The 72,089-nt window shown below is 36.5% G+C and overlaps 1 long non-coding RNA gene across 1 annotated transcript; it reads right to left on the bottom strand.

Moving 5' to 3' along the window:
* Positions 1–19,191: 19,191 nt before the first annotated feature.
* LOC306652011 lies at positions 19,192–47,585 on the bottom strand. Its single transcript, XR_013761290.1, has 3 exons — positions 47,484–47,585; positions 29,831–29,913; positions 19,192–19,293 (listed from the first exon to the last, which is right to left on the bottom strand). It is a non-coding gene; the product is annotated as an uncharacterized lncRNA (long non-coding RNA).
* Between the last annotated feature and the right edge of the window lie 24,504 nt (positions 47,586–72,089).

Below are 72,089 nucleotides of genomic sequence, written 5' to 3'. Positions count from 1 at the left end.
ACAGCTAGGGGTCGCTGTAGATTTCTGTGGGAGGAGTTCCCAGAGGCAGAGCTCCTAGAGGCAGGGTCTGGGTCTAGGTAGACCCTCAATGCTTTGTTGAATGACACTTGGTCTGAAACATCTAAATCAGCACACCTCCAGAGCCTGGCTGCTTCCAATCTGCACTAGTAGTCTGCACCCCTGGAACATCCCCTGGGTTCCACTCATGTAGTGGAGGAGCCAGTCCTTCACCTCCTCCACCACCCGTAGCCCCTGCATTTCTTGGCCTCCTGGGCTCAGTCCCAAAGAGCACATTCACTCCACTGCAACCCACCTGTCCAATCAAGTTTCCGGTCATTCCCAGCTGGTCCTGCAAACTGCGAGACTCAAAGGGTGAAAGAGATCTCTTGGGCCTGAGTATTCTGAATACAATGGATCTCCATGCCACAATTTTACCTCGTTTTCTAGTCACCCTCTGGATTGCATGGCAGGCCTTTGCTAGATCTGGTTTTGGGACCCAGAGCTCCCACAGTTCCTGGCTACCCTAGCACAGCAGGAAATAACGGATGCCGTTTGGCGCTCTGTGGTCTACCAGGAGATGTACAGTGTGACGCTCACAGGAGAACATAGAGTAGCTCACCCACTGGATCAGGTCAAAAATGCCCTTGATCACTGATTTCTGTTTCAAGACATGCCACCTGAAATGTATGTTTTCTTAGTCCCCCTATACAATTTCTTGTGATGGATCTGCATGGGTGGCTGCAGTTGCTGGTGGTGGTTTATTTTATTTTATTTTAAATTTAATTTTATCCTATCCAAACTTTTGAGTCCCTAGGCTGTTCTGAGAGTTGGATATTAAATTCCAGTAAGGTTTTTCTTTTTATCCACCTCAAAGAGAAGCTCTTTGTTCACTTTCCCGGTCTCATGCCACAAAGCAGCTTGGAAAGTAACCTCCTCTACTCTACCATCTTGGCCAGATACATTTGTTTTGCTCTTCTCAGCATCTTCCCCACCTGTAATTCCAGCAACTCAGAAACTCTACAGCAACCCCTTCCTGTGAGTGAATAGACAACACCCCCCAACCCACACCACTTCATACTGCCTAGAAGAGAAGCTGAGAACAGCCAACTCGACTAGCTGCACAAAAAGAAGCAAGACTTCACAGCCTCCAACTACTATTCTTGTGTGCAATACATACCTTAAGAAAAAAAGGAAAGAAAGATGACTGGGAAGAGACTACTAATATATAATACTACAGACAATTTTTTTTTGGTGGGGTGTACCAAGGAATGAACTCAGGAGCACTCAACCACTGAGTCACATCCCCAGCCCTATTTTGTATTTTATTTAGAGACAGGGTCTCACTGAGTTGCTTAGTGCCTCACTTTTGCTGAGACTGGCTTTGAACTCATAATCCTCCTGCCTCAGCCTCCAGAGTTGCTGGGATCATGGGTGTGCGCCACAGCACCCAACATTATAGACAATTTTTTGACCACTGCAATGAAAACAATTCCTTAATCTTCCATTAAGAACCATTTTTTAAAAAAATTACTGTGCTGAATGTTTCAAGGATATTTGTACATATACATATTTGTCTCTCATATCTAGCATTTCTTGAAAGTAGTTATTTTCTTGACTCTGTCTTTTGAGGACTAGGGTTTTTGATAAGTATACTTTGGTTTTGTTATATATATATATATATATATATATATGCGCTATATATTGGTTTTTTTCTATTTCTCTTGATTTTCTTCCTCTTTTCTTTCACTAACAGCCAAATTCTATTGTTCTCTCTTTCACTCTTCCTTTACCTCCTTACTAGTACTCTCTCATCTTCCCTTACAATTATTACATCCTACATCTCTTCTGCATTCTCTTACCTTTGTGAAATAGCAAACCCTATTGCAAACATACTCTTTCTAGTGTTGTCAATTGCTTACCATACCATTTCTATTTACAGTGCCAATTAACATTGTAGATGTCAAAATAAGAACTAAGTATTTAGTGTAATGCTGTACATTATTTGCACTAGATGGCATTATTATTCATCTCCCCTTAAAACATGGGGTACTAGAAACCTTCAGGGATGCTATAAATTCATAGGGAATAAACTCTGCTGCCTCAGATTCTTACTGATAAATGAGTAGACATAGACATGTTATGGAAAAGCAAGGGAACAAACCATCACAAACAAGATCCAATGATAAGGAATGATGGAGGAAATTTCAGAGAAGGAATTTAGAAAGTTCATAGTTAAACTGATCTGTGAGGTAAAAGATGATATAAGCAGTGGAATTAGAGAGCAAATCCAAGAAGTGAAAGATCACTTCAATGAGGAGATAGAAATCCTGAAGAAGAATACATTGGAAATTCTCAAAATGAAGGAATCAATTAACCAAATTAAAAACTCAATGAAAAATATCACCAGCAGACTAGACTACTTGGAAGACACAGTTTCAGAGAATGACGACAAAATATATAATCTTGAAAATAAGATTGACCGTGTAGAAAAGATATTAAGAGATCATGAATAGAACTTTCAAGGAATATAGGATAACATGAAAAGGTGGAATTTAAGATTTATCAGGATAGATGAAGGCTCAGAAATACAAACCAAAGGAATATTAAATATTCCAATAAAATAATATCAAAAAATTTCACAAACCTTAATAATGACATGGAAAATCAAACACAGGATGCTTAAAGGACTCCAAATATGCAAAAAACTACAACAGACCTACACCAAGGCACATTATTATGACAATGCCCAACACACAAAATAAGAATAGAATTTTAAAGATTGCTAGAGAAGCATGGCAGATCATAGTTAGAAGGAAACCAATCCAGATCTCAGTTGATTTCTCTACCCAGACCCCCAAAGCTAGGAGATCTTGGAATAATATATACCAAACTCTGAAAGAAAATGGATGTCAAACAAGAATTCTACACCTATCAAAATTAAGCTTCAGAATTGATGAGGAAATAAAAAGTCTTCCATGATAAACAAAAATTAAAAGAATTGGCAATTAGAAACTAAGTACAAAACATACTCAATGAAATATTTCATGAAGAAGAAATGAAAAATAAAGTTAAAAACCAGCGAAGGGGCTGGGGTGATAGCTCAGCTGGTAGAGTGCTTGCCTCGCAAGCACAAGGCCTTGAGTTTGATCCCCAGTACCACCAAAAAAAAAAAAAAAAAAAAAAAAAAAAAGCGAAGGAAGTAACAACACTAGGAGAATAGTCAATCAAAGGAGAAACTAATTCATATTAAAAACTAGAAATAAATCAAAATGACAGGGAATAGAAATTATTTCTCAATAATAACATTGAATGTAAATGGCCTTAACTCATCAATCAAAAGACATAGACTGGCAGAATGGATTAAAAAACAAGACCCAACAGTATGCTATCTCCAAGAGACTCACCTCATAGGCAAAGTCATCCAGAGACTGAAGGTGAATGGATGGGAAAAAAACAACATTCGCAGGGACCTCATAAAGAAGCAGGGGTTTCTATACTCACATCAGATAAAGTGGCTTTCAAACCAAAGTTAATCAGAACAGACAAAGAAGGGCATTTCATACTGCTGAAGGGAATTATACAACAACAAGAAATGATGATCATAGATATTTATGCCCCTAAAAATGGGGCATCTATGTACATCAAACAAACCCTTCTCAATTTCGAGAGTCAAATCGACAACAGCACAATAATACTGGGTGACTTTAACACAGCTCTCTCAACACTGGATAGGTCACCCTAACAAAAACTAAACAAATAAGGTAAAGAATTAAAACAATTGACAATTAATAATATAAACTTAACAGACATATATAAAGTATTCTATCCACCAATGACTGAACACACTTTCTTCTCAGCAGCACATGGATCATTTTCTAAAGTATACCACATCTTAGGCCACAGAGCATCTCTTAGCAAATACAAAAATATAGAGATAACACCTTGCATTTTATCAATTATAATGGAATGAAATTAGAAATCAATGATATAATGATAAATAGAAGCTACTCTAACATGTGGAGACTAAATAACACACTACTGAATGACCAATGGATAGCAGAAGAAATCAGAGTGAAATAAAATACGTAGAGCTAAACAAGAATAGAAACATAACATATCAAAATATTTGGGACACTATGAAGGCCATTCTAAGAGGAAAGTTCATAGAACTGCACTCATTCATTAAAATAATAGTCACCAAATAACAACATTACACCTCAAGGCCCTCAAAAAAAAAAAAGAGAACAAATCCACACCAAAAGCAGAAGACAGGAGATAATTAAAATCAGAGCCGAGTCGGGCACATTGGTACATGCCTGTAATTCCAGTGGCTCGGGAAGCTGAGGCAGGAGAATCAAAGCCAACCTCAGCAACTTAGCAAGGCCCTAAGCAACTCTGCAGGACCCTGTCTCTAAATAAAATATTAAAAAGGGACTAGGAATGTGGCTCAGTGGTTAAGCAATCCTGAGTTCAATCCCCATAACCAAAGGAAAAAAAAAAAAAAAAGAAAGAAAGAAAAAATTCAAAGCAAAAATCAAAAAAATTCAAAGAAATCAATGAAATGGAAAGTTGGTTCTTTGAAAGAATAGATGAAATTGATAAAATCTTAGTCACACTAACCAAGAGAAAAAGAAAAAGCTCAAATTTCTAAAATTCATGATGAAAAAGGAAATATCACCATGGACATCATCAGAATACAGAGGATAATCAGAAACTATTTTAAAAACTTATACTCCAATAAAATAGAAAATTTTGAAGACATCAACAAGTTTCTAGAGACATGACCTACCCAAAGTGAACCAGGAGGACATAGAAAATTTAAACAAATTTCAAGCAATGAAATTGAAGATGCCATCAAAAGTCTACCAACAAAGAAAAGCCCAGGACTGGATAGATTCTCAACTGAGCTCTGCCAGACTTTCAAATAAGAACTAACACTAATCCTTCTCAAATTATTCCATGAGATAGAAAAGGAGGGAACACTTCCAAACTCATTCTATGCAGCAAGTATCACCCTGATACCAAAACCAGACAAGGACAGAAAACTTGAGAACAATATCCCTGATGAACATACATGCAGAAATTCTTGATAAAATACTGGCAAAGCACATATAAAAACACAGTGAAAGGAGAGTACACCATGATCAATTGTGTTTCATTACAGGGATGCAAGATTTCTTCAATATATGGAAATCAATAAATGTACTTCACCACATCAGTAGGCTTAAAGATAAGAATCACTTGATAATCTCAACAGATGCAGAAAAAGCATTTGAAAAAAGTAGCATCCATTCATGTTCAAAACACTGGAAAAATTAGGGATAGTAGAAACATACCTCAACATTTAAAACATGTACATCTTAAACCGAAGGCTGACATCATTCTAAATGGAGAAAAACTAAAAGCATTCTCTCTAAAAACTGGAACAAGACAGGGATGCCCACTTTCACCACTTCTATTCAACAGTCCTTGAAACTCTAGCCAGAGCAATTAGACAGACCAATGAAATTAAAGGGATATGAATAGGAAAAGAACTCAAATTATCCCTATTTGCTGATGACATGATCCTAAAAAAATTTAGAAGCACCAAAAACTCCCCCAGAAGACTTCTAGAACTCATAAATGAATTCAGCAAAGTAGCAGGATAAAAAATTAACACCCATCAATCAATTATGTTCCTGTGCACCAACAATAAATCAGCTGAAAGATAAATTAGGAAAAGTATCCCATTCACAATAGCCTCAAAAGAAATTAGAAAAAAGTAACCTGGGAATCAATATAATGAAAAAGGTAAAAGACCTCTACAATAAAAATTATAGAACACTAAATAAAGAAAATGAAGATCTTAGAAGATGAAAAGATCTCCCATGTTCTTAGATACACAGAATTAACATTGTCAAAATGCCCATACTACCAAAAGCACCAAGTAGATTTAATGCAATTCTTATGAAAATTCCAATGACATTCTTCATATAAATGGAAAAATCCATCATGAAATTTATTGGGAAAATAAGAGTATAAGATTGACAAAGCAATTCTTAGTGAGAAAAGTGAAGCAGGAGACATTACAATACCAGACCTTATATTATACTTCAGAGCTATCGTAACAAAAACAGCATGGTATTGGTCCCAAAACAGACATGAAGACCAATGGAACAGAATAGAAGACACAGAGAGAAATCCACATAAATACAGTTATCTCATAATAGACAAAGGTGCCAAAAACACACATTGGAGAAAAGAGCCTCTTCAACAAATGGTGCTGGGAAAACTGGAAATCCATATGCAGCAAAATGAAACTAAACCCCTATCTCACACCTGACACAAAACTCAACTCAAAGTGTATCAAAGACCTAGGTGTCAGACCAGAAACCCTACAAGTACTAGTAGAAAATGTCAGATTAGGAATCAACTTCCTCAACAAGACAACAAAAGTACAAGAAGTAAAATCAAGAATAAATGGGATGGTTCCAAACTAAGAAACTTCTTCACAGAAAAGGAAACATTAAGACCATGAAGGGAGAACCTACAGAATGGGAGAAAATCTTTGCCACCTGTATCTCAGACAGAACATTAATTTCCAAGATACATGAAAAACTCAAAACTTAATACCAATAAATAAATAAATACATAAATAAATAAATAAATAAATATATAAATAACCTAATCAATAAATGGGAAAAAAAAAAAAAAAAAAAAAAAACTGAACAAGCACTTCCCAGAAGAAGAAATATGGTCTACAAATATTTGAAAAAAAAATTTTCAACATCTCTAGTAATTAGAGAAATGCAAATTAAAACTGCACTGAGATTTCATCTCACTCCAGTCAGAATGGAAACCATCGAGAATAATGGGGGGGATAATGGGGGGTGGGAGGGAGGCAAGAATGGAGGAAGGAGGGACTGTATAGAGGGAAAAGAGGGGTGGGAGGGGTGGGAAAGGAAAAAATAATGGAATGACTCAAACACCATTACCCTATGGAAATGTATGATTACACAAATGGTATGCCTCTACTTCATGTACAAAGAAACAAGATGTATTCCATTTGTTTACAATAAAAACAAATTAAAAAAAGAATAATACAATAAATGTTGGTGAGTATGTGGGGAAACATTGCTGGTAGGACTGTAAATTGGTGCAACACTCTGAAAAGCAATATGGAGATTCTTCAGAAAATGCAAAATGGAACCACCACTTGACTCAGTTATCCCACTCCTTGGTCTATACCCAAAGGGCTTAAAATTAGCATACTACAATGACATGGCCACATCAATGTTTACAGCAGCTCAAATCACAATAGCTAAGCTTTGTAACCAACCTAGGTGCCCTTTGACAAATGTGGTACATATACGCAATAGAATACTACTCATCCTTAGAGAAGAATGAAATTGGGGCATTTGCAGGTAAATGGATTGAAGGGAAGACGCTAAGTGAAATAAGCCAATCACAAAAAACCAAAGGCTGAATATTCTCTGTGATATGTGGATGCTAACATAACAAAAGTGGGGAGGGGAAGAATAGAAGTTCAGTGGATTAGACAAAGGGAAATGAAGGAAAGGGAGGAGGTACAGAAGTAGAAAAGACAGGAGAATGACTCTGACTTAACTTTCCTATGTACACATATGAATACAGTGAATCTCTACATCATGTACAACCACAAGACTGGGATCCTAATTAAAATAAGATGTACTCCATGTTTGTATGAATATGTCAAAATATACTCTACTGTCATGTATATCTAAAAAGAACAAATTTTTAAAAATAAAGAAATGGCCATACTACCAAAAGCATTATGCAAATTTAATGCAATCCCCAGCAAATTATCAATGACATTCTTCACAGAACTAGAAAAAGCAATTCTAAAATTCATTTGGAAAAATAAGGGATCTGGAACAGACAAAGCAATCCTGAGCAAAAAGAGTGATGCTGCTAGAGGACTCACAACACCAGGCCTCAAAGCGTACTACAGTGGTACAGTAACAAACACAGCATGATATGGCACCAAAGCAGAAATGGAGACCGACAGAATAGACTAGAAGCCATAAAGACAAACACATAGTTACAGTTATCTCATAGTAGACAAAAGTGCCAAAATACATGTTGGAGAAAAGATAGCCTCTTCAACCAATGGTGCTGGGAAAACTGGAAATTTATATGTAAAAAAGGAAACTTGAACTCATACTCTTACTGTAGTATGCTGATTTGAAGTCCTTTGGGTATATACCTAAAACTATTCAAGTCACAAAAGTCAACTCAAAGTTGATTAAAGACCTAGGAATTAGACCAGAAATTCTGCACCTGCTAGAAAATGTAGGCCCAACATTTCAAGATGTCAGCTCAGGAACTGACTTCCTTAACAAGACTCCTAAAGTGCAAGAAATAAAATAAAAAACCAATAAATGGGATGTCATCAAATTAAAGAGCTTCTTCACAGCAAAGGAAACAATCAAGAACATGATGAGAGAGCCTATAGATCGGGAGAAGATCTTTGCCACCTACTCCTCAGGTAGGGCATTAATAATCTGCCTAAATAGAAAGATTCAAAATAAGAAAACATTTTCATTCTGCCATAATTTAATATTGAAATTAATTTGATGTTTTTAAACATGGCTTTTAGATTTTAAATTTACCTCCTTCGTCCATCTGGAAATTATTTTGGTGCAAAGTCTATCACTTCTGCATGTAATTCTCTCACCATAGGACACTGCCCATCCACACTGAAGCCGACATGAGATAAGTGGTCCTGCCCCTTTCTGTTGGTGTTCCTTAAGCAATAGCCCCAAACTAAAGCTTTATGCTTTCCTCTGAAGATGGGTTCTCACGAATGCAGCTCAATAACAAAGAAATGTTCCTTGAAATTTGATATGGAAATAAAGAAGCCAAAGTCCTGATTTTCTCATTTTTGTTGAACTTTATGCTTTAGAAATAAATCTACCTTCAAGAATCTAAAAAAAATTTTTGTAGTTGTAGGTGGACAGCATTCCTGCTTTTGTTTATATATATGTGGTGCTGAGAATCGAACCCAGAGCCACACAAATGCTAGGCAAGCGCTCTATCACTGAGCTACAGCCCCAGCTCCAATCTTCAAGATTTTTAAGATTATTTTCCTTTTTTGTTTCTGTTTCAGTTTTCTGATGTTTTGATTGTTTCACTGTGTTAAGAACACTTAACATGAGACCTACCATCTCAACAAAATTGTTAAGGGCATACTACAGTATCCTTAACTATAGGCACAATGTTTTGCATTAATAAATCTTGGGAGGCACAATTTGCCTAAAACTATGTCAAGTGGGATGCTCTCAGATCCTCCTGTCATACACAAGAGGTCAGGAGATAGAGTGGCAAGAAAACTTATGTTTCTCTGGTGCCTGGTGTGAGACAAGGATCAGGGTTAGGTATTTAAAATACACTACCATGTTTAATTGTTTAGGTATTTGTTTTACTTAATACTTGTGATATTTTACTTTTCCTAATAATGACACAAGCTGATCTTCTCATCACATGTGAGTGGTAAGGAGGTAGAGTGGCAAGAAAAGTGATGTTTATCTGGTGCCTGCTATGTAAGGGAATCAGTGTTAAGTATTCAAATTATACTACCATATTTAAGTACTTAATTATTTAATATTTGTGATATTTTATTTTTCCTAATATTGACACAAGCTTGTACTATCACTATAATCTGCATACCTATGGGTTTCTATGCAATTAAGTACAATTTGATAAACACTTGAATTTCAGATGTCTTATCCGCCTGTCAAATGCTATAATTTTATCAGAAGATAGGAACGCTATAATCAGCAGTGATGTTGCCAACAATCTGGATTAGGAGGACAATTTCCCCTCTGGGCCTCTCCTCTAGGGATTGCTTTGTAAATCAGAGAAGTAACCATCTGGCCAAATTCATTTACAAGTATAACTTTCTACTAGGAAATCAAGGACTATTAGGAAAGTCTGGAAGGGAGCTATTTAACTCAGATGTCTAATCAAAGCAACAGCGTTTTCCAGTTACTTAGTATAGCTTGTTTTCATTTACTAGCATCTTTAAGATGGCCATGATTTTTATATGAAGTATTTTTTTATATTCAAAATATAAAAGAAATATCCACTATGGTGGCAAGATAAAGAGGAGCAAATTAAAATTTAGAAAAATCTTACTGTGTAAACACTTTAGATATTTGTGAATACTCATTTGTATTATACATGTGTATATGTATGTGTGTGTACACATCTATAATTATATGGAAATGCCAATTTTAAAGTAAAATAGTTGTCTTTGTATTGTTTTGATGACTTTAGTTTTTTTAAAACATTCATGTTCAGCAGTGTTTAACATTATGAATTTATTTGTAAGATTATTTTTATGTCCATAAAATCTTTAAAAACATAATTTTACTAAATATATACTATTCTGTTTTTAGTTTTTCATTTCTATCATTTCAAAGATATTGGATTTTTATATTATGTTTTAGCAGATTGATAAATATGTTCTTTAAAAATTAGTACATTTCTAGTTATTCTATTGGTCTAGATTCTTACAACAGGAATTATGAAAAAAAAGAACACATACATTTAAATTTTCATCACCATTTGTCAACTAGATTTTGAGAGGGTGTCCTGTAGAGTTACCAAGAGAGTTGTGACTTGTTCCTAATCTGAAGTGGGAAAAGGCAGGGCATGAATATTACTATAATGTTTTGACTCAGGAATAAAATAGAATAAGGTGAATGCTTCTGATCATTTCTTTCTCTTTTTTCTTTCTTTTTCTTTTTTTTTTTTTTTTTTTACATTTTTGTAGTTGTCAATGGATCTTTTGTTTTATTTATTTATATGTGGAGCTCAGTATCGAACCCAGTGCTTCACACATGCCAGGCAAGTTCTCTACCACTGAGCCACAACCCCAGCCCTTCTGATTCATTTCTAACCCCATTTCAATTTCTTTTCATAAAGACACTTCAGTTTGTGTGCAGTTAAGAGAGTCTTAGTTTATTTCACTTTTATTTATTCAGGGTAAGTAATGAGGGAGAACTTCAAATTCCTTACCTATGCACAGGACATTATCTCCATGGTCTACCCATTTGAACATGAAAAATAAATTGTGCACATTTGCTGGGATTGTATCTGATCTCTTAAGTAGAGATTATGGAGTTTTGGACTAACATATCCTTAGACACATCCTTTCATCCATCTGTACTCATTTTTATTGCTTTAAGTGACATCTATATACATAGGGCAAGGAAAATTATATCTCCACCCTATATCTCTTTCTGGAGCCTGCACTGCCTAATTTTTTTGTTTCCATCTGGGCATTTAGTACATATTTCAAAATTAATGCGGCCAATGATAATTCTTTAAAATATCAATATTTTTCTTACCAAGTCAGGTATTCTACTAATATTGTTTGTGACTTTAGGATGCAGTTACTATTTTTCTCATTTTACATTTAGAAAAACTGAAGTAAGCATTAGATACCAGTGAACAACTTCACAAAAAGTGTCAGCAGGGCTGGGGATGTAGCTCAGTTGGTAGAGTGCTTGCCTCACAAGCACAAGGCCCTGGGTTCAATCTCCAGCACTGCAAAAAAAGTAAATAAATAAATAAATAAATGTCAGCATTCGGGATTTGAACCCGGCATGCTGATTCCAGAGGCCACATACTTTGTAGTACGTCACATCACCTCTTCCAATCAGAGTACGTGCTTTTGTTATCTGTTTATATATCTTTTCTCTTTTCTTAGAAAAGAAACCTGTTGAGGCAGAGTTCTTCCTTGAGCCATCTGTATAATAATATCATAAATTATACAAATAAGAGCACATAAGAATGAACACCTGAGTTTTCTCCTTCTTCCCCACTACTAGTTTGAGAACTAGACTGTTGAGTTTCCTTAATGGACTTAGTATGGGAAAATTAGTGTTTATCATGCCATTTCACTTATACCCTCTTTTCAATTAAACCTATAAATAAAGACCTGAAGTTAGTGATTAATATGGCCAATATTAATTTATTATTGTAATAATAAAGTACAATTATTTATTGTAATAATTAACTACAATAAATTAAATTATAGGGGTTGATTGACCCTGTGAGTAGGATGGAGAAGAGAATTCCAGGCAAAGAGAAGAAATTGAGAAATAAAGAAAAACAACTCAAGGTGAAAGAGATCTTGACACCTATGTAGAATCGAAGGCACCCAGAAAGCCAGGGGTTCTATGATGCCATAATTCCTAAAAAAAAAAAAGAACAATAGTGAAAGGGACCCAAATGTCTCTAGTGCCAGAGCTTTCGAAGAAAAAGAGATCACAAATGGTGACAGATATTGAATAAAGGCCGGAGTTATAGCACTCCACATCAGAAACAACAGGGATTTGGCATATGTTGAACTGCTACCGAAAAGATATCTGGAATATACTCAGTACTTTAAAATTATTTGTTGCCTTGGATCTTCAGTGGTCTTCCCATTCACTAATTCAACAAGTACTTAAGCACTTATTATGTACCGGGCACTGGCTACTTACCAGGAAAATGATGTAGAATAAAACTGGCATTATCACTGCATGCAAGCCACTCATTTGTACATAGAAAAAGAAGGTAAATAAGTGGGCATTTATAGTATAATGCTTTAAGGGAGTAAGGTAAGCAATAGTACACTCAGTAACTATGAAGGTATGAAGGTACTTCACAGGAGCATCTGATACAGCTTGTGGGGTTGAGGGGACACTTCAGGGACCTGAACAATGAGACCGTTGGTTAATGGAGGAGCAAATCATGTGAATTTCTAAAGCAGATTGTTTGAATGAGAGGTCAGTAGATTTTTCTCTGTCAAGAGTAAATACTTTAGGCTTGTGGGTCATATATGATTGCTGTCACAATTAGTTAATTCTGACCTTGTAGACAAAGTTGTAATAGATGCATAAACTAATGGGCATGGCTTTTTGTGAATAAAATTTTAATTATAAAGACAGGTGGCAACACAAGCTGGACTTTGCTAACTCGTAAAAGTGTCCTATTGATTTCAAACTATTTTCCAGGAAATATGACCCTTTGTTTGAACAAATTTATTGTGGAATACCAATATCTAAGGAGAAAATAATTAGAATGGTTTTGGTTGGAACTAGGGTGGGAGTAGGCTCCCATATTCCAGCACAAGAATTTCCTACTTCTCTTTATTCTTATCTGTGTTCTTCCTCATCTCTTACATGAATAATTGAGGTCAATGAGGTGGTTCTCACTGAGATAATCAAACTTAGTAAATTTGATGATCAGAAACAGTAACCTAGCCCATCTTATCCAGGAAATTCTCAGACACTGCTATGAACTGATTTGTGTCCCACCTCCCCCCACAAAACGTTGAATATGACTACATTTGGAGATAGGGCCTTTATCAAGGTAATTACGGTTAAATGAAGTCATAAGGGTGGATCCCTTATGATTTCCTTAAAGAGACAGAAGACACCCCTGCCACCTCCTACCCCCTCATAGGAAGGCTACGTGAGGACATAGGGAAGGGGCAGCCATCTATAAGCCAGGAAAAGAGGCCTCACCAGAACCCCAAAATCTGATGGCATCTTTGGACCTCCAGCCTGTGTAACTGTGAGAAAACTAATTTCTGTTGTTTAAACTACCTAGGTTACGGAGTTCTGTTATGGAAGTCAGAGCAGACTAAGATAGGCACTCCTCAAAAGGAAAGCTGAGATAGAGTTCTCTGTCCTACTTTAATATCAAAGTTAATTTTTGACATTTCCTAAATCTTTTTACCCAGCTGCTTCCCAGAGACTAGTTTCTCTTCAAGGCAACATTCACTGTTTTATTTTTTTTTTTTTGCTGAGTCATTAATGTATTAAATTAACACTTTCTGACTACCTACTGCTGCCCTGGCTTTTCAGGGGAATTTATAAACCAGTGTGTAAAAACCAGCAAATGTTCCCTTAGAGATCAGCATTACTTGTTCTGACACGGCAGGATATATTCTTAGGCAAGGAAGTCACCCTTTAACCACCACCTTTCCAATGTGTCTTACTTTTCTGGGCCCATGCTTTCCTTTGGGAAAGGTGACATAATGAACAGGCAAAGCACATGTGTGACTGCTGACTCTGAGAAACTAGCAGAGCTGAAAGCTAAGTAGATGAAGGGAGCGGAAGAACTTGTTAACAGCCCAGAAGTCACGCAGAGGATGCTGCGCAGACTGTCTGGGAGCTGTCAAAGACAGATTGGTAAGTTTGCATAGCATCTTGCTTGTCTTGACATCAGAGCTGCCGTGAATGATCTACCTATTAATACTCTAGGGCAGTCTTTGATAAGCAGCCTGAGCCCTCTAAGGATTGCCTCCATTAAGACTGGAGAAACATATCACTGGAATTTAGTGAACAGGAATCATTTTTTCTCTGTGACGTGAACAGTACCTTTTAGAAAGCCATGGCACTCTGAAGTCCTCCTTGCACACAATTTTTTCACTACAGGAATGGCATAGGCACCAGTTTTGGCAGTAACATACAAACCAAGATTTCCTGTTTTTCTTTCTCTCCATCAGGGAGGAAAAATTGAAAGTGACAGAGAAGCCTTGGCAAAAAAGTAACAGCATAGAATTGTTACCAAAAAGATGAGAAATTGTGGGCCCAATGGTGGTATTTCCTCTTCAAAAAACAGTCCTCTTGGAAGTTCACACTTCCGCCATCAATGTTGGCAGCACATGTACCATTTCTGGAATCCCTTAGAAATTAACTTACATTATGTTGAATAGTCTCCCTGTCAAGCATATGTCACTGTTAACTGGGAACTAGATTATTTTCAGCAGCCAAAATATACTTGGGGTTTGTTTTCGATGCATTTAATTGTCAGGTCAGCTAATTAATAATACTTTGGGACGTAAAATAATGTGAGACTATAAAGCAACAAAGCTTACTTTTTATGTGGCTAGTTAATTAGAGTCAGAAAGGTTTTTGGAAAAAGCAATAGAGATTGAGTAAGTGTGAAGCTTTCCAAGAGGTCTGCTTACAGAGGGAGAGGGAGAGAGACAGTGGGAAAGGAGAGAGAGAGAGAGAGAGAGAGAGAGAGAGAGAGAGAGAGAGAACACACATGGGCCCATACTTGAATGGATATGTTCTAATATAGGCTTGTTAAGCAATTGATCATACTTTTTTATTGTCAAAATATACTTGATCTTGGTTGTTTTGTCTGAGTGGTATGTAATGTTGGGAAGATCAGAGCGCAGATTCAACAGGTTTTTTTTTTTAAGGTAATTTAGATATATTCTAAAAACAAGGGAAGACCATTGGTGGGTTTTAAGAAGAGGAGTGACAATACTCTGGATTTCTTTTATATTCTGGTCAGAATGGACTAGAAAGGGGCTGAGTGAACCTAAGTCACATAGCTGTCACTTTTGCCTAGATGAAAGATGATGGTAATTGGAACAGTGACTGTAGAGATTGAGAAGTTACCAGAATCAAGAGCTATTTAGGAAATAGAGATAAGAGTTAACATAACTTAACATTCATAATACTGTGCCTTATATATCTCTCAACATACACTGATAGAATCACACAAAAATCCAGATGCCATTTGCTGATTAGGTGGCTTAACAGAATGGTAAACCTGAGAGAATGATTGGTCTGAGTAAATTGTAAGTGTATGTGATTAATACATGTATATATACATGGTGGTGAACAACTAGTGATTTTAAAACAGTGATTCATAATATAAAAGAATATGACTACAGATAGTCCTTTTGAACATTGCAGTTACATTCAAATAGATTTAAACTGTCATTCCCTATAATTTATTTATGTGCAGTCAAATTCAAAGTAAGTTTCAGCTTCCATTTGAACAGAGAGTTTTTTATAGTGATTGCTAATTTGGCAGAATTCTCAGTTTTTGGTGGGAGTTCTTGATAAATTGTTTCTTTGAATGGAAATGGTCCTAATTAATTTTTCTGTGAATTATTCTTCTCTGGTTTCAGCTATTGCTATAGCAAGAAGCAAGTGAGGCACTGCTCTAGCACTGATTCCTTCTCATTATGACAAAATGACCTGGTATTAATTATTTCTAGTTAAAAATGCTAATATCTTCTGGAACTTTGTCCTGGAATTGGGAGCCTTAATTGGAACCCAAAGAAGATCAGATGAACCTGTCATCTGCACTGGAGCCAGCTTTTAAGCCCCTAGCAGCATGGGTTGGACTGTCCAATGGACAAACTCATGTCACTGTACTCTGTCCATTCTAGGCAATTACATCACCAAACTGAGGATTTTCAGTTTGAAAAGACTCACGCATTCAGGCTGAGTTGCTGATTGTAAAGACATTCCTAGAGATGCCCTACAAAGTGAGATCATTTCATTTTTAGACAAAATTAGCTCGACAGGTAGAAAGGATATTCACAAGGGAAATACAATTTTGAAACTTGAGCTGAGTGCCATCTCTAAGATGATATAACTATTACTCAATCCAATAGTGAAGGAAAATCAGAAAAGATAGTGAGTTGAAACTGTATAACAAAGTAACTAGCTGTTGTTACTGTTGCATAGATAGTTACTATATCTATCTATACAGAAATACTATGTTTTAAGCCCAGGTTGTTGACTCTTTCTGACCATCAGGAAGGACACATTTCTTGGTCTCTCAAGAAATGTAGTTGGGTGGGAACCATGTGACCGAGTTCTGGCTAATGGAAATGTGAGCAGAAGGAATGTGATGCTCCTGTGACACAGGTAAGAGTAATGTTCCTTATCCAGACTTTCTTTCCCAGGACTCTGGGCAGGATGGGAAAAAAAAGCAATCATTGATGTAAATAGTGCAAAATGGTCATAACCTAGACTTCTGAGACACTGATTAGAGCTGACTTGTTGGATCATGGTGTGAGAAACGCATCTGCTTGAGTCACTGAGATTTGATGGACTGTTTTTTTTAATCTCAGCATAAGCTGGCAAAAACAGTGCCTTTACATACTAATAAGGACAACAGCAGCTACTGTTTGTGGACCATATAGTATGTTCTAGGCATCGTGCTGACCACAATAAAGAGGTACATGCTATCTCCACAAACAAAATAGGCCAAATAAATACTACAGTTTTCATTCCATAAACTGAGAAACAGGCTCAGAGAAGGAAAATGATTGACATAATTTCTCACAGTAAGTATGTCATAGTCTACTAACTTAGTTTTAAATGCATTCTTTCTGCATTCTGTTGCTACCCTTGACTGCTTGCGTTTTGATTGGTTGTTTCACACTATTTATGCCAACTTTCACTGAAATTCTTCTTTAAAAATCAACTTATTGAGATGTCATTCAAATATCAGATAGTTCACTCATTAAAAATATACAATCCAGCCAGGCGCAGTGGTGCGTGCCTGTAATTCTAGTGGCTCAGGAGGCTGAGGCAGGAGGATCTTGAGTTCAAAGCCGGCCTCAGCAACAGTGAGGTGCTAAGCAATTCAATGAGACCCTGTCTCTAAATAAAATACAAAAACGGGCTGGGAATGTGGCTCAGTGGTTGAGCACCCCTGAGTTCAATTGCCAGTATCCCTCAGAAAGAAAAATGCAATCCAATGCTTTATGGTTTGTTCAGAGTTGTATGACTTGATAGTTGTACAATTTTATCAATTTTATCAAATTTTATCCATTTTAGAGCATTTCATTACATAAGAAGGAAATTCCATAACCTTAAGTAATCCTGCTTCATTTTCATTCCCCCAATCATTCTATGCCTGCCACATCCTGGCCCTAGGTAATCACTTATTGACTTTATATATTTGATTATTCCAGATATTTTAAATATTTCTTCCACTTAGCTACAATTATGTATCCCCTGACCAACCTAATACTAAGGAGTCTTTAAGTTTACAGTCTTAAGTCTTAGTAAAATGCCTGAAACAATATAAGAAAATGGATTAAAAAACCACAAAATCAAATATATAAATGAATATGGTGCCAACTCTCAAAATTCTTGATGCTTCCTTTAGCTATTTTCATCTTAAAAGTGCAATAGCCCAAAATAGTTGTTCTCCATAGACTAGAAGAACACAGAACTAAGAACCTCTTGGTTTCTACAAGGGCAAAGTAAAAGCCTATGGTTCTCCAATTAGTGTTTTGGTGGTCTCGTCACACACATAACTGAGATGCTCACAGGAACCATAAAAATTGAACCTGCTGAAATAAATTACCTTGTTCTTAAATAACCACTCCTAATTTTGAAATGATTGTGTAGTGCTTACAATTTTTACCACTATAGCAGATATGTATTAATTTTTCACCATATGTTTTATTATTAAAAGGAAATTCATGGTGTGCTTTTATTAAGTATGTCTAATTAGGATTCTGCCTTACATTTGGTAGGGTAGTATGTCTAAAGGGATTTGTTTTTATATTAGGTGTGAATATAAACTGATAAAATGGAATTTCTTATGTGGCTTCTCCAATCTGACTCAGAAGTCATTTCCCATAGAAGAGTTCCAAAGGTATTTTGAATGATGGCACCATCATTGGAGTACGTGTTTATTCTCCCAGGGGGACAACGTGGAAGGATAGTACTCATTTAGATGTATAAATTCTGGTTTGTTTGCTTTTAAAATGTCCAATTATTTTTATTCATGACTCCTCCATGCTCTTTTATATCTTTTTAATGCCTATCTGCAGATTTTACTTAAAATAAATGTAGTGTTGGGAAAAATACCTTTGAAATATCAGGTTTGAGAAAGTCATTTGCAATTAATGGAGCTCAGATAATATTAAAAGTTCCTACTTGTGAGAGGTGTAAAGTAAGTTTCATGTGGAGTGTTGGCAGGCAGGCAGATTTGGACACCTTGGTACTAGAATTGGTCTTGCCTTGTCATATCAAGAAAATGTGGGTAAACCACTTAATAACACCATTCATTAATTCTTTCTTTGCTCATTTGTTTAATCCATTTTTAAAACTTAAAATGCTTTTATGTTCTGATCAGTTTGAGGATTCTAAAAACTGATAAAAAGCAGTCCCTTCTTAAAAAGTGCTTATAAGTAGAAAAAATTAGGAACTTTTCAACATTAAAATGAAAGAATCCTAACTATCCTACTTATATTATTCATGCAGTTTGAGCATGTGAAACTGGTTTATTAATTCTAAGTTGCTATCCATGTATATAGGTATTAACATGAGACCTGTCTTAGTCTATCTGAGTTGCTTTATAAATTACCACAGAGTGGGTTGTTTAGAAACAACAAATTTGGTTCTTACCAATTGTGGAGGCTGGCAAGTTCAAGATCAAGGCACCAGAAGATTTGATGTCTGTTGAAGATCCTCTTCCTCATCACAGATGGACATCTTCTCACTGTCATCACATAGTGAAAGGGGAGAGGAAGATCTTTATGGTCCATTTCATAGGGACACTAATCTCCTTCCTGGGGACTCAATAATATGATCACCTCAAAAAAAGGCCACACCTCCAAAATAAATTACACTAGGGCTTAGAATTTCAGCTGCAAATTTTTGGAGGAGAGCACAAACATTCAGTCTGCAGAGACCCTTTTAAAATATATGACACTAAATCTGGCCTGTTGCTCTAAGAGGTATTTTCCTCCTTAAGTGGTCATAGTTTCATTTGAAGTCCCTGGGAACACTGAGGTGGAACAAAGAAGAGGGAAAGAATAAAGACTTGGAGCTAGGCGTGATGGTGCATGCCTGTAATTCCAGGGGTTCAGGAGGCTGAGGCAGGAGGATCACAGTTTGAGGCCAGATTCAGCAATTTAGCAAGGCCTGTCTCAGAATAAAAAATAAAAAAGGGCTGGGGATGTGACTCAGTGGTCAAGTGCCCCTGGGTTCAATTCCTGGTACTAAAAACATTGTTTTAAAAAAAGATTTGGAATGACAGACAATGAGGATGGAAACATAAGAATGGTGGTTGGGTGGGTGTTATGTTTCATGTTGAATCACAAAACGGGAATGCTGACACAAACATGAGGCTTCGCATTAATGGGGAGTGGCACTGAAGCAGGGGACAAGAGACCTTCAAGTGAAAGGAAGGGAGATGGAGTGGAGCACAACAATGTGAGTGAATGACTTTCTGCTCTCAATTCCTTCTTTAAAATATATGGAGCTGCGTGTGATGGAACACGCCTGTAATTCCAGCAACTCGGGAGGCTGAGACAGGAGAATCGCAAGTTCAAAGCCAGCCTCAGCAACTCAGCAAGGCCTAAGCAACTCAGTGATACCCAGTCTCTAAATGAAAAACAAAAAGGGCTGGGGATGTGGCTCAGCGTTTAAGCACCCCTGGGTTCAATCCCCAGTACAAAACAAAGAAACAAAAATATGTGTGTGTGTGTGTGTGTGTATACTACTAATGTTTGAATATAGTTTGTCCCCTCTGAATCCCCTATGGGAATTTAGTCCTAATTGTGAGTTATCATCAAGAGAATGGAAACTTCATCCAACTATGGTGTTCAGAAGTGAGGCCTTTGAGAGATGTCTAAGATTATGTGAGGTCATCAGAATGGAGTCCTCATGACTGAACGCTAGTGACTGTGAAGAAGAGGGACAGAAACAAGAGGACACACATGGATTCCCTGTCTCTTATCATGGGATACTCTATGTTGTTTCAGAACTCAGCTAGTAAGAAGGCCATCACCAGATACAGACCCCAGAACTTCGACCAGAGCTATGAACCAAAATAAACTTTCTTTGGTAATAACTTACCCAGGCTTTGGTTGTATTAATAACAACAGAAAATGTATGAATACAGAAAAATAGGTCTTGAGAAGTGGGGCTATTACAATAAATGAAATGAAATAAATACATGAAAATGTGCACATGGTTTGGAACTAGATTATGGGCAGATGTTGGAAGAGTGGAGGAGCAGGTCAGATAAAGCCTACAAGGTAATAAGAAGGACGATATGTGGGATTCTTGTGAGCTTAGAAGACAAAGAGAAAGGGGAGTAGATTCAGAGGATGGAAATGAGGATCCTATTGGAAATTGGAATAAAGGCCATCCTTGTTAGACCAATGCAAAAATTTAGACTGCCTACGTGACCTAGAGATTCACAGAAGGGCAAATTTAAAACGATGAAAAAAATTACAGAACACATTTCTAAATATAATATAGAAGAAACTATATGGATGTTTTTGGTTACTTTTAGCATGATTCAACAGCAAAGGGAAATGAAATGGAAAGGTTTGGAAAATTCAGCCTGACGACTGAAGGAGAAAAAGGAGAGCTTATAAGGTTGTGGCCAAGCTGCCATTCCTAAAGAGATTAGCTCCCATGCTAATTGTCCAGGCAATGGGTAAGAGGCCCAGCAGAAATCTCAGAAATCTGTCAGCCTGCCTCTCCTATCATAGACAAAGAGGCCTCCTCCGGCAGAATCATTTTAGAGAAGGGCCCTAGGTGACACTTCACAGGCTCATTACCCAGGACTGAGTCACAGTCCAAAGCTAATCACTGGAGAAGTTCCGTTTTATTTTAAAAATGCACACACTTATATAGGGCCGGGAAGAGGCTGATTGGTTGAGGCATGAAACGGGGTGAGAGTTGATTGGGAGAGCCTTGTTGCTGGGGGGTGGGGCGATGGTTGATTGGGTGAGCCTTGTTGCTAGGGGTCTGGGTGGGGTGTAGAGCGCTGATTGGGTGCGAGTTGGCCAGCAGGAAGAAGTAAAATCAGGAAGAGAAGCTCTGCCAGGGCCACGTTGGCACCTAATGGGGGGCGGTGACCTTATAAGGACTACCTCAAGATTCTATTCCTTGTTTTCTGGCAAAGCACTGTGTGGCTGCAGCCATGATTCAAGCAAGCCCAGGCACTGCTTCTGCTGATGTCAGACCTTAGTGGCATCCTTGTGATGCTCTTTTATCAGGTATGCAGGATGCATGAGTATGGAGTTATTGCTATTTACAGTGAGATTTCCAGGGAAAGCCTAAGAGGTCAGGCAAAAATATTCCGGCAGGGTTGGGCTCCTGCAGAGATCCCCTGATGGGCAATGCTACCTAAACTGTAAGAGTGAAGTCTTTGTGGGGACCCCATAAAGGCAGAGATACCAGCAATGAGAATCATTCACCCAGGAAAACTGCAGACATCCCCATGCCATCTATGAGAGTAGCCACATGGACCAGAAAAACTGTGGGGCAGGGCTTCCCCATGCCTTTGGGCCTACTCCTCACTATAGTGTGCACAGACTTGGGAGTTTTAACGCTTCACTTCTACCCTGCTAAGTTTCAATCTTGTTTTGGACAGTTACCCCTTTCTACATTGCTATTTCTCCCTTTTGGGATATAAAAATTCAACCCATCACATGGTTATATCTTAGAGACATGCAACTTTTTAAAAAAAATTATTTTATAGGCTCACGGTTAAGAGAGTTTACCTTGAGTCTCACAGAAGACTGTGGACTTGGCTTTTGAGTGATGCTGCAACAAGTTAAGACTTTGGGACTTTTTGAATACATTTTGCATTGCATTTTGACATGAACCTTGTGGGTTAGGGGCAGAAGGCTATGTATGGATGTGGTTTATCTCCCAAGGGTTCATACACTGGAGGCTTGGTCCTCAGTGTGATGGTTTTGAGTGGTAGGGTCATTAACATGTGAGGCCTAGTGAGAAATCCTTAGGTCATTGGGACCCTTCTCATGAGACGGTTGTTATAAGTGCAAGCCTGGTTCTCTCTGTTGCTTGTGGATTTCTATCTGGTAATATGACCTCTTCCTCTCACTTGCACTCCCACCAGGAGTTTTCTATGACAGATAAGCCAGTACATGTGAAACTCTTGAACCTCCAGAGATAAATAAACCTCTTTACTTTTCAAAGTACCCAGCCTTGAGTCTTTCATTATACTAACAGAGAGCAAACAAATACCTAATCCTTATTATCAAACAGCAGAGTTTGGTTTCTATAACTCTCAAGGATATTTCAGTTGCAAGGTATTAGTAACAGAAATCCACCCTAAGGTGATCAAGGAAAAATTGTGTTTATTATAAGGATACAGAGAAATCTCACAGAAATCATTGTAGTAGTAAAAAGCTGGAATTCGGAAAATAGAAAATGATTAGGCTACTTCTCTCCTTTTCATTTTTCTTCTTGTCCCCTCCCCTCCCTTTCTATCTCCTCTTTCTTTCCCTCTCTTTTTCCCTTTCCTTCTGCTCTATTTTTATACTGAAGCCACATGACATCTCTTCTCCAGCTCTCTCTCCTCATCAGCCTCGTTCTTTTCACTCTACAGACTGATGTGCTGTTTGTATGTGAGCTTCCACATGCTTGCTCCAAAATCTATGGGCTTTCCTCAGCAGTTAAGGGTCTGGGCTGTAAGACTGGAATGTCTGAATGCAAAGACTGAATTTACTATTTCTATCTGTATCACTTTGGTCAAATCTAATAACCTCCACGATCCCCTCTTTCTTCATATGTGAAATGGAGGGAATAATATATCTACTTTTTACTGAGCTGTGGTAACAACAAAGTGTGTTAGTTTGCAGGAATGCTTAAAAGAGTGCCTGACCTATAATTAATGCTTTACAAGTATTATATACCATCATCATGTCCATTAATCTCCCCATTGAAAGTCAAGTCAGGATCTTTAGACAATTCCAGTTTTCCAAAGGGGACAATCTTTATTCAGTTCTGACACTACCTTGCTGCAAAAACTTGATGGACTCCCTTCCACTTTAAGCATGTCAGTTCCCTAAAAAAAGAAGTTGGTTGGACTTTATGCATTCAAACATCTCTGCTAATGTTAAGATTCTGTGATTCTATGAAATGGTTTCCTTTTAATTTGACAAATTCAGGCATGCATTAAATCTCATTTACTATGTAGATCCTGGTATCCTTTATAAATAATAGGCATTAAACTGCTAAGTTCCAAGAGCAAAGGTAAATCTAAATCAATGAACATAAATATATTCTCAAGTTCCCCACTCTGAGCTCTACTCTGGGAGGGGACAGGGAGATTAAATTTAGCTACATTTCTCTTAAGCTTTAAAACATAAGGCAATGATTTGGCACACCAAATACACCCTTCAATAAATATGCATTTGCTTAGAGACTGATGCAGTTAAGATAGAGACAGGCTGGAAGAATTAAAATGGAGAGAGATTAGCAAGAAGAAGTGAAGAGAAGAATGAAGAATTAACAATCTGCAGAAATTCTGTTAGTCTCCATTAGGAGAACAGAATCTGGCCATGTGCTGATCTGATTCTCCCAGTTGATGAGATTAGTAGACAGAGGTAAGTGTAAATAAATGTGACTACATTTTTCACTTTGCACTATGCTATTTGTCTCCAAAGGGCAAGAGTCGATCTTGACTAGGAAATTCTCTTGCTATACATATAACACCAGAGTACATTACCAACCTTGGAAAACAGAGAGGCAGCATACCAATTAATAAACTAGTTTAGAGCAATACTCCCTGTGGTGGGATTTGCAGAGCTGCCAAATTGAAATCCTTCCAGTTAACAAAAGGAGACACTTCACTAGCTAAAGCCAATAGGGGCTCCTTTCTCCGACCAAAGCTCGTAGCTCCACAAGGAAATGAAAGCTATCCATCTGGAGACTGAGAGGGTTTATATGTGGAGCGGTGGTAGGGGCTTGTATATTCTGAGTGTTTTCTAATGCACTTTAGATTAGAAAACTCAGGAAATATTTGAATTTTCCATAATGCTTTCATTATGAGAAACTAAATGCTTAAATTTGCTGTCCTTATTTAGTCATTGATAGGTTATCATGTCCGAAGGAAACTGAACTCTAAATGCATGTATAAAATAGTTCAAAAGAAGGTCATGGTTAATGGAAACAGTGAAAGGGATGTTGTGGTAACTATTTTAAAAATATAAGTCTTGTTTTTACTCTTCCTAAATATATAATATAAGCACCAATCACATATTTTAAATCACTATGTTAAAATGTGTGGGGAATAATTGCTTAGTGGGTATGGAGTTTCTTTTAGGAGTGACAAAAATATTTTGAAACTAGGTACATTTGGTAGAATCACAACACTGTGAATTGACTAAATGCTACTGAATTGTTAACTTTAAAATGCTTAATTTATGTTATGTGAATTACATTAATAAATAACAAATATATTACTGGGTATTTTTAATAAGTTTGTGTTTTCTGTTTTCTCTTGTGTATTATTAAGTCATTTTGTAGTTCCTATAGAATCCTATAGAATCATTCTCTTGTCAAGGTCCCTCTGGAAGCTACATCTGGTCCCTTTTCAATACCTGTCTCCATAAGCATAATTTAAAATGGGCCTTTTATAACATTGCTGAAGTGATATCACTACTTCTTTTGTGAGTGGCATTTACGTGACACACGGGATTTAACATTTTTCTTCCCCTGATGTCTTAATGATTAATTTGGTGATAGATGCTGGTTTAATCCAGAGATGTTGAAGCAACCCTGAGACAGTATGTTAAACTAGACTGGGGTTGCTAGATCTGTGGCTCATTGGTAATAAAAACTCAGGGCAAGTCCTATCTCTTTTCTAATATTTGATCATTGATGCAATAAGGAAATGAACTAGATTCTAAGAACCTTTCCTTTTCTAAAATTAAGAGATTATATAGCCTATGTAAATAACCTCCCAAATCCAGCATGAGAATAAATTAGTTGTAAACATCCACTGTATGTTTTGGATAGGGATTGGCATTCTTAAATACTTGAAGTGGTATGGTTCTTACTCTTGTTGATATTTGATGGCATTATTACAGAGCTAAAGCAAAATTAAGTTCTAGATTGTTTGGTACAAACTACAGCTCTTCAGGGGATCATAAAATATAAAAAATGAATGACTAGAGGCATGGATTCTGGATGGGACAGAAATTGAGCTACAAATAGAATGAAGCATAAGTACTTAATAGGCTACAAAAAAGGGTCAATTTTACCTACTATATAAGTGAGAAAATAGAGGCTCAGTGTTTAAAACAATTTTCACAATGTTACATAGCTTGTAAATGATGAAGGTGAGATTTTAACCTTGTCCTATGTATTGCCGAGGACTCTCCACTTAATACTTTTCTTCTTGTATTTTCGGTCTTTCATTTTACAAATATATTTAAAATCCACTATGTGTCAGACATCATAGTAAACTCTGAGACAGAAAACTATGTAACATGTAAGTCATTCTTCCCTGATGGAATTCACAGTCTGGTAGAGGAGATGGAAATTAAACAAATGATTATAAAAATTAAAAATAATGATTACCTCCATGAAGAAACACTAGAAGGTATTAGAAGAGAATATATTGGGGTCTATCTACTTAGTTTCATTGGGGATTCTTAAGGCCTTTCTTAAAGAAATGATTCTGAGACATTAATACAGGTAGAAGGTAGGCATGGAAAGCCAGAATGGGTAGCATGTATGAAGGGCTCATAACAAATAAAAGTTTCACTCCTTTTAGAAAAAAAGTTTCACTCCTTTTAGAAAAAAAGTTTCACTCCTTTTAGAAAAAAAGTTTCACTCCTTTTAGAAAAAAAAAAAAAAGTGGTTTAGCTCAAGTGCAGAGAGTAGATGGTAAATAACCAAAAATATATATGTAAAGATTCATATCATTGTGAGGACACTTGACATCCTGTGATATGCAGTATTTTCTATTAATCCAGTAGTGGTTCCTGGATATCAGTGGACACTATGTGGGATTCTAAGGTGCTTATATTATAGACTCTTTTTGTCTTACTTTGCTCAGCATATTGTCAGATGATTTTGTAGTTTGTTCATTTACATTGTTGTGCACTCTTCCAATTTTTCATTATATGACAGTGTATTCATTTTACTTGTTGATGCATATTTGGAAAGTGTTCTAAAGTGGTTATATCAATGTACATTTTTACCAGCAATGCATAAGGATACTGATGTCTCTATCTCCTCATCAATATTTGTAGTTGCTTGTTTGCATTTTTTATTTTAGCTGCTGTGATGTACAGTGGTATCACATTGAATTTTAAATATGCATTTATTTAATTAATAATTCGTTTAGGTATGAGTTTTAAGCATCACATAATGGTTGGCCTTTTGAAAATCCTCTTGTACATTCCCATTTAAGCTTTATTTTGTTTCTATTGGAGTTTTCCTTTTTTTCTTTTATCTGTTTTCTAATATACTTTGCATTCAAGTCCTTGGTTGGATACACACATTGCAAATCATTTCTCCCACTTTGCAGCTTATTTCTTCATTCTTTTAAACATGAATTTTGTATAACAGAAATTCTTAAGTTTTTGGCTGTCCTAGGAATGAAAACTAAGGAATTATGTATGCTAGCAATTGATCTACTACTGAGCTGTACCCCCATTCCAAAAATTTCTAGTTTTAATAAGGTACAGTGTATAGATATTTGCTTCTGTATGGAAAATGTTACCTGTGTTCTGTTGAAGAAATCTTTGCCTACTCCAGATTACAAACATATTCTTTTCTTTCTCATATATATATATATATATATATATATATATATATATATATATAATGTGTGTGTGTGTAACATTGAATCCAAGAGCACTTAACCACTGAACCATATCCCCAGCCTGTTTTATGTATTGAGATAGAGTCTTACCAAGTCGCTTAGGGCCTCACTAAGATGCTGAAGCTGGCCTCAAACTTACAATCCTCCTGCCTCAGTTTCCCAAGGCTCTGGGCTCTCAGATATTTTATTGTTTGAATCTTTCATGGTTAGATTTATGATAGTCTTGGAATTTATTTTGCTTATCTAATGACATAATTTTTCAGGTGGACTTTCATTTGGCTTAGCATCTTTTACTGAAAATACCAACGTTCATCCACTATATTATATTGGCACCTTTGCCATAAATCAATTCAACCTATATGCACAGGCCAATTTCTGGACTCTTCTTCATTGGGTCATTTTTCTATTATTGCACAAATACCACACTTTCCAAATTATTGTGGATTTTCAATTCTTGCTTTCTAGTAATATATTTACTTCATGTTTAATTTTCTTGGTCATATATTAATATTTGTAAGTTTGCCCCACTGTATTTTCATATGTTATAGAATTATCAATGACCCCCACAACTTGTAAGAATTTTTAATGAAATATCATTGAATTTTTGGAGAATTTGCACCATTGAGTCACCTCCCCACCACCCAGTGCTAGGGATTGAACCCAGTGCCTCACATAGGCTAGACAAGCTCTCTACCACTAAGCTACATTCCCAGCCTAAAATCTAGTATTTTTATCCTTGAAGGTGGTATATCTTTCAATTTATTTGGTATTTATTAATTTATCTCAAGAGGGTTTTTTTTTTTTAAGTTTTTTTGTAATTGTCAGTATATAAGACAAATATTTTTAGCCTGGGGTTGTAGCTCAGTGGCAGAGCACTTGCCTAGCATGTGTGAGGTACTGGGTTCAATTCTCAGCACCACATAAAAATAAACAAAGTAAAGGCTTTTTGTCCATCTACAACTACAAAAAAATTTTTTTAAAAGACAAATGCTTTCATTAAATTTATTAGTAGACATTTAAGCTTCTAAATAGCATCTTAAGTAACATTTGATTTTAATTTTCTATTCATTATTTGATTTAAATATACAAAATACCATTGCTTTATTATCAATATTGACCTAACAGCTAGCATTATTTTCAAATTATCTTATTAATTATTAATTCTCTTATTAATTCATAGTCATCCTTTGGATTTTCTATGAATGTATAATCACATCATCTACAAAGAAATTACAGTTCTATTTCTTTTCTCAGTACTGATGACACATTTATGTCCCCGCTTCTTGTACTGGTGAAGACCTTCAGTAAAATGTTAAATAGAACTGAGGCAATAATTGACTTCTTGTTTTAGTCCAAATATCATGGTGAATGTTTTAGCTATGTCACTATTAAGTTTGAAATCTGAGGTGTGTGTGTGTGTGTGTGTGTGTGTGTGTGTGTGTGTGTGTTTTGTACACACTCTTTTCAGAATAAGGGAATTCCCTTTTCTAAAAATATTTTTTAATTGTAGATGTACACAATATCTTTATTATTTATTTTTGTGTAGTGCCGAGGATTGAAGCCAGTGCCTCACACATGCTAGGCAAGCGCTTTACCACTGAGCTACAATCCCAGTCCCAAGAATTCCCTTTTATTTCTCCATGTATAAGAATTTTTGTTGTAAACTATTTTGACTTTTATCGAATACCATTTCTGAATCTACAGAGATTTTTTTTCCTTCTTTCTAATTTTTTTAATGTTTAATTAAACTAATAGTTTTTGCAATAGTTATCAATGCTTATATCTCTAGAATAACAGCATATGCCATTGTATCATTCAATTTTTGCTGATAAATCTACTAATATATTTTTAGGGTATTTGCAACTGTATCCATAAGACATAATGGGATTTATTTTATTTTCTAGTAATATTCTTAACAAAATCAGTATTCCCATTGTATATCCTTTGCAATGTTTGCACAAAATTGTTTCTTATTCCAACTCAAAACATTTAAAATAATTCACTAATGAAGTCATATGAGACTGAGCTTTAGCTTGTGGGAATACTTTTAAGAACAAATCTAATGTCTTCATGGAAATTCAGATTTCCTATTTCTTCTTTTCTTTCATTAAGAAGTCTGAAAGTTGACCTAATAATTTGTTCATTTTGTCCAAATTTTCAATATTGGTGTAATGTGCATGTCTTTGTATCATCTTGCATATTCCTTCACTTTTATTACTTATACTACTTTTTATTATTTCATTTCTACTTCCATTGGATCAAATTTTCTGCTATTTACCTAACTTCTTGAAATGGATACTTACTTTACTTTCAGCCCCCCCAAAATATATACATACATACATATAGTTTCCTATAGATGCCATAAAAATAACACACAGTAGTAAACAACAGAAACTTATAGCTAACCAAGCATTAAAATTTGCATATTTCTTACCTCTGCTTTTCCCTGACAAAAATTTGGTCATTCCTCTGTCCTGCTCCAGGGTCCTTTGACTTGCCCTGACACCTGGGCAAGCACTGAAATGCAGAACATGGCTTCCTATTAGTTGATCCTGAGAATTAGCTGACTATAGCAATACATATTTCCTGTAAAACGGTACCAATCATGCAGTCTGTTCACTCATCCTCACATTCCCAACTTCCACATATTGTTTAGCCCTCCCTATATCAGAGAAGTCTTTCTGTGATTTCAAGATCCTTGCAGATTTCCAAGATCAGAACATTCTGTCTAGTCATTTTGATTAAAGTCTCTCTTTACATAAGTACAGATTAGTGTTTATTTGGCAATTTTCTGGTGACATGACTTGAAGTCATGCTCTCCCCTCAGATTGTATTGTCTTCACCAAGGTATTTATGTCAGCTTTTCAGACTCTTTTTGTCCTTTCTGTCTGAGAAAATTTATAGTCACTGAGGTGACTCAGAAGTCCTAATCTAGTGCTCCATACATTTATCTGTCAGAGAATGATAGGCAGTTATTTGGTTTTATTAAATAGGGTTCTTTTAGTAGGTCTTTGTTTGCTGTAGCAAGAGTGTTCCCGGAAGTAGTCTTCCATGGAATTTTTTGGGGGGATTAAATCCCTGATTATCTCCGTTGGGCAGGACTTTTCACAGCTGTGTTTTGAGGTCTCTTATGTTTTGACTATTAGCCTAATTCCATGGCTAATTCTCGCTTCACTGGGTTTCTCACTTACTCCTTCCCTGCTAACTGTATGATCTCCTCTGTGGCAAGAATTTGGTTGAACATCTCTAAGGAAGGCAAAAATTCATGAAGCATAATTTGGAATGTCAATAGCCTTTTTTTGAGAAACTTAGGGTCTTTGCAAACTGGTTCATTCAAAACCTTTTCCTTCTTTCATCTAAAATCCATTTCTTGCTTCCATTGATCCTTTTTCCTCTTTTTCAACATCTTACAATTTCCTTTCAGCTCCCTTGAACCTTGCCCCACTTTAACATCCCTACCTCCTCCACCTGTTATTCACTCCTTTCCTATCTTTCTTTTCCTGCAACAGACCTACCAGTCCTTATGGCCACCAGACAATTAAGACCTCCTTGCACCCACTGGAGCCTCTTGAGGGGTTAAAATACTCTAAAAACAACTATTTACTGCTGAAAAAGCTAAGTGAATAGACTGCTATTTATATGGGGTTTGGATACACCCAAATAGCTACTTGGTGTCTCTTCAATCTCTCACCCAAAAGTGAGTCCACAGTCTCTTCAAGATTACACATCAGGGAAAAAAATATCAGACACTTCCACAGTTATTGGTGTGAACACATTAGCCTTCATAGTCAGTAGATAACTTCAATTTGTCCCGTTGGTCAGAAACCTGGTAATTGTAAGCTTTAAATCCAGTTTATGGAGCTAACTGGTCTAAAAGTGATTCCTCTACTCCAAGGAGGATACTCACTTTGGACCTTCCCTGACTCCCAGAACTAAAACTTTTACAATAGCCACTGCTAGGTGCCATCTTGATGATAAAAAAAAAAAAATAATAATAAGAAGAAAATAAAATACAAATAAGGAAACATTACACCTAATACCAGAGAAGTAGAAAAGATTATAGGATACTATGAATAATTGTAAGAGAAATGAAGAAATTCCTGTACACATGCAATCTACCAAAATTGAATCAAGAAATTCTAATTAGACTAATAATGAGTAATGAGATTGAAGCAGTCATTTAAAATCTCCCATCAAAAAAAAAAAAAATCCAGAAACTGATGACTTTATTGTTGAATTCTACAACACTTTTAAAGAAGAACTAATTCCAACATTTTTTAACTATTCCACAAAACTGAAATGGAAGGAGATCTGCCAAGCTATTTTTATAAGGCCAACATCCCCTGCTACCAAATGAGATAATGATACAACAAAAAATGAAAACTATAGACTCATAATCCTGATGAACACAGATTTTAAAATTTTCTACAAAATACTAGCAAACAATTTAATCATGTATCAAAAAGATTATATCAGGTGGAATTCATTGCAGGGATGCAAAGATGGATTAATATATGCAAATCTGTAAACTTGATTCAACACACCAAAAGAATAAAGGAAAAAAAAATCAACATCTCTTCATGATATAAACTCTCAACAAATTTGGTATATAATGAACGAACCTCAAAAATACTAAAGGCTATGTGTGGAAAATGCAGTCAAGGTCATACTGAATGGTAAAAAGCTGAAAGTACTTCCCATAAGATTGGGAAGAAGGTAAGATTGTCCAGTTTCACCACTCTTATTTGACATGATACTAGAAGACTTAGTAAGAGCAATTAAACAAGAGAAGAAAATAAAGTACATCAGAGTTGGAAAGGAAGAAGTTGAATTATTTTTGTTTGCAGATGACATGATTCTATACATAGAAAAGCCTAAATATTAGAACTTATAAACAAAGATGGTAAATTTGCAAGATACAAACAGCATACAAAATCCCCAGTCCATTTTGTTATATTAATTTTTTAAGTTTTGAGAGAGTCTTAGTAAGTTGCTAAGGGTCTAAGTTGCTGAAGATGGCCTTGAACTTGTGCTCCTTCTGCCTCACCCTCCTAATCTTTGGCATTATAGAACTGTACCACCATGACTGGTAAAAACAGTAGCATTTTTATATACCAATAATGAACTTCCTGAAAAGACATTAAGAAAACAATCCCATTCATAATAGCTACACAAAAATATTTAGGAATAAACTTAATCATCATCCAAGATGTTGTCAGAACAAGACTCCATAAGACTCCCTTGTTTAAGTCCTATTCTTTTCTTTTTTTTTTTTCTTCCCTCTTTTCTTTCCCCTTTGGTGTTAACGTCCCTGGCTACATATCTTCCATATTGCAACTTGAACCTTCTGATTTTTTCAATATTATCTTAAAATAGATTACTAGGCATGAAATTACTGTGTGAAGAGGTATGAGAATTTTTCATTCAATAAGTTTCATTTCAGACAAGTGAGTTCCAGACCTCTTACATAATTATTATAACAAGCTATAGAAAAGTGTCTAAAGCAAAATTAAAATATATGATTGTTGGGGGCTATGCCATGCCGACTAAGCCAAGATGGCACCTGGCAACCAGCCAGAAGTTGTTTTGATCACATGGGCAGTGAGGAAGTCCATTAACATAGACACACCCAGGTGCTTTATCATTGGCCGTATTCAAATAAGTCCACTCACAATGTGTGCACATGTGTTCCCGAGTGCTCCTGCTCCTGCCTGTTTGACCTTTACCATGATTGGACAGCTAGCTCCTCGCCAGATCTTGGCTTAACTAGCCTCGGCCCTACCCTTAGCCTCCTGGAGGGGATATAAGCCAGCTCTCGTCCAGTGCCGGTGTTCTGGGTTCCTGAATCATCAATAAACTGCTTCAAATTCAAGAGTCTTGCTGCCCGTTTGTCTCCCATGCCAAATTGACTCCGCTGGATGGTGTCATATGATAGTATTCAATTTGGAAATGCCATTCTCATATACCACTGATTGGATTAAAACTTGGCCCACCACTCTGGAAAGTAATTCGACAATCAATGCCTTAAAGAGTTAAAATGTCCACTCCGAATAACCCAACAATTCCTCATTAGAGTTCCTTTCCCACATACAGTGAGCAAATAATGACAGCACTATTCATTTTATAATTGTTAAGTTGAAAGTTGGTAATAGACTGAATGCCCACCAACATGAGACTAGATGAATAAATTATTGCATATTCATACAAAATAATACTATGCAGCTGTGAAAATAAATGGACTACAATGCATATAAACATAGATGAATCTCACATTTTAATGAGTTTAAAAGAGTAAATTGAAGAAGCATTTACAAAGCATGCTATTTATATACTTTTTTTTTCAAAAGCAAAAACATTCTGTTTTTTATGGCAATTTATGAAAATTTAAAAAAAAGTGGAAAGTTACCTTTCAAAGTCATAATAGTGCTTATCTTTAGGGAGGTGAGAAGGAAAGAAAAGCAAATAGGGATGGAAGTTAAACAGGATGTTAGCTTTATTTGTAATGTTTTAATAAAAGTGATATGGCCATTATATTCCTTATTATGCACACACACACACACACACAGATACACACACATATATGGAGAGAGATGCAGAGGGGCAAAGAGAGAGAGACAGAAAAGGACACATCACAATATTAATATATTCACAGTACTATACTCTGGATTATGGATATATGTATGATTGCTTATTTTCTCATATATATTGTTATGTTTATTTTGTGTTTTAGAGGAGGAGGTATTGATGATTACTATCAAGAAAGTTATTCTTTTCTTCTAGTTGACTTGTATCCTTTTAATCACTCATTTATGCACAGATAAGCACATTCACACATGAAGGTCTTTCAGTAGGTGGAGAAATATTTCAACCAGTGTGGATGACAAATTATCTTTTCCTGGAGCTAAGACAGTCCATATGATAAAATCTGTTAAATATCTAGAAATATTCTGAGTGGTTTTCCATAGTGGAGAGCATGAGCAACTTCCTATTAAAGTCTTTGCAAACTGCTGGCCAAGGAATAAATGATACGTGTTACCTTGTACTTTGCAAGATATATTATGGTTTGGATCTTAAATGTCCTTCAAAAGCTCCTGTGTTGTAGGCTTGTTCTGAGCTGGTCGTGGGGCCCAAGTGAAAGAAGTAGGTCACTTGGTGCCTGGCCCCTGCCCTGCACCTCTGCTTCCTGGTTGTCATGAGATGAGCAGTTTTGCTCGGCCACACCCTCACTACCATGATATTCTGCCTCATCACAGGCTTAGAAACAAAAGTGACTATGGATTGGAACCTCTGAGGTCATGAGTCAAAATAAATTTTTCCTTCCTTAAGTCACAGTGGTAGAGAGCTGACTAACACAATATATATGAACAAAAGGATATCGTAGTGTTTACATTTGTGCTGAGAATCCCCTTTCCTGCTATGAATATGAATAAGCATTAAACTATCACCCAAAAAACAGAGGGATGCTGCCATAGGTTAATTGCATTTTAATCTACATGACCTTGACATTTTAACTCATCATTAATCACTGATGATGCGGAGATGTCATTTCAAACTGCACTGATGAACTTTTTAGAATATTGCTTGCTTTTGTACAAATACAAATTATGAAAATTTTCATGACTTTGAAGTAGGAAAAGCCATAATTGTGTGGGCAAAATACATTTTGAAGTTAATATTCACACAGGTAAAGAGCAATTAGAATATTAATCCATTGTGTTTCTGTTTAAGTAAGAGTTTCTCCCTTGATTGGATTTACTAGAACATGGAGATGTTCTTGCACAGATGGCTTCCCTGATGTCCATTTCTGCCATCCTAATCATTAGACCACACAATAGATTATCTAGCATATAACCAAGGAGCAACTACTTAATCATAATGCTATATAATATAAGTATTTATTTACCAAATTCTTATTTTTCATAATGAATTTTCTGAGTTTAATATGATTTTCAATATTTCCATCTAAATATTGTTTATTCCAGGACATCTCATTCTTTTTCAAATACTACTATGACTTTTCTGGTTGCTTTATAAAGGAGTGGTTTAAAAAAATACAACATCTCTTGATCTCTGATTAAATGACTTATTTCTTTAAATGACTGCCCTTAGAAGATCTGTTATCACCATGCCATTTTCAGTAATACTTGCTGAGCCCCATGCTAGTTGTTTTAAAATGTTAACTACTTAGAATTTTATAAGCACAACATTGGGGAATCCTATAGTTTAATATGATAAATTGAGGTCAGCCAGAGAGATGCTGTTACTTGAAATATAATGCATTTTTGCACATACTCTTATCTTGAATATCCAGATAATGTTTTTGAATGTCAATTGTAGTAGTGAAATATGTGTCTGAAAAACTCTATCATCTGATGCTGCATTGGTTTTGTGAAGGTTATGTTTTTTATGGAGCTGCATCAATCATGTTAAAATCAGTAAACAGAGATTTAAGCAAGAAATTTTTTAAAATTTAAACATGGTAAAGCTCAAATCTTTGTAGAACATAGGGCCAGTTTCATTCTTTTTAATTTTTTATTTGTTCTAATTAGCTGTACATGACAGTAGAATGCATTTATACATTTTGATAAATCATATATAAATGGAGTACAATCTTATTTTTCTGATTGTACATATTGCAGGATCATAGTGGTCATGCAGTCATATATGTACATGAGGTAATAGTGTCTGTTTCACTCTACTATCCTTCCTACCCTCATATCCCTCCCTTTACTCCCCTCCACCTAATCTAAAGTAACTCTATTCTTCTCTAGCCCTTCTTATTGTGAATTAGCATCTGCATATTAGAGAAAACATTTGACCTTTGGTTTTCTGGGTTTGGTTTATTTTGCTTAGCTTCATATTCTCTAATGCTCATCCATTTACCAGCAAATGCCATCATTTCATTCTTCTTTAAGGCTGAGAAATATTCTATTGTGTATGTGTGTGTGTGTGTGTGTGTGTGTGTGTGTGTGTGTGTGTTTGTGTGTGTATGTGTATATATATGTATGCCATATTTTCTTTATCCACTCATCTTTGAAGGGCATATAGGTTGGTTCCATAGTTTAGTTATTGTGAATTGAGTTGCTATAAACATTGATGTGGCTGTCACTGTAGTATGCTGATTTTAAGTGCTTTGAGTATAAACTGAGGAGTGGGATAACTGGGTCAAATGGTTGGTCCACTCCAATTTTTCAATTTCATTTTATTAAGAAAACATTAATGTTATTTTATGTTTCAATTTGTTTTATATTCCTTTAATTACATCTTATTTAGAATAAATTCACATGTAAAATACACTGCCTAGATGACCTTCTGTTTCCTTTATATTGAGAATTTATGTTTAAAAAGTGAAATCAAAGAAAACTTTGTAATGGACTTTAATTAAAAATAGGTTTTATATTTGTTGATTTCCTGATTATGATCTTTGAGTTCTTAAATTCTACATTAGTCTTCTTAGTTTGCAAAATAATGGATTATTTACTGGAAGAAACGTAAGGAAACATTGAGTAACTAGATCACAAATTTGTGCTATGATTTGAAAAAGATGTCCAAAATTCAGGATTTTGATTTTATGACTAAAGCAGATAGCTTGAGCAAATGCATGGAGGCTACAAATTGACAACCAAAACAACCAAGAGCGTAGTGTGATGTTATGGGTTAGGGTTAGGAACTGTCAGTAGCATACAAATATAAAACGTTTCCAGGGAGAAATAGTTTATCTTGGAATGCAAGTGCTTCCTGTCAAGACTTGAAACACAGTCAAGTGCCCTAATACAAATAAATTAAAGGAAACTCCCCAAAGGAGCTCTCACCTGTGAACACATTTTTGTTGGTGAAACTTGAAGATGTGGGCAGAGTTAGAAGGTATTAAAAGACTATATTCAACTTTCAAAGAACCCAAGCTCTCATGACATGATGTGCACTTGCTGCCATTTGGCAAGAGAATAAAAACAAAAGTGATTATTAAGGAAATAAAATAAATTGTAAGGTTTTCTTTGTTAACCACTGTGATATTGTTTTCTTTTAATACAGATTATTTTTTCCAAAGTCATTTTTCTCATCTCCACTTTGCAGGTACCCTATGACCTTGATCCACCTAATCAGAAAACAAAGATGGGTATATTTATGTCTTCTTTTTCCAAAAATGCTGAAACTTGGAATTTACACACTTATGATCTTGATGTTAATGCACAACAAAATCAAGAACAGTCTGTCAAACACATGACTTCCTAGCATTAATAACATGAAATTAGTAGCAGCCAAAATAATTTGAATAATATTAAGCCATGTTCATAATGCTGGACTAACAGACTGGTTAATTTGATGAAATGGAATATGTCTGTGGGTCTGTGCACGTGTATGTGTGTGCATATATCATGTTTGCTTAGTGTGAGCAATATATTTTTTAAAAAATTGTAGTTGTAGATGGACAGTATGCCTTTATTTTACTTGTTTTTTTTTTTTTTTTTTTTTATGTGGTGCTAAGGATGGAACCCAGTGCCTCACACGCGCTGGGCTAGGCAAGCACTCTGCCCCTGAGCTATAGCCCTGGTCCCTCGGTGTGAGCAATAAATTTGGTATTACTTCTTCATATACAAGAGGAAAAGAAAATAAAGCACACTAAATGACAGTAGAGTCAGGTGGATATATAACTGCTTAAATAAGCTAATCAACACTCATTCATTTGATTATTTAGGACTTAATGTTATACTGAGCACTGCAATTCAGAGGTGAATAAAACAAGGTCTCTGGTCTCAAGGAGTTTTCTTTCCTGTGGATGTGTGTATGCGTGTGCCTATGTGCATGCACATGTTTGTGTACATGTGCATGGTGGTTGTAATAGTGATATAGTGATGTACATGGGGCCTGGACTCAGGAGTAAATAAACCAGATTGAATTCCTAGGTTGACCATTTAGTAGCGATGCAACTTTGGATATGTTTCTTAACTTTTTTATGCCTTGGCTTTGATGTATTTTTTTATGCATGAATATTATTACTACTGGATCATGTGTTGCTTGTGGATTAAAGGACAGATGAGTAGCAGAGACTGCTCAATGTTCAATAAAATCTACCCCACCCTTCTTCAAGTCCATAGTTAAGACTTATTTTAACCAGCTACCCATCTAATTAGGCATGGCCATATGACTACGTTATCTCTGAACAAATAGAAGTAGAAGTGATACATGCAACTTCCAGATCCAGCCTGCATATACTTCCTTTGTGACCCTTTCTTTTACGGATTATTGTCTTTGTAGTAACTATGGGACCTTTGGCAGCCACTTATATCATGTCTGTAAAAGGCTGAATCTCTGACAGCCTGAGCCCCTAAATCACTCTGTGCTGTGCTGAGTATAGCATGTGTGTGCGCGTGTGTGTGCTCATGCTTTGTCATCGAGTAAGAATAGACACATACATAGACCTTTTCAATGCAGTATAGTATGTTCTGTAAAAGGGCCATGAGTATATGGAGAAGGGTTAAATAATTTAGTAGCGTCCTGAGGAGTAAATGCAAAAGAGAGACAAAGATAAGGGAAAGATTCCTACATAAGCGAGCTTAAGCTAAGACTTGAATACAAGTAGAAACTGACCAGGTAAAAAGGGGAAAAAATACATCCTAGACAGAGTAAAACTCATTCTTAAAGGAATAAAGACTTAAAATTACATGCTATATTCTGAAAACTTCTAGCGTTTTTAATCTATAGTATAAAATGGAATTCAAGTAATAAGAGAGCTGTAAGGGTACATGCAAGATCATTGAACACCTCTGATGTAAGTGCAAGAATTTTGACATTATTCTACAGTCCAGGTGAGACTCAAAGTTCATTTACAAATATTGATCCACCTGTACTCAAGTGGTCGATCCTATCTTTAGGAGTTTTATCTTTGACTTTGCTGAGATGAAAAAAATATGATATGCAAATTGACTAAAAGTAAGAGGTACTATACTGATAATATAAAGGATTCAAAATTATCTTTTCCAGCCAGAACATGTACATCTTATATTACAATATGAAGAGTCATCTTCTAAATACATGTTGAGAGTAATTCCTGTGAAAATGATGTGGATGTAACATTTGACCACAAGTATCATATGAGAAAATAGTATGACATAATTTATTTTAAAAGATCATAGCTTAATCGAATGGAACTATAAAACTTTAAATGTTAAAGCTTTAGTTGTTATAAGGCACTGCAACTATCTTCAAATATTTCAAAGCCTATCATGATGCCAGGGAATTACACTTGTGTAATATTCTAGACAATATAAGTAGATTCAATAAATGGAAATAACCATGTGGGTTTATTAGTTTCCTAGGGCTGCTGTCACAGTTTGGGGTGTACTTCCTCAAAATTCTGGCAGCTAGAAGTCCAAGATCAAGGTGTCAGTAAGTTGGTTTCTTCTGAAGTTTCTCTCCTTGGCTTGCAAATGCAGATGGTATAACGAGGTTGAAAGGGAATTTTTCTATTTGGAAGAAAGTTCAGGATAAGTTTTCCCCTTGATTTTATTTATATGGTGATAAATAATCAGTACACAACCAAAACAATTACACAACCAAACAATTCAAAGTCAAAATGTCCATTAAATAAAGCTGGGTAAATTGATCAGTATACATAACAAATGAGTAGACTCACAGTGCCCTAGATATTTTTACAGTACTTAATGATTTATGGAATACTTTCAATGTACATATTTTAATTTCACAATAACAAGAATTCAATGGTAAAGGAATTATTAGAATATCCAATTTTCAGATGTAAAGATTGAGAAAGAGAGATCAGAAAAATTGCCCCATATTTTTAGCAAATACCAAAGCTAAAATTCCTTTTCCTTCCTATTCATAAAACCTGGGCCTATGTGATCTCAGGCAAATGTGGCAGTGTATTGTGAGCCACAGGACATAAGTAATGCATCTTTTGCAAGCATCCTTCTTGATGACATTCAATTAAATCATTGTTTTCTAGATCAAGACAAGCATGGATACAGTATGAAGTGAAATTCAATCGCTACTTGAAATGTTAACATAAAAATAGATTTAAAAGGTTTTTGGTTCAGGACACGCTGATGTAGGAAATGTCCCAAGACACCCCTTGTTTATGGTACTTCTATGCCTTTAGGAAGTTTTAGCGGAAAGGTTTAAGAAACTCTCCCACAGGGTGCTGTCACCTTGCTGTGGAGGGACATTGGTCCTGCTTGAAGAAGTGATTTTCGTATGCAACTGATCATCCATCTAATAGAAACTGCTTATAAAAATACCCTGTACAGAAAGCAGTTGCTTCATTTACAGCTAATTAATCCATCAGAGAGAGCCTCAAGTAGTAATTACTTTCACTCCTCTCCAATCAACCTGGGCCAGATTTAAACCCCTGACCCTGAGAGAAGACTAATCTCAGACCTCTAGATATGTCTTTTATATTATCTTCTGACATGTTCAGAATAATGATAATCAATTAATGAAGAATATTCTTTTATTTTTAATCTAGCACCAGAAAACACAAATTAGGTTTGATGCCAAAGGGGTTGGGCTTAATTATGCTGAAAACTCTTTTAATTCTTGCAACAAACCAATTTCATCCTTCTGAAGTGAGTACTGTTTGTTGGATCTGAGATCTTGACAGGACTGTTTTGATGCTGGAGGTATTGTGATGTGGCTGAGTCCAAACAGCTACAGTAAATTGTGAAAACATTTTAATTATCAAATATTGTGAGCAACGGATATCACTGATTCTCAGCTCCTTCCAGAGTTTTACCCATACTAGAGATTTGGGACATTTGTGAGGATCACTAATGAGGAGAGATGGAAAACATGAGTACATATTGTTTAGGTGCATCAGGAAAAAATTTTAAAAGCCCTATATTTCATGTGACTCTTTTGACTCAGCTGTGTTAAAATTTTCCTCATGTTTTCTCAGTTATATCAATTTCAACTCTTCATAGTTCTTTTCCAGGACCTGAATTCTGTCAGGCCAAGCATAGGGTACTCAGCTGATTTCCATAAGGTCTGTTGTCAGTCTTCCTTCTATCTGTAGATTAAGTGAAAACCTTGTATGGATAGATGAGAGGATAAATGAGATTTTTTTTCCAAGGAGACCCTAAATATTTATGGGTTCATGGTCTTTCTAGAACAGTGGGTTTCAAACTTAAGCATGTCTCAAAATGACCTGGAGAACTTACCAACACACTCAGATTCCTGTGTCTGACCCTGAGATTTTCTAATTCAGTAGGTCTTCGTGGGGAAGTTAAAAATTCGCAGTTCTAACAAGTTCCTGATTACTCCTTGTGCTGCACATTCAGAGGTTTATACATTGAGAATCAATTCCTCAGAAACAGGTACTATTTTCAATTTCAGTCTGAGTGTTCTAAGATCTTCTCAGGAAGATGGAAAGTTTCACTTTTGACAGAACAAATACAGGCATCTCACAATAGAAATAGTATTTAACTTATCTCTTCAAGTTATCCAAAAGCCTCTGTCAGTACTTTACTATCTATAGTTAAGTAGTGTTCTCAGTCCTTTGAAATGGTGTTCCTGAATCTCTGTGCAATAAGACCTTTTGCTTCTGTTTTGCCTGGCAGAAAAGCCACCACTCGAAGAATTGGCCTTGTGCCTTTTCTTAGAAATGTCCACACACTTGCCCTTCCACAGATGTTTGTTTCTTTTTGTGGTGCTGGGGATGAAACTGAGAGTCTTGTGCATGCCAAGCAAGCACTGGACCACAGAGCTATACTTCCCCAGATGTGACACCAACCCTTTCCATCCCCAGATGTGACACTAGCCTAGTATGCATTTTATTTGGATAATGTATTTTTTTTCACAACTCATGCTGGCACTAAGATGCATATCCTCTTTTTTACACTTTCATCTTCATGGGATCCTGCTTCTCTTGATCTTTTAGCAATGATCCTGTTTCCTCTGTGTGTTTTAGTCAGTTTTTTTTTTTTTTTTTTTTCTGCTGTGACCAAAAGATCTGACAAGAACAATTTTACAAGAGGAAAAGTTTATTTGGAGCTCATGGTTTCAGAGGGCTCAGTCTATATGTGGCTGTCTCCATTGTTCTGGGCCTAAGGTGAGGCAGAACATCATGGTGAAAGACTGTGGCAGAAAGCAGCTCAGGACATGGCCACCATTCACCAGTGACAAAATGTAAGCCCCAAAAGGACATCCACAGTAACCTACTTCCTCCAGTCACACCCTGCCTGCCCATGGTTACCACCTAGTTAACCACTCAACTGATAATTGCACTGATTAAGTTAAGGCTCTCATAACCTGATCCTTTCACCTCTAAACTTTCTTGCATTGTTTTACTCATGAGCATTTGGGGGACACCTCATATCTAAATCATAACACTATGTTTGTTGTTGCCATACACAACACCAGACTCTATTGTCACTTTAGCGCATACTAACTGGAGTGTAAATACAGTATGATGATTATACACCTGATTTATAATGCTTAAACCACCTAGATTGAAATCCTATCCTTACCACTATGTTCCCTTGGGCATGTAATTGAGAATTTGTATCTCAGTTTCTCACTTGTAAAATGTGGATGACAATAATGCCTACATTTGTTCTTATGAGGTAAGAGGAATTAATTTGTTATTATTTTTAAATGGTTCCAGGTGATGCCTGGCATGCAGCAAGTATACAAGTACTTGTCAGACAAACTATAAATTATTAGTTTAGTTCTTCCTAGACCTTAGATAGGAAGTTATCCTTCAATATTTCAGAAAGGGCAATTTTATCCTCAATATTGCTCAGAAAACTCTTCATTCATCTTTCGTTGAAATCCTTTTTTCTTACTCCCTATTCCTCAATCCATTGCAGAATTGCTTCTGCCACTAAGCTCTCCACCTTTTCAAGGTCACCCTTGAACTTCCACCCTCAAATCTAAAGGCTTCTTTTCTCTCTCTCTTTTTCTTTAATGTATTTTTAACACTGCTAAATGATCTGTCTTTGCAAATGCTGTCCTGATTTACAGTCATCTTTTCTTTATACAATTTACAATATTCACTTTGCTTAAATAACCTTTTTATCATTAAAAAATTAACTTGTGCTTAAAATACACAAAAGAAACAAACCTGAAAAGCATAATAAAATATAAAGTCCTATAATTTGAAAATGAAAATCACATAGCATGTATTCACATGGACTTCTGAGATACACGTGCACCCAGACAAGTTAATCATTTTGTGCTTCGTTGTTAACAGGATTTCAGGATTTCTCCAGAAGGGAAGATATAACTATCAGGTGAAAGAAGATCAGAGGAGACTCTTAGTGGTGCAGATTAGGCTTATCTGCAAATTGTCCCACTCAGGCCCCAAACTTGTAACCACCCAGATTCAAAGAAAAGTCATATTTCTAATCGGGCCTATTCTACTTAAACACAAGTTCCATAGCAATGTTTTAGTACCAGCTCATAATCCTGGGGGGTTTCACCCCTTCAGACCCACCCCAATTGCCACATCGAAGTATCAATTCCCCCCAAATTATATTCTTTCTGAAAGGTGCTTTAATAAATGATTTTCTGAACTTCATTATGTTCCTTGTGATGTTATAGTATCCCATTTGTATCAATATCTAAGGAGTTACCTATCTGGTTTGCTTCTTTGTTTTGTTCAGATATTTTAATCATTTTATAACATAGTAATGTGCTGAAATATTTTCCAATGTCACTTAATATCATCCTACAACATTTTCAATGTATGAACAGTAACCCATGGTATCAGGGTGTCATAAATGATTTAAACACCCTCATAATATCTGCACTTATATTTTCCCATATCTTGGTACTATTCAAATATATTCTAGCACTTTTGTATATCTGTTAATATTTTCATATGCATTGGGTTATTTCCTTAGAAGGAATTCTTAGGAAAAAAATTTGAAAATTCACAGAATAAGAATACTTTAAGGGATCTAAGAGATACGTTTGTCCCATGCAAGTATTTAGGGGAAGATAATCCTGGGAGATGGACCAGGGATAAGTATGTGTTTGGTAGATTCCAGGAAGGAAACATACCCACATAAATGCAGTTACCTCATACTAGACAAAGGCACCATAAACATACAGTGGAGAAAAGATAGCTTCTTTTCTCCAAATGGTGCTGGGAAAACTGGAAATCCATATGTAGTAGAATGAAATTGAACTCCTATCTCTCACCCTGCACAAAACTCAACTCTAAGTGGATAAAAGACCTAGGAATTAGACCAGAGACCCTGTGCCTACTAGAAGAAAAAGTAGGCCCAAATCTCTATCATGTCGTCTTAGGAACCAACTTCCTCAATACAACTCCTAAAGCACAAGAAGTAAAATAAAGAATCAATAAATGAGATGGTAGCAAACTAAAAAGCTTCTTCACAGCAAAGGAAATAATCACACAAAGAGGGAGCCGATAGAATGGGAGAAAAATCTTTGTCACCAGCACCTCATATAGAGCATTAATCTCCACGATCTACAAAGAACTTCAAAAAACTTAACACACGCACACAAAAAAACAAATAACCCAATCAATAGATGGGCAGAGAAAGAGAGACGATGGAAAGTTGGGAGGGACAGAATTGTTTGCGTTTGTTTCTTATTTCCGAAATCCCACAGTGCTGGGGACTCGATCCCGGGACTCCAGCATGCGAGGCAGGCACTCTACAAGTTGGGATGGAGGAAGGAAGGACTGTATAGAGGGAAAAGAGGGGTGGGGGGGAAGGGAAAAAATAACAGAATGAATCAAACAACATTGACCTATGTAAATTTATGATTTTTAATTAAAATAAATAAATAAAATAAAATAAAATAGATGGGCAGAGAAAATGAACAAACCCTTCACAGAAGAAGTATGAATGGCCAACAAATACAGAAAAAAATGTTCAATATCTCTAGCAGTTAGAGAAATTCAAATTAAAACTACACTGAAATTCCATCTCACTCCAATCAGAATGGCAATTATCAAGAATACAAGTAACAATAAATGTTGGTGAGGGTGTAGGGAAAAGGGTACACTCATACATTGCTGTTGGGACTGCAAATTGGTGCAACCACTCTGGAAAGCAGTATGGAGATTCCTTAGAAAACTTGGAATGGAACCACCATTTGACCCAGCTATCCCACTCCTCACTTTATACTCGAAAGACTTAAATCAGCATACTACAGAGATACAGCCACATCAGTGTATATAGCAGCTCAACTCACAATAGCTAAACTATGGAACCAACCTGGATGCCCTTCAACAGATGAATGGATAAAGAAAATGTGATATATATACACAGTGGAATATTATTCAGCCATAAAGAAGAATGAAATTATAGCATTTGCTAGTAAATGGGTGGAACTGAATACTATCATGTCAAGTGAAATAATCCAGTCCCAAAAAACCAAAGGCCAAATGTCTTCTCTGATATGTAGCTGCTAACCCACAACAAGGGATGATGGGGTGGGGGAAAGAATAGTTCACTGGATTAGACAAAGGGTAATGAAGGGAATGTTGGGGTGGGGAATAGGAACAGGAAAGAGAATGAATCAGACATAGCTTTCCCATGTTCATATATGAATACACCATGGTGAAAGTCCCATCATGTACAACCACAAGAATGGGATCCTAATTAGAATAAGTTATACTTCATGTATATATAATATGTCAAAATACACTCCAGTGTCATATATATCTAAAAACAACAAATAAAAATAGAGAAGTGGTAAGAAATGAAATCATAAAAAATAGTAGTTTGCCAGATGATTGGCATATGGTGAAAGGTGTTGTTGCAGGCCTTTGTTAAAACATTAGTTTTGTTTCTGAAAGAGATAACCAATGATATGCCTTCAGCAGAGAATACAGACAATATGATATGTTTCAACAGAATCACTCTGTGTCGTATTGTGAAAAGACTGGAGAGACACAAGGGCAGATGATGCTCGGCTCTTTAGGAGACTATTCCAATAATCTAGTAGTGCTAACTTGGTACACAGTGATAACAATGTATTATAGACATCAAATTTTATTATCATTATCATTATTATTGTTATTTGATACTGGGGATTGAAGACACGGGTGCTTTATCACTGAGTTACATTCCCAGCCCTTTTTATTTTTGATTTGGGGACAGGGTCTCACTAAATTGCTGAGGCTGGCCTTGAACTTGTGATCATCCTGCCTCAGCTTCCTGACTTTCTACAATTATATGTATGTGCCACCACATCCAGCTAGACTTCAAATTTTAAATATGTTTTGTGGGTGAAACAATCAGGAGTTGTTCATTGAGTGACTGTAGGATGCTAAACAATGAAAAGACTCAGGAATGATTCAGCATCTTGATCAACTAGAAGGATGGAGATGCTATTTAATGAAATTGGAAGACTGGAGGTAGACATGGTTATTTAAGACAGAAATTCAGACCACTTAAGTGCTGGACAGAAAGGCCAAGAAAATGCCCACATACTGATAGTTGAGGATTGGCATGATAACTGTATAAAATGGTTAAAGGCAGAGAAACGTAACCTGTTTTGTTCACTTTTTCAGCATAAAAATCAGATTATTCCCTGGGTTATCATCATCTGCATGTTATCTCGGTTGGATCAGGAAGTAAACATGGTATCTTGGGCAAGTCACTTCATCTCTAGAGTTTCAGCTTCCTCCACTATGTAATGGGAAAATGGTGTCAATGTTATTTCGTTGCAGAAATTAAATAGTAACTATGTGTACTTTATGTGGTACATTACTTATGTTTCAACAAATAAATATTAATTGCTCCTTTATCCTCCTCAAATTATAAATCCCCGCTGAATAAAAAGTTTGCCTCTGTGGCCCTCACAAGATGCAAAACATTACCTACAGTAGGTTTATACTATTTGTTGATTTAAGTGGAATAAGTACTAAAAAAGCACATGTTTTTTTTACTTCCATAGTTGATAATCCATGACATGCACATAAATGTCATGAAAGGTTTACTTATTATTTGTACTAAATGTTCATATCATTTCTCTCTAGACAACCGGTTCTTTGGATGAAGCATACTTTGCTGAAAACCACTTTCACAACCTTTATTTTTAATGTTGCATTTCTAGGATAAGCACATTTGCATAGAACATTTTCTACATACTTCATTCCATTCCTGTATTAAAACTTTGGGACTCGTTGTCCTTTCTTCCTCAGACCTACGGAAAGGAGGAACATGAGGTTGCTACGTCTGGCAAGTCTGCTCTGTAAATTCGGTAGCAGTCACAATGCTGCGCATGTCTTCTGGTCTGCTGCCAGAAGAAGCAGCAGCCTCTGCTCTATGCCGTGTATCTGAGGTTACAGCTGCCTGAGCTGCACTGTGACAGTCAACATTTACATGGAGGTCTGTGGGGACCAAGAGGGTTAGCTGGGAACATATGAACTCTGTTCCTTCCCCTCCACCTCTAGCATCTAGCACCCATGAAAGAGAAGCAGCTTGAGGTTCTTCATGAGCTCTCCAAAGCTCTCTAGATAATTGCCTGACTCTTACTTTCCATTGCCTTAGAGACAGAAGAAATGGATTTTCTTGTGACTGGAAGCAGCCCAGATAATAGGGATCATGCTCCTTACATCATGAGTCTAAGTTGCCAGGATACACAGGCTTCAGGCGCTGTGTGAAGCTGAAACTTTCTCCACACATAGTTCAGATTGGTCTCAGTGATTGCTGTTGAAATACCCCAAGTGATAGCAGTTTTCTCTTGTTTACCATTTCAGCAATTGCACCCAATCACAGGGAGACATCTAATCAGCTAATTGACCAAATTCAGACAGGATGTCATGGAAATATTTCCAGGCAAATTGGTATTTATCTTCTATTTCAAGGTCTACAGGGCAGGAAATTCCAAAACCTTCTTCAACTTTTGCTAGAATTGAGTAAACTTCACCATTAAGAGATACTTCCTTATTTCCAACTTAGCTTCCTCAGTTTCTGGCTTGCTTTTTGTTCTCTTCCTTTTGGACTACACAAATCTTTGTTTTGCAAAAACTTTTTAAAATATACATTAAATTAATCCTGATGGCAATTTAGGTGTGCAACTGTGCTTTAAAAAAGCTATCTTTGTGGGGCTGGGGTTGTGGCTCAGTGGTAGAGCGATTGCCTAGCATGTGTGAAGCACTGGGTTTGATTCTCAGCACCGCATATAAATAAATAAAGGTTCATTGACAAATAAAAAAATATATTTAAAAAAAAGCCATCTTCGTGTCTTCTAAGCAAATCACTATTTAAAAATAGTCATCAAACATATCCAATAGAAACTCTGAAATGATTACCTTTGTGTATTCTAAACCTAGTTACAAAACTAAGTATAAAGTGCAACTGAGTCTGTGTTATTGGAATTAATGAAGTGAAAAATATATGTCTTTATGTATTTATTTTTGTCTTCACTTCTGAAAATGTTAAGTGGCTAAAAACTAAATTTAGGCTGTGGCTATTCAGTATTCAATACTAAGTCAGAATGTAATAAGTATAATTGTATGTGGAATAAATTGAATAAAATTAGCAAAAAGCAAATAATATAGTACATTCTGAAAAAAATAAGGATGAACATAAAGAAAATAAGCAATTAACTAGAAAAGAAAAATATTACAGATGAGGCCAGTCATTAAATGCAGATGAAATAGCCATGCAGATGAACATAAACACGAAAGAGTCATGGTTAAATTAAATGATAAATTATATATTAGGATTCTCATGGCTTGTTTCAATTTTGAAGCATATTTATAAAATTATAAGTGACTATAGTTTAGGACATTAGCAATTTAGTGTTAAACGTGTTTTTAAATTTTTTTGATGTATCATTTTGGTCAACATTTAAGTCAGTCTGTGTGGCCAAGTGATGATGAAAATCTAAAATGCTTGGCTTAAAATTATCACCTAGGGAATGTAAAGTTCATGGAAATGAGCAGGGTGCCATTCATTAGCATGTCAAAGATGCTTCTTCAACAGGATGCCATTAAATTATTGTGGTGATAATTGAGACACTAAAAAGAGACAGATGCTGGGCCTGTAGTTCCTAAGATCTTATAACCCATTAGCAATTAAATTTCAATGAGCTAACATAACTTCACTCTCACTAAATTAACAACTGGGAATATTCTTTTTGAAGCTGTCTTTTTCCAGGCGGGTTTTGACTGATTTTAAAGGCAAATTGGAATACCATAATGGTGCAGGAAACAGGAAACAGAACAACCAGGTATGGGGATGTGCCCTCTCTCAGAATTGGAATTTGGGTGACAGCCAATCAAATATGGGCAAGAATTGGCAGCCCAATTATATCAGAGTACTCTGATGGATAGTGCAGTTTTGAAGAACAATAATGGATAGATAGATAGAAGATCGGTTTCTAGAGGGAAGACCTGTGACTTTTCTCTCTGTAGGTGAGGAAGGTTACCTCAGAAACTAAATTGGTGACTCATGGGAAGAAAGGAAGGCAACATGAATCCAGTCTGACTGCTGTATGTTCATCAGCATAGATAAATCCATGCTTACAGTAAAAAATTAATCCAAATGTGTCACTAGCTTAATATAACAGAGATGGGTTTCCCATTCCCTCAAATGTCAATTTAGGTAAGATAATTCTTGGCGGGGGGCGGAGGGTACCAGGGATTGAACTCAGGGGCACTCAACCACTGAGCCACATCCCCAGTCCTATTTTGTATTTTATTTAGAGACAGGGTCTCACTGAGTTGCTTAGGGCCTTGCTTTATACTGAGGCTGGCTTTGAACTTGTGATCCTCCTGTCTCAGTCTCCCAAGCGGCTGGAATTACAGGCATGCGCCACTGCGCCTGGCTAGGTAAAATATTTTTTAAGGCCATTATTTTCATGGGATCCAGTGATGCAGGCCTATTTGACCTCATAGTGCTATCATCGTAACATATTGCTCGAGGTCTCCAGAACAGGGAAAGTGAGAATAGAGTGGGAGCTTGCAAGAAGTGTCCTTAATGGATATAGAACAGAGTATACATCACTTCCACTGACAGCCCATAGCCTAGAAAGAGCTACTTGACAACCCCATCTAACTACAATGAAGGTAAAAACTGTGGAGGTGCATACATATATTTGTAAGCCATAAATATCTTGGATCCAAGATATGATCTGAAATAGAGGAAGATACAAAGAGGCAAACACTGGCAAAAGTTAAGATATGATAAGATAGGCCATGTCAGAGTCTCATGGATTCAGACAATTAATCTCCAGGCCTAAGAAACACTTGGGGCTAAATTTACCCTTTTGGAAAGAAAGTGGTGAGGGATGAGGAACAGGGCCCAATTTCAGTAGTTTGATAACATGAGCTTGGCAAAGTTGTAGTGTAAGAAGTGTATAAACTCTAGAATCATATATACATTATATTATATCCTAGATTTATCCTTCCCTTGCAAGGATACCTGAGATTATGCAACTTCTCTGATGACGAATTTTCTTGTGTGCTGCTATATGCTGAATTAGGTCATCCTAAAATTCATAAGTTGAAGCCCATAATTTGAAATGCTTTTATACGTGATTCTACTTGGAAATGGGTGTTTAGATAATTATTAAAGGAGGGCACTAGGATAGGTTCTAATCCAATCTGACTGGTACAATTATAAGAAAAGGAGATTAGGACATAGATACACACAGTCTCCCAAAAAGAGAGAGCCTCAGAAGAAACAAACACTGACACCTTGATTTTGAACTTCCAGCCTCCAGGATGATGAGAAAATGCATTTCTGTTATTTGAGCCACACAGTTTGTGATACCTTGTTATGGCAATCCTGGCAGATTAATTCATGTATCAAATTGTAACACCAATAACCTGCCAAACATATTTACCTTTCTGTGAAAGCAAGTTAGTAAGTCATAAAATGTTATACCAAAGTTAAATGTTCTTGTTCTATGGTTTTCCTTTACACTGATTGTTCTTTAAAGATGACAATGTGATTTATGGTTGAATTTTCGGTGTCTCAGACAAGGCCTGGTCATGTACAGATGTTGCGAAATAGTCTGCAGGAGGAAGAAGGAAGGAAGGCAAGGAGGAAGGAAGGGAATGAAAAAAGCCATGCCCAAAATAATTTATTAACAGGGATACAAAGAGAATAAGTGATGAAAATTAAAACCCTTGTCAGCAAATTTAAGACACCCAGGAGAATGATGATAGACTCTGAGCCAGTTTTTACTAAAGCAAATATTCCTAATATGGAATCAGGGTCAACGCAGGAAGTAGTCATTGTACTGCGTGTAATAGAGGTGTGCAGGTGTGAGCATGCAGACAAGAACCAAATACATTGAACAATGTTTACCTGACCATTTAATGACATTGTAAAATACTTAATAACCTGATCATGAAATTCTATTGTATTTCAATTGATGAAAACATATGTAAGAACTTGAATACTGAGTTTCAAAATTCACAAAATTTTGCTACTTTGGAAATGATTCCTCTTTTTTTCATCCAAATAAGTAAAATATCAGCAAATACACACCTGCATTTGTATAGTTACATAAAAATAAATAGCACAGTCAGCCTAGAAAATAATAATTACATCTCTTCATCCCCCTTGAAGGCTAAAATAACTTATTTATATTTCAAGAAAAGGAAATGGAAGTTAAAATGCACAAAGGCACTTAGTACATGCCCATTGAATGAAACCAAATCAATTCTTATTACAACCAACATCAAATACCTTCAAGTCAGCTACTAGAGGGAGGTCAAGGATGTAGGCTCTGGTTTAAAAACAAACAAACTAAAAATTGTGTCCTGGATTTTCAAGGTACTCAAGGTGAGATTATAACTTTGGAATCTGTGACTGTCTCTTACAGAAGTAGTTAACTATGTAAATATGTAATTCCAAACGTTCCCAAGAGAACACTCAAGATATTTGAAAGCAGGCCTTTTCAGCATATTTGAACTGCCTTATTGGTCCATTGGTCATGTCTCCTCACTGTATATTTCTATTATAAGGCCCGGTGTATAATGTATGTGTGTATGGGGAACAGAATAACATTCTGAGGTAGTAACAGATCCAATATACTTTATCACTCTGAAATTATTTTCATTACTACCCTTTGCCCCTCATTCTAGACTATAAGGGCATATAATGTTCTCCAGATGATGTGCACATGGCCCTTTGATCCAGCAGTCCTAGAGAAGCTCTATAGTCACAGTAGGAAGGCAGAGTGAACTGAGAAATCTCACGTAGGAAGGCAAGGAAAACAATGAACATATGGAGTAGAGGGTTAGATATTGAATCCCAGGTTAGACTCAAGCTGACATAACTGCTTCTAGAGATAATACTAGTATTAATATTTAAGTGTTCACCACGTGCAAGGTACTATGCAATATAGCTTACATAAGTTATCCACAATACCCGAATATTCATCATAGGAATTTGTGTTGTTATGCACATATAGTTAAACTGGATCTCAGAATAAATTCCAAAAGATCACAGGGAGTGAAAACAGCAGAATTTTACCAAGTATAGTATGATTCTTGATCTACTGTAGCATTCCATTGCAAAAATGAGAACAAAACAAAAAACAACAGTGAAATAGTTATTCTCAGCCTTAATGTCATAATACATAATTGTGTCACAATGAGTTTTGATGTCCACCTCAAAGAGTGTTATATGAATAAATATTTAAAAATGAGATTTATAGCATTCGCTTATTTTTGTACTGTAGATGCCCCTATATAGTCAATATTGAGCTTTTCTGGTAAAGTCATTGAAGATGCACTTGAGAGGAGATGCTTCCAAACAGCTGAGTTGTTCAAGCTGATTTCAGCATACTATGGAAACACAAGTAGTGTTAGTAAGCTTTTCATTACTGTGACAAAATACCTGACAGAGTATAACTATCAAGCTATACTTAATAGAATACAATGTAGAGTAGAAAAGGTTTATTCTAGTCCATGCTTTCAGAGATTTCTTTCCACAGTTGCTTGCACCCATTGCTGTGGACTTGTAAGGCAGAACATCTTATAAGTGAACATTGGGACAAAGCTGCTGCCCACTTCAGGGTAGTCAAGAAGCATGAGAGAAAGAGAGGGACTGGGGGAGAAAGGAAGGACTAGGGACAACACATAGCTCTCACAGGCATACCCCCGAGGACATCCATCCTTCGACTAGGTTCTACCTACTGTAGTTTCAGGTACAAACCCTTTGTTGAGGTCAGAGCCTTCAGGATTCAATCACTTCCCTAAAGCCCCACTTGTGAACCCTGCTGCCATTGGGAACCAAGTCTTTCACACATGAGCCTTTGGGGGATATTCCAAGTCCAAACTGTAACACTCTTCATAGCTGCACCATTGAAATTTGGATAATGGTTTTCATTTTTATATGCATTAGATTCAGGATTATTCCTAAGGTATCAACATACTCACTGCACTTGCAATTAAATGTGATTCCTTTATTAGGAGAACATGCCATACATGAAAGTATCATTAAGTGTATTAGAATGTAAAACAACAGGCCCCAAACTGAATTTAGTAGAGTAGATCAGCAAAAGCTAGCATTCTTGTGAACCATATTGTGGAAAACTGTATTTTTTTTGATTGCCAGTAACATAATTGAATCAACTTGAATTTTGTTAAAATGTAGGCTTCTGAGTCCCATCCACAGGAACATGATCTGCAAATGGCAACATAAAAATATGACAAAGCAGCATTCTCTAAGTGTCCAGAAGCCAAGTTAAATGCAAAGTTTTTATCAGTGTACTGTCCCATTTTCAAGAGCAGTGTCAATCAACTATCAGTCAAATAAATGGGAACTTGACTCATTATGGATTACTGTGTTCAACAGTCAATCTCCCCAAACAAAAATGAGTGCCAGCCTGATCTAAGGGGCTCAGCTCACATCTAGCTCCTCTGTAAAGATATATTAAGTCAATGCCCCCAGGACTGTTGAAAGTCCTAAAAAGGACTCTTGAATATCTAGAATGATGATGTGAAGGGACTCCCACACCTATACTAGGACAAACGGCTTGAACTAAGCCTATTATAGTACCCTGAAGTGGAGTAGAGGGGTATGTATTTGGGAGCAACAGACATAGTATGTCAATAGGTAAATATACAAATAAAAGTGACTGATGAAAATTGGATTTGGACATGTCAGATTAAGTTTTCCAAAATGAATTATTGAAGAATTTTTTAGAGCATTTACTATTTAATTTCCAAATTTCCCAAAATAGTATCAAGTATATGGTATGTCTGAAGCATATTTCACCATGAAATCTTTCTTTTGTGCAGTTTACATTAATATTGGTGACTTGGAATATGATGGATTAATGAGGTCTCAAGATATTTAATTTTTATCATAATTACTTTAAATGGAGAAGTTAAGGGTTAGGATTCCATGAAGAACTAGCCTTCTAGCTAGGGAAAGTACACTAATTGATTCATATCTATATCTTCTACCAGGCAATGCAGCTTACTCTAAACTTTTACTATTTTAGAAGTTTTATATGTATTTTCATAAATTATGAAAAGTTTAGCAATTATTTCTTTAAGGGTCACCTACTAAATGCTTTAAGACTTTGCAGGCTATGTACAGTCCCTGTTGCCTGCCTATCCTTCTATCTATCTATCTATATATCTATCTGTCATCCATCAGCTACATATCATCTACTTATTTTATAGTCCTTTAAAACTATAAAAATAGTACTCAACTCACTGATCTAACAAAAACTGGCTGTAGGCCATAGTTGACCCACAAGGCATAGTTTTCTGATCCCTAATCTAGGGTAACAGTTTTAAATCTCATTGAAGAATTCTACATCAAACTGAAGGACAAGATTCAAGTACTATCAAAGTGGCTATCCACTCCTGCTCACCAGAGTTTTCATGATATAACAGGTGTAAGAACTCTATGTCAGACCTGTTGTTTCTAAGCTTCTGAGAATATATGACCCCTTGTGATGACTGGTTTCCAAAATAATCTGAATAATCCTGCCTAACCCAGTATTTGTAGCTTTGTGTTCTACACTGTAGCAGGCTTGTTAAGAATTAACAACAGAATTTGGCAGAGATCTGTGACATTAGAGGCTAGGTTCTAAATGATACTGTGCTGTCTGCCTTGCTTTACCTTATTTCTTGGATCACTTGCTCTGGGGGAAGGCATGGCAACAAATGACCAACACACTTCTTTATGTCACAATTTTGACACAGTCAACTTGAGGTCAAGAATATTTTTTCCCAAACTCTTGGCCCTACAGTTAAAGTGAGGTCCAGGAATAACTTGGAAGTACAGTGAGACCAGGGGAGGGATATAGGTCAGACGGAGGTAAGAAACAGAGTTAAAGTAAGTCTATACATATACTCCATAATAAGCAAGGTTTCTTTGCACCCATCACTCCGTATGCAGCCCTCCCAAAGGTGCACACTCAGTTGAAGAGTCCACATTTTCTCATTAGAGACAGATTGTTTTTCAGTGAAGAGTAGCTGAGATCCCAGGCTAGAATGTCCAAACTCCCAAGGTCCATTGGTAGGAGAACATAGGATCGTCAAACTTCTGAAACTCTAGACACATGCAAATGAAGTGGTGCATGTGGCAGTCTGCCTTTTGAAAGAAATGGATAGACGATTAATAGATATATATACACAGGTATACACAGAGAATTCAGAATAGATAGGTATTTTAAAAGGATCTTTGTATTTGTCTCCGTACATCTTCATTCATCCAGCTTTATTTCTAAGCACCAAATTGTCACCTGGGTTAATGCAGGTCAAGATTTAAGACAGAACAAGTATAATTAGTGGGATAATTTTCTCCATTCCCCTACCAATCCATTCTTTCTACCCACAATCACTCACTCACATCATGAATACTATGCAATGAATTATATTCTCTCTCAATCTTTCCACTCTTCCTAGTATATGTTCTCTCTCTCTCTCTCTCTCTCTCTCTCTCCAGCATGAAGTAGAATAACATTAGATTACTAGGTACAATGCATCACTTCCAGTCCAGGTCAATGGTTTAGGATAATCATTTTTGAAACTTTGTCTCAATGACCTCATTGGAAAAAAGGGTAATATTACTTTCTTATAGAGTTATTTGGAGATTCAAATGGAATAATAAATGTGGAAGAGCTTTGGCAACTTGAAAGCTATGGGAATGTTAGGTGTTGTTAAAACAAAGCTCCATAAATACAACTGAGTTAATGTATTCAAATGCTTTAGGGATGCTGATTTTTTTGTCTAAAAATATGAGTCAAGTTTCTTTAAATGTATCAGTTAACAACTGTGTTTCCTTATTAAAAGTGAAAGTCTGGTCTGTTTTTTAAAGAACAAATAAAACATGGTAATTGTGAAATAGTTTATCAATAGCAGCTTAAATACATAAGTAGGAAATGACAACATTTTATTATGCTTTGTTTTTGTTGTTGTTTTGTACTCTATAGGCAAGAGTACCCGTCTCCACCTGTGGTTAAAATGCATGACTCCAATTTAAAAATCTATTTCAGTCTCTTCAAGTATGTGATGTTAAAAATATTCTCTCTCTCAATCATATGGTGAGATGCCTGAGATGTTGCATTTCTTTCATTAGAATTCAGTTCTCTTGCTCCAAATTCCTCTTTGTTTCAATTTCTTAAACTATGAAATCAGGGCATGCTGCTTAGTAATGGATTTGGTATTTGTTATTTTCTGGCACAGTAGTAGCCTAACTAAATCATTCACAGTTCATCAGTCTAAAAGAGATCCAACTCTAGCACTGCCCTCGGGTGTCAGGATATTATTAATTTAAAAAAATACAGATTCTTATAGATGATTCAAGTGCTTTGAATCCAATGAGTGCAAGAAGGAGACTTTGGTATTGAAAAGCAAACTTGACCTTGCAGCACGATTTTGCCCAGAAGCTCCGTTCTCAGACAAAACAAGGGATTCACACAATTGAACAGGTTTTGACATTGATGCATGCATAGAAGAACCTTTCTGTTTTGGAATACAGTAGAAAATTTTGCACACTATCTGATAAAATATAACAAACATTTATTGTGTTCATGCTGTGTACTAGTTATCGTTGTACATGCTTCTAAGAGTGCAGAGATTATCCTTGTCCTCTGCGGGCTTGAACTCTATGAGAAGACATGGAGGGAAATACTTTGTATTATAGGAGACATTATGAAAAAGTGTTAAAATTAGGTATAAGGATTGAACTCTGAATGCAGAGAAGCAAATTAATTCTGACTTGAGAGACCAGACCATGAAGCCTGAGGGAAGAGAAGGATTCCAGTAGGCAGAAGACCAATGGAGCCACATGGCTATCCAGGCAGAGGGAAAAATGCTCTGTGGCAGAAAAATACAGTCATTATTCAAGGAAGGGAAAACTGGTATCCAATTGTGAATATCATGCTAAGAAGTTTGGAGTTTGTTTTGAAGGAAATAGGGAGTCAGTGATAGATTTTGAGAGGCAGAAGGTGCGATATCATCTTTGGTTTATTAAAAATAAATCTTGGAATCAGTATGAAGACTGGGCTAAAGAGACTAATGACAGGGAGGCAAGTTGGTCCACGAGAAAGATGTGTGCTTAAGTCAAGGTAGTGGCAATGTGACTAGAAAGGTGGGAAAGAACTAGGACTGACTTGGAAGAAGACATGTCAAAGACAGAATCAAAAGGATTTAACTGATTGGATGTGTAGGGGAAAGTATACCCTGGGTGATGGGAGAGTATAATTTGCTGGTGATCAGGAAACTGGAGAAGCAAATTTTGACAACGGTGTTGTAGAGAAATGCAAATATAAGGTTCTGCTTGTGGATTAAAAAAAAAAACCTAATTAGTGATCAGTATTCCTCATGAAAAGGAAGAAAGGGAAACATTCAAATCTGACATGCAAGTAAGCAAAAGATGGAAGTGAAAGGAATTAGGTCACCTCCCCGTGGAGAAATAAGAAAGCATCCGACTCCCAATATGTGAGTCATTGTTTGAAGCCTAGGAAAGCTAAGCTCTCAGTTTTCATGGGTACAGGCTTCTACATAGACTTTGAAACCCAGAAGGGTTATATGTTGAATAATTCTGGAAGAGCTGTGGGGGCGGAAATCATGAGAGTTTTTGTAGGCATGGAGGCAGCCAGAATGGAATGACTTCCTAGGCGTTCAACCAACCTGAACTGGGTCCAACACTCAACAAATTGTAACAATGACAGCATGGTGGCAAAGTTGGTACTTGCAGTTTTAAATACCAACCACTGAGCTAACATTGCTTTATCTTAATTAAAGATATTCATGTCACTGTACAACAAGAATATGTTTCTTATATTTCAGATATCTTCGGAGCTGGAGCTTGGAATGGAGAGATATTGCAAGAGGGCTATGAACTATGAAACTAATTAAGAAAAAACAAACAAAGAATCTAATAACAGTGGTGTAACATAGGAAATAGGTACTGAGGAATGTTTCAGCCAGCATACAATACTAGCTGGTTGTTGAAACACAGACATAAATCATAGAATCACTCTTCACAGTTCATGCACACTTGTATTCACTGATTCAGTAAACGTTTACTATGCACCTACTAGGTACGAGATGCTATTCTGGGAACTGGTGATGCAGAATAAGGTAGTTCTTGCTCTCAAGTATATCATTACCTAAGATGAGTTCATGCAGAAAGTTGAAAGTGAGAAGAGTTTGACAATTAAGTTAACTATTCACTTGTAGAGTATGGACGAATGTAGTTATAAAATAACAAAAGCTGCACATAGCCTTGATCGAACACTTGCTCTGTGCCACATACCAAGCTATGCAGTCACATCTACTAGTCCACTTAATCTTCATGACAATCATATGAGGTAGAGATTGTTACCTCAACATTTTAGGCAAGGGAATTGAGTGTGAATTTAAGATATCTTCTCAGGATCACAAAATATAATTATTACAACTAGAAATCGAAAAATGAAACTCTTTATCAAAGAATGTATTCTGCTTGGAACCCACATAATTACTCAGAAGGTCTCTACATAAGACAGACTGAGGAAGGAAATTTGGGGCATCATAGATAATAGTCTGAGAACATTTGTGGGTAAAAGTGGCTCATAAATGTGGAAGAAAGCAAGAAACATGAATTAGCAGAAGTCATTCTAAGTGGACATAAATGAGAACAAAGTATTAAAAGGAAGGGAAAGGCAAGTTGCAGAAAATGTCAGTAAAAGCACTGAATTAGGAGCCAGCTAAAAGTGAAGCATGCCAAACAGACCTGGTTGTCTGGAATGCACCGCCATATTGAAGACACACAGGGGTTGTAATTTGTGGGACACTAGTCCAATTCCAGTCAGCAAACCTCCAGAAATCTTAGCTGGGATATGTTATCCTGGTGTAGGTGCTTTGTTTCTTTGACTTTCACCTCTGCCCCTTTTCATTAGCTGGATGTCCAAGACATCTGTGCAAATTTTAACAGGCTGCAGCTAATACATGTGAAAGCTGCTTCTGGCTGTGAAGAGCTTACCCAGTGGGCAACTAGTTTGCAGGTTGTTCATAAGGACAGTGTGATTCTGAAGCCCTGCTGGAATGCTGCTGCCGCAGATGTGTGTGTCAGAAAACAACTGTGGTGTCTCAGGTCAGGAGGCTACCTGAGTCACAATCCCACTGGGAGAAGCATGGTCCTAGGACTGGGCTTCATGGGGATGTGGTTACAGTCTAAGGCTGTCATTTTATATCCCAATTTTCTACTTGATGGCATGCTTTAATGAGTTGATTCAGGACCAAATGATTGGATGAAATGTTCCTAAAATTAACTGGTTTCTGAAAATGCATTTGATTTAATCCCTGTTTCATACGACGAAGCAGGGACTATGACATTCATTTATAAAAAAAGTTTTAAACATCTCTCCATTTCGGAAAAAGGTAAGCAGTGAAGGCAGAATACAAACAATAATAAAATTACAAGATTACATGTATGCTTTTCACAAATTCCAACTTTGTCAATATAATAACATGTCTTACTTCCCAAAATATGACCTGAGGACATATTCTGAGGGTCCTCAGGTTAATCTATAAGATTGTGTATGTGTGTGTACACACAGGTACCTTTCAGGAAGTTAATGAGTAATTAATCAGCCTAGTTTGGGTCATGTGGAACACTACCTTGTCATAATATTATAACATGAAATTTCAAAGACAAGATTTCTGCTTTTTACTGTAAAGGCCATCAGTGCAAGTATATTTGTGTTTTTAATCAGGTTGGTGACAATTAGTGTCTCTTTTATTGTCTAATACAAATGAAGGGGACAGTTTTATGATACAATGAGTGCAGGCTCTGTGAAGGTCAAATGAGAGCATGGTATGCTGTGCAAACAAAAGTGAGTCATTACAGAGCCCAAAGGATCTGTCAAGGCATTTTATATATTTATGTTGAAGTAGGAGCTTTATTTTGATTTCTATAAAACCATAGCATTCCATTAATTTCTTTCAATTTTATGCTTTTGTATTCAACCTGTATTTGCAGAAATAGTATATACAAAATTTGAGGCTTGTAAATATTTAAGTAACATGATAAAAAATCAGGTATCACATGATGGCTTTCCTTGAGAAATTGTCCATATGTTACTCATGATTGAGAATCAGTGCTCTAAATGTCATCTGCCATTATCAATCCTGCCTCCACCTTTAGCTGCTCTGTTAAGGACCATTAGTGATGTCGATCTCCTCATGTCCCAGTTTTATGGCTTCTCACTGGTCCTTAGCTTAATTGACTCTTCTAAGTTATTTGATACTGTTTTTTCATTTCTCTGTCTTTGAAACCAACTTTTCTTCTGCCTGCTAAAAACAAACCCTCTTGTCTTTTCCTCTGCCTCACTGCTCATTCTTTCTGAGTCTCCTTCTAGAAGTATTGCATTTCCTTTTTAGCTACTTACAGGTTTTCTTATCTCTTTGCAGTCTGGTGGTCCTCTCTTCTGGGATCACCTAATTCTGTTTGTCCTCTGGAATGCAGTTCCTTCTCAAGGAATCTTTGCCTCCCTTCTCATATGTTCCCCATCTGACCTGCAAGAAAGAAAATTCCATCTTTTTCAACAACACCAACAAACTCTAGAAGGACAGGCCATTCTCTGCACAGTTCTATGTCATTATTCTGCAGAAATGTAGATGAATTTAAGTCAAAGCTTTGTAAAAATTTTTCAGATGTGAGTCAGATAACAACCCCTGCATCCAGGGCACTCCAGGGAACACATGTCAAAGTCCTCCTGAAGCACTCTTCGACTTCAATGGAGGTAGGTGGAAGCCTGCTTCTGTTTTCATACCCATGGGAAGCAAAGCATGTATACATTCTCCTGGAAATTAATTTGAATCTTTGGTTTCTGAGCCTCACACGAAGTTTTAGCCTTTTCTTAAGAATGCTAGATATGGCAGGTGAACTATTGCTGGCAGAATCACTGTGTGGCCATCCTTTAAGAATTGCTTATAAAAATGAACTAGTACATATTTTTAAAATATGGCTTCTATTTTATTTGCCAAATATTATATTTGTTCTCATTTTGGATAACTTCTGAAATTCAAACATATTAATTCAAATATAGTGTTTCATAAGATATTCTTGGTATTCCCTTAACCCTACTCCTTGTTCTTTTATTGTTAACTTTTAATTCAGACCCTCATTGTCTCTCTGTAGTATTTTTCCCATATCCCCTTAATTTTCTCACTTGACCCAGTTTTGCTTTCTTTTTGCCTATTCTAATTGCAGACCATCATCCACATATCTGCTGGGATGATATTTCTAAAATGCTGGTTTTATCACAACAAATAATTTCTAGTTTCATACATGTTATATTCAAAATTTGTTAGAATAATATGAGGGCTTTCATGATCTAATGTAAATCTACCTCTTAAGCCTTTTCTCTTATTCTAAATCCCATGTAGCTCCCACCTGTTAATCATTATTTCATCCATACAGAAAAACCTGTACTTTCTAGAATTATCTTTCCGAAACATCCTATATAATATCTTTTCCCCATACTATCCCTTCCCACTCACAGTCTGATTAAAAAACTCCCATTCATCTTTTGCAATGTCAGTTCAGTTATAATCCATTCTATGAAATCTTTCATGATCTCTCCAGAGGCACGTGAATTCAGTTGTCATTATTAGCACTCCCAAGCATTATGGAAAGGCTGTTGCTAACATAAATTGTCCTTCAGAGTATTATATCTCCAATCACACCCTTGGTTGAACCTTTGTTTACTTCCATTTCAGTCTGACTATGGCTCCAGATATCAAGTGTCATGGATGCTCGAGTTAGGAAATTTGGAGAAACATTTCTTTATCTTACTTTGCCTGGCATGTTACACATAGATGTGTGTGTTGAATGATTTTGCAAATTCACAGAGCAATATTGCTTTAGTTTCTTCCTTAAAATATCTCACTAGAGAGAGCAGTGCTCTCTGATCTAGCTTGCTCAGGCCCCTCACTAATTGCTCATCGCCCACCTCTCTAACAGAATAGTGTGGAATCTCAGTTTTTTTCTAGACTGTATTACTAAAACATCAACCTCAGATCTACATCAATTTTTCTCATCTTTCATCAATTGCTACTTCCCATATTTTGTTTATGATTTTCACCAGCAAATTCAAAGATGTAAGATATGTAAATGAAATGGAATTGATGAGGCAGATACAGTGCCCCTGTAAGTCAACTGTAGTGTGACTGAAAGCGCACAGGTGAAGCCTTTTCTAGTTTCTGTAACAATTACCTGACATGGTCTGACCTCCAATTAGCTCTGCTATCTGCTATCATTGATCATACAACCAGAGACTTGTGAGAGTTGTGTTCAGCACTATGAGAACAAAGAGAACTGTACAGTTTTCAGCACGTCACCATTTCTGCTATGGTTAAATGGCAGCAAATGCTGACAAATACGACAAAACCTTGAAAACTTTCAAAAGCCTAAGAAGCACATCAGCAGTTTATTGCCAAACACTGAAAAGAGATAAGGTATGTAGTGGTTACATTTTTGTGCCAGCAATGTTTTGGGTAAGAATGAAAATGTCTGGGTATATTCTATTGGCATAACTTGCAATTCAACACAAGGAGCATTATCTTATTAATGAAGTGATTTTTCCTGATTGGTATAATTTTTGGAATATTTAATACAACACTGAATCTGTTTAGGTTACTATCACAAAATACCATACATTGCAGGTCTCAAACAAAACGTATTGATTTCTCACAGTTCTGGAATCTTGGAAGTACAAGATTAAGGTTTCACTCTACTTAGCTCCTGGTGAAAGCCCTCTTTCTGGCTTGGAGGAGGCCACCCATGTGTTCACAGGGAGATGATTTCATCCCAACCTAATTAGTTCCCAACCCCCAAAATCATCACATGGGATTTAGGACTTCAACATGGGAAATTTGGAAGGCAATCTCCATGGTTCAAAATTCGAAAAGTTCAAATCTTTATAGTAAAAAGGTTTTGTTAATCTTCCATTTAGTTCCACACACCATTATGCATATACTATTAATTCCATATATAGCATCCAAATGTACTTTATGTATATATAAGTACATATGAATGTATTTCCCATTTTTATACAAAAAGTCTATACACTATTTCCCACTGTTCTTTTTTCAATTTAACAGTGTATCTTGGTTACCACTCTGTTTTGGAATACAAAGAAGTACCTCATTTTTTTACATAAGATCATAATACTCCATTGTTTGGTATTGATGGACATTCAGTTTGTTTCAAATGTGTTGCTATTGGAAACAATGCTGCATTAAATAGCCTCACAAAAACTTCATTTGTATGTGCAAAAGCGTATTTGTAGAATAAATTTTGAACAGAGAATTGGTAGGTAAAATGATATGCATATTTGTAACTTTAATTGAAATTATAAAAGTACTTTTCACAGGGGTGTGCTAATTTACATTTCCTCATACTTAGAAAATACAGTACATTTTTGAACTTGGATATTTACCAAACTTGTAAGACTAAATAGTCTTTTTAGTAGTTTAATGCATATTTCCCTTATTGTGACTGAGTATATCATTTTATATATATATATATATATGTGTATATATATATATATATATATCATCTATATGTATTTCCTTTCTTGTTTATTGTCTGGTCATATAATTTGATCAATCTACTATGTTGATGGTTTTTCCTTTATAAATTAATTATATTTGTTCTAGTTTGCTGTTTTTCTTTGCATTTGTGCATGGTGTGTTTTGACACATAATTTGTTAGTATTTTATATATTAAAATATATCTGTTATTTATTTTATGGCTTAGAGGTTTGCATATTAAAAGTGACTATTCCAAGTAACAATAAATGTTGGTGAGGATGTGGGGAAAAAGGTACACTCATATGTTGCTGGTGGGACTGCAAATTGGTGCAACCACTCTGGAAAGGAATATGGAGATTCCTTAGGAAACTTGGAATGGAACCATTTGACCCAGTTATCTCACTCCTTGGTATATACCCAAAGGATTTAAAATCAGCATACCATAGCAATGCAGCCACATCAATGTTTATAGCAGTTCAATTCACAATAGGTAAGCAATGGAACCAACTTAAGGGCCCCACAACAGATGGAATGGATAAATAAAATGTGGTGTATACACAGTGGAATATTACTCGGTCATAAAAAAATGTCTTTATGGCTTTTGACAGTAAATGGATGGATCTGGAGACTATGATGCTAAGCAAAATAAGTCAATCCCAAAAAACCAAAGGCTGAATGTTCTGATATCCCACCAACCCCCACAAACAATAAGTGGGGGCAGAGGTGGGATAGAGGTTCAGTGGAGTAAACAAAAGGGAATGAAGACAAGGGCGGGGCATGGGAATAGGAAAGACAGTAGAATGAACTGAACATCACTTTCCTATGTTCACATAGGAACACACCACCAGTAAAACTCCACATCATGTATAACCACAAGAATGGGATCCTAATCAGAATAAGCTATACCCCATGTATGTATAATATGTCAAAATGCACTCTACTATCATATATATCTAAAAAGAACAATTGTTTTAAAAGTAACTATTCCACTTCAAAACTATAAAAGATTTATCCCATAGTTTATTTTAGATGGGCATTTTGTTTGTTGTTTTACTTTCTAAGTTGGAAATTCGACCCATTTGATAATGAGTCTTTAACAAGGTCCCCAATGATTTCCACCTTCATGTATTCACATTAGTGTGTAGTCATCTCCTACACTGTGCCAAGGATTTTCTGTGTATGTAGTAGAAATTAGAAGAACTGATAATGTCACGCTTAAGTTTAAGTTGTAAAAGGTGCTGCAGCTTCTGTCTTGTTTTCTTGCTCTTTTTCAGTTCATTTTTTGGTTTTGGGGGGAAGTATGGTGACATGCTCTAAGAAACTGTCAGTAGTTCCTTTCTTTTCCAGAAAGTAATAATTTCCTCATCCCTAGAGGTAAATAAGAGAAATAGTGAGATCAGTAAACTTATAATTACACTGTTTTCTGACTATGCATACTTACAACCCTTGCAAACTTGCAACCTTGACTTTTGATAATCTTCAGATATACAATATTAATTATTATAAAAGTTAGAAAGTATGATAATAAGATTATAAGACCTCAAGACTCCAACTTCATATCCCTCCTACTCTTCTCCAACTTCTAGGCACTCCAACCAAATAAAGGGGTTCTATTTGTTTGTTTGTTTTTAAGTATAAAGTTATATCTCAAAATACTACTTGGTGTTTCTTTTCCTGCTTAGAATGTAAAAATTTATGAAAGATCATTGCTCTTACTCGAAAATGTGAACAGGTAATTTACAAAATCACATTTAAAGCCTTATCAGAGGTGATCCAAGATGGAGGACTACAGGGTGACTGCATCTCCTGTCACTCCAGAACGCAGGATTCAAGAAGGGGAGACATTGAGAGACTCAGACTAAAATAGAGCCACGAGGTGAGTCTCCCCCACCAGGTGAAGCTTGGCCTGGGCGGCACGCCTGGATAGTGGCAGCTTATCAGAGCAGGGCAGGGCAGCTAGAGTCTTCCCCAGGCAGTCCTGATCCCTCTGGTGGTGGGCTCCTCCCACATGGCCAGCTTCTCGGAGCAGGCCCACCAGTGAGAGCCTTTCTGCATAGAACCAGCTCCAAGTCCTGGAGCCAGCTGTGAGCTCCGGCCTGCAGGCAGGTTCAGGGACCAGGACAGGGCAGCCAGGGACTTCCCAAAGCAGCCCCTCCGGCGGGAAGCGCCTTTCTAGGCTAGCTTCTCGGGGCAGACGGCCCAGTAAGAGCCTTTCTACACAGCGTCAGCCACAAGTCCCCAAGCCAGCGGAGACCTCCGACCCGCAAGCAGCCTCTGGGACAAGGGCAGGGCAGCCAGAGACCTCTCCAGGTGGCCCTGCCCACTCTGGCCACAGGCTCTTTCCACACGGCGATCCAAGATGGTGGACTAGAGGGTGACTGCATCTCCTGTCACTCTAGAACCCAGGATTCAAGAAGGGGAGGCATTGAGAGACTCAGAATAAAATAGAGCCAAGGGGTGAGTCTCCCCCACCCGGTGAAGCTCGGCCTGGGTGGCAGGCCCGGATAGGGGCGGCTTATCAGAGCAGGGCAGGGCAGCTAGAGTCTTACCCAGGTAGCCCTGCTCACTCCGGGGGTGGGCTCCTCCCACACGGCCAGCATCTCGGTGCAGGCCCCACAGTGAGAGCCTTTCTGCACAGAACCAGCTCCAAGTCCCTGAGCCAGTGGCAAGCTCCAGCCCACAGGTAGCTTCAGGGACTAGGACAGGGCAGCCAGGGACTTCCCCAAGCAGCCCTGCTTCCTCCGGCAGCAGGCTCCTTTCACGGCCAGCTTCTCGGAACAGACTGCCCAGTGAGAGCCTTTCCACACAGAGCCAGCTCCAAGCCCTGGAACCAGTAGCGGGCTAGGGGCAGCTTTCTTCGGAAGCACTGCATTATCAAGTTCCTCCAAGACTTCAGGCTACTGAAGGCTGGGAGGTGATATACTGGAAATCTACACGGACACTAGAAGCCAATAGAGGGAATCTGCAATATCTGAGTCCCACTGACATCTGACCAATATGAGAAAACAAAGGAAGAAAATGTCCCAAATAAACCTAGATACTATATCAATAAAACCCAATGACAGCACAGCAGAAGAAATGTCAGAAAGGGAGTTCAGAATGTACATAATTAAAACAATCAGAGAAGCAAACGAGGAGATGAAAGAGCAAATGCAGGCATTAAATGACCGCACCAATCAACAGTTAAAAGAGCAAATACGGGAAGCAAGAGATCATTTCAATAAAGAGACAGAGATACTGAAAAAAACAAACAAACAGAAATCCTTGAATTGAAGGAAACAATAAACCAAGTTAAAAACTCCATAGAAAGCATATCCAGTAGGATAGAACACCTGCAAGACAGAACCTCAGACATTTAAGAAAAAATATTTCATCTTGAAAACAAAGTTGACCAAACAGAGAAGATGGTAAGAAATCATGAACAGAATCTACAAGAATTATGGGATATCATGAAAAGGCCAAATTTAAGAATTATTGGGATTGAGGAAGGCTTAGAGAAACAAACCAAAGGAATGAACAATCTATTCAATGAAATAATATCAGAAAATTTCCCAAATCTGCAGAATGAAATGGAAAACCAGGTACAGGAGGCTTATAGGACTCCAAATATACAAAATTATAACAGACCCATACCAAGGCACATTATGATGAAAATACCTAACACACAAAATAAAGACAGAATATTAAAGGCTGTGAGAGAAAAGAATCACATTACATTCAAGGGGAAACCAATAAGAATATCAGCAGATTTTCCAATCCAGACCCTCAAAGCTAGAAGGGCCTGGAACAATATTTACCAAGCCCTGAAAGAAAACGGATGCCAACCAAGAATCTTATTCCAAGCAAAACTTACTTTCAGATTTGATGACGAAATAAGATCCTTCCATGATAAAGAAAAACTAAAGGAATTTACAAAAAGAAAGTTGGCACTACAGAACATTCTCAGCAAAATATTCCATGAGGAAGAGATGAAAAACAACAATGCAAATCAGCAACAGGAAGAACTACCCTAAAGGAATAGCCAAATAAAGGAGAAACCAAATCATGTCAAAAACCAAAAATGGGTCAAATGACTGGGAATACAAATCATATCACAATAATAACCGTGAATGTTAATGGCCTGAACTCATCAATCAAAAGACATAGACTGGCAGATTGGATTAAAAAGAAAAATCCAACAATATGCTGCCTGCAAGAGACTCATCTCATAGAGAGAGATACCCACAGACTAAAGGTGAAAGGATGGGAAAAAACATACCATGCACATGGACACAGGAAAAAGCTGGAGTATCCATCCTCATTTCAGATAATGTGTACTTCAAGCCAAAACTAGTCAGAAGGGATAAAGAGGGACATTTCATACTGCATAAGGGAAGCATAAATCAGCAAGACATAACAATCATAAACATCTGTGCCCTGAACATTGGCTCATCCATGTATGTCAAACAAATCCTTCTCAATTCCAGAAATCAAATAGACCACAACACAATAATACTACGCGATTTTAACACCCCTCTCTCACCACTGGATAGATCTTCTAAACAAAAATTGAATAAAGAAACCATAGATCTCAATAACACAATCAATAATTTAGACTTAACAGACATATATAGAATATACCATCCAAAACACAATGAATACACTTTCTTCTCAGCAGCACATGGATCCTTCTCTAAAATAGACCATACTCTATGCCACAAAGCTACTGTTAGCAAATACGAGAAGATAGAGATACTACCTTGTACTCTATCAGACCATAATGGATTGAAATTAGAAATAAATGACAGAATAAGAAACAGAAACTTCTCCAATACCTGGAGATTAAATAATACACTATTATATGATGAATGGATAACAGAACACATCAGGAGGGAAATTAAAAAATTCTTAGAAAAGACACATCATATCAAAATCTCTGGGACACTATGAAAGCAGTACTTAGAGGAAGATTTATTTCATGGGGCACAGTCAACAAAAGAAGTAGAAATCAACAAATAAACAATTTAACTCTACAGCTCATAGCCCTAGAAAAAGAAGAGCAGACCTACACCAAAAGTAGTAGAAGACAGGAAATAGTTAAAATCAGAGCCGAAATCAATGAAATTGAATCAAAAGAAACAATCAGAAAAATCAACAAAATAAATAGTTGGTTCTTTGAAAAAATAAACAAAATTGATAAACCCTTAGCCACACTAACAAAGAGAAAGAGGGAGAAAACTCAAATTACTAAAATTTGGAATGAGCAAGGAAATATCACGACAGACACAAGTGAAACACAAAACATAATTAGAAGCTATTTTGAAAATCTATACTCCAACAAAACAGAAAACCTTGAAGACATCAACAAGTTTCTAGAGACATATGAATTACCTAAACTGAATGAGGAGGATATACACAACTAAAATAAATGAATCTCAAGCAATGAAATAGAAGAGGTCATCAAAAGCCTACCAACAAAGAAAAGTCCGGGACCAGATGGGTTCTCAGCCGAGTTCTACAACACCTTTAAAGAAGAGCTCATTCCAATACTCCTCAGAGTATTCCATGAAATAAAAGAGGAGGGAACCCTCCCAAACTCATTCTATGAAGCCAATATCACCCTGATAACTAAACCAGACAGAGACATACTGAGGAAAGAAAATTTCAGACCAATATCCTTAATGAACATCAACACAAAAATTCTCAACAAAATTTTAGCAAATTGCATACAAAATATATTAAAAAGATAGTGCACCACAATCAAGTGGGTTTTATCCCAGGGATGCAAGGTTGGTTAACATCCGGAAATCAATAAATGTCATTCACCATATCAACAGACTTAAAGTTAAGAATCACATGATTATTTCAATAGATGCAGAAAAAGCATTTGATAAAATACAGCATCCCTTCATGCTCAAAACACTAGAAAAAATTGGGGTAGTGGGAACATTCCTTAACATCGTGAAGGCAATCTACACTAAGCCCATGGCCAATATCATTCTAAATGGTGAAAAACTGAAAGCATTCCCTCTAAAAACTGGAACAAGGCAGGGATGCCCTCTTTCACCACTTCTATTCAACATCGTCCTTGAGACACTAGCCAGAGCAATTAGACAGACCAAAGAAATTAAAGGGATACGAATTGGAAAAGAGGAACTCAAACTATCCCTGTTCGCTGATGACATGATTATATATTTAGAGGAACCTGGAAATTCCACCAGAAAACTCTTAGAACTCATAAGTGAATTCAGTAAAGTAGCAGGTTACAAGATCAATGCTCATAAATCCAATGTATTTTTATACATAATTGATGAATCTTCAGAAAGAGAAATTAGGAAAACTACCCCATTCACAATGAGCATTGAAAAAAAAAAATACTTGGGAAACAATCTCACAAAAAAGGTGAAAGACCTCTATCATGAGAACTACAGAACACTAAAGAAAGAAATTAAAGAAAACCTTAGAAGATGGAAAGATCTCCCATGTTCTTGGATAGGCAGAATTAATATTGTCAAAATGGCCATACTACCTAAAGTGCTATACAGATTCAATGCAATTCCAATTAAAATCCCAATGATGTACCTTACAGAAATAGAACAAGCAATTATGAAGTTCATCTGGAAGAATAAAAAACCCAGAATAGCTAAAGCAATCCTCAGTAGAAAGAGCGAAGCAGGGGGTCTCGCAATACCAGATCTTCAACTCTATTACAAAGCAATAGTAACAAAAACAGCATGGTATTGGTACCAAAATAGACAGGTAGATCAATGGTACAGAATAGAATACATGCACACAAACCCAAATAAATACAATTTTCTCATTCTAGACAGAGGAAACCCAAATAAATACAATTTTCTCATACTAGACAAAGCGGTCAAAAAGATAGCCTCTTCAACAAATGGTAATGGGAAAACTGGAAAACCATATGCAACAGTATGAAATTAAACCCCTATCTCTCACCCTGCAGAAAACTCAACTCAAAATAGATCAAGGACCTCAGAATCAGACCTGAGACCCTTCATCTTATAAAAGAAAAAGTAGGTCCAAATCTTCACCTTGTTGGCTTAGGATCAGACTTCCTTAACAGGACTCCCATAGCACAAGAAATAAAAGCAAGAATCAATAACTGGGATAGATTCAAACTAAAAAGCTTTCTCTCAGCAAAGGAACCTATCAGTAATGTGGAGATCCTACAGAGTGGGAGAATATCTTTGCCACTCATACTTTAGATAGTGTGCTAATTTCCAGAATCTATAAAGAACTCAAAAAACTCTACACCAAGAATACAAATAATCCAATCAACAAATGGGCTATGGAAATGAACAGACACTGTTCACAGAAGAAGATGTATGAGCAATCAACAGATACATGAAAAAAGGTTCAACATCTCTAGTAATAAGAGAAATGCAAATCAAAACTACCCTAAGATTTCATCTCACCCCAATTAGAATGGCGATTATCAAGAACACAAGCAACAATAGATGTTGGCGAGGATGTGGGGAAAAAGGTACACTCATACATTGCTGGTGGGGTTGCAAATTAGTGCAGCCACTCTGGAAAGCAGTATGGAGATTCCTTAGAAAGCTTGGAATGGAACCACCATTTGACCCAGCTTTCTCACTCCTTTGCCTATATGCAAAGGACTTAAAATCAGCATACTACAGAGATATAGCCACATCAATGTTCATAGCTGCTCAATGCACCATAGCCAGGTTGTGGAACCAACCTAGATGCCCTTCAGTTGATGAATGGATAAAGAAACTGT

The sequence above is a fragment of the Sciurus vulgaris genome (assembly GCF_902686455.1).
Source record: "Sciurus vulgaris genome assembly, chromosome: X".
NCBI lineage: Eukaryota > Metazoa > Chordata > Mammalia > Rodentia > Sciuridae > Sciurus > Sciurus vulgaris.
The sequence above is the reverse complement of the archived record's forward strand: the minus strand, read 5'-3'. Positions and strand labels throughout refer to the sequence as shown.